Source organism: Nesoenas mayeri (genome assembly GCF_963082525.1).
Source record: "Nesoenas mayeri genome assembly, chromosome: 9".
Taxonomy (NCBI): Eukaryota; Metazoa; Chordata; class Aves; order Columbiformes; family Columbidae; genus Nesoenas; species Nesoenas mayeri.
In genome coordinates, this window is record NC_137557.1 from 31,399,611 (window position 1) to 31,470,722 (window position 71,112).

Here is a 71,112-nt window from a genome sequence, read left to right on the forward strand (position 1 = left end):
AGACTGGAGACACCTGTGCAACACAATGCTTCTCCTCAGGCCTTTCTCTAAGTCACTGTCAGTCTGTTCTTGGTGGCGATGTTCAGGCAGATACTGGTTTTGGACCGACTCTTACAGACCTGGAGCAGATTCTGAGAGTTGTATCCTTTGTGTATGTGTCCCTGAAATTGTTTTTGGATCTAAAACCTCTCTGGCATTTCAGTCGAACAGTCACATCTTTATTGGACTCCTTGTGAGTGTACAGAATAGAGCAGCGCAGCACAGCACAGCATCGTTGTGCTCAGTAGTTGTGCCTGGAGCATGATGAGCTCTGCCCCAGGCCTGAGGACTCCATCCAGGAAAGCCGCTCTCTGCAGGGCAGGGCCCAGGCCTGTCCAGGAGGTGGGGCAGAGACAGGCACACACACCTACAACATGGCTCAGGCAGGCACCAGAGGTCCCAGGCTGAGCTGAGATACGTCCCCTGGGCCCCTGCAGGAGATGGTCCCCAGAGAGGCCAGTCCCAGCCACTGAGGCTTTTGAGCACCTACAAGACCCTGTAGACATGGATGGCTGGCAGCTTTGGAGACTGGGTCTCGGGCCAGATGGACCTTCTCTCTGATCAGGACTTTTGTCCTCAGATTCTTTGGTTTAGGTATGTTTTTTCCAAAGCAAAGATCTCAGGCATTACTAAAAAGGAGAACAAGGAGAAAAAGAAATCCATGTCACACACCACACACTATCCCATGTGTGTATGAGTTTTGATGCAAATGTCCAAAATGGCAGCAGCTTCCTTGTTGGAGCGATAAAGGACTCAGCAAACATTTCGATTCAATGTGAATCACGCAAAGCCATTTATTACAGAAACGAGCCTCCTTATATATGCAACTATATTCTAATCACACGTCCACGTTCCAAGCATGGATTCGCTAAATGAGTATCATGGGCTGTCCATGTGCTGGAGTCTCACTGATGATATGTCCGATGATTCACGCCACGCCAGGACCCCGGTGATTGAGGAACGCCCCTCTTTCTCACAGCAGATTCTGTTCTTAGCTTCTCGAAGCGGCCTTGAGGTTCCTTTGAGCCTGACTAATTCAGCAACAGATCTTTATCTATCAAAACCCCTCCACACTTTCCCCTTCTTTTCCTGAATTAGTCAGGCGCCTTTAGCCACACGGTGAATCATTTTTGAAATATACTGCAACATAGAACACGTGATTAACAACATAATTACAATTACATATAATGCAGTTAAACTTTACTTAATAAGATCAAACAACTACCTGCCTATTCTTAAAACCTTAATTCTATTATGACAACCTTATTAACACACTATTTTAATAGATTCAAAATAACCAGACAAGTTAATACATATATTCTCTTAAATTCCTAAAAAATCTATAACTGCACAGTTTATAGGGTAACATACTTAATACCATCAGTATATACTAATAATTGAATTAATATCTTAAAAGTTATCTCGACCTATTTAAAAGATCAATAGCTTAACCTTAATATCCCTTCTAAAACTTTATCAGTTGCTGAACTTAGATTACTATGGTAGAGATATCTCATAATTTTACCTTATCTATGCATTGACTATCTAATCATAATATCACCCTTTTGGATCTCCTGCTGATTGTTCAAATTGCCATTCTCCACAGAAGGCACACCACCTGCTTGCTAATAGGCTTCTAGACCACCAGGTCTGCGAGCATCTGTAACACTGAATTAGGATCCATGGTTTACATCTGAAACAGTCCTCACAACTTATCTCCCTCCTGTCCATCTGCATCCGTTGAATCTTTGTTGAATCCACTTCAATCCTCGGCCTGTAATGACACAAACATAACCTTTTCCCCAGGTTATCAATTGATGTGGCCTTTTTAATTGACTAGTGATTTGACCATAACTAATGTAGGTTCTTTCTGATTTAGCATGGTTTTGGGTCATACTTGCAAAGTATTTCATCACATACAATGCTTTTGACAATTGGTTTTGTGGTGCTTCCCCTACTTCCTCCCCCTCCCTTTTTTTTTTTTTTTTAAAAAACAAACAAACAAAAAAAGTTCAGAAGCAGATATGTGTGTTGGATCTTGATTACGTACTCAGAATCACAAATCAAATTTAGAGGTTACTCCTTAAAAAGCTCTAAGTAATTTAAAGCTGTGCCAAGTTCTGCTAATTGGGTTGAACCTTCAATAATTTTTACAGAATGACGCCAATTGTTATCTTCACACCAAATCACTACAGCTTTATGAGACTTCCCAGAACCATCAACAAAAACTTTGCAAGTATGTAGGATCAGACCAAATACAAGTATGGCCTATGACCTGATGTTAAAGACTTGCAGGTTCTGCAGCAATTTACATTTAGGCATGCCAAAAGCTGTGCTGTTAAGAAAACCAGCTAGTGCAATTTATAAAGACATAGATTACAAATAAAAAAAAAATCAGAATTAAATTTCAGAAATGGTACATATATGACAAAAGGATCATGGCCTATTAAGACTTAAATTCTTTCCCTGCATTTTCTTGATCAGAGTGACAATTGGTATATAACAGTCGGTATATCAGTCTGCTAGCAATCTCATCATACTGTCCCACAATAGCCACAGGTTGTTTCTATGTTGTAGCTATAAACAGACAAATCTGTAAGTCCAATCGAATGCAGCCAGCCTGTAAGGTTGTCATAAATTCATTCCTCAAAGTTTCCAACTCCATTTTGGCTGTCATATTTATTGGATATTGTTTTCCCTTACCAGATGGAAGTCCTGTTTCAGATCTATCAGTGTAGTATTTGCTTTATTGAAACATTGCCTGTTAACACTAGTGGAAATACAGCATTTGAAATTTCCTTGGAGATTTCTCACTTGCACAAGCAGATCTGCAGCATCCTAGCAGCTTCTTGTAGGCCATGCAACTAAACAGAATTCTCAGAAAACATTATTTGAGCTTACAATTTACTTAACAAATCTCAACCTAAGAGAGGTATAGGACTTTCTAACAACTATAAGAATTCATGTATTAAAACTTTGTTCCAAATTTGGCATTCCATTGGTCACAAAAAATGGCCTTTCTTTCGTTCTCTCCCATGACCTCAAAAACTAGCATGGTGAATTTACTAAGAAGTCTCTTACAACTAATTACCACAGAATACGTCTATCAACAAATTTTTGGTTTAATTTTCCAGTTTCATTAGAACTATGGGTCTGCTAAGGATGCCTTTAAACTTCACCCTCGGACTGCTCCATTCAGTATTACATCGCTGCAGTGGTGGAGAGAGAGAACCCCCCTTCCCTTTCACTGCTTTAAAAGCGGCAGCCAGGTTTTTCCTTTTTTTTTTTTTTTTTTTTTTTGTTTCTTTCTCTTCTTACTGCAGTTCAGATATAACCAAGGTCACGCAGCTGGCTTATCTCAGTTATAATGAGCTGCACACAGGCCTGGGATGTTTTGGTCTTTTGTTTTCCCATTTCATTCCAGCTATAATACACTTTATATGCAATTTCAAGTAGCTCAGCAATAGTTAAATTCCTTAGCTCCATTTACCTTTTACAATTTAGAGATGTCAAAAAACAGTATAAACCAGTATAATAAACATAAATCCATTATTCTATTTTCCTAAATCTAAATCAGTTAATACTCTAGCAACTTTTAAATACAACCTCTTCTAAATGCACATCTATCATAACATTTTAACAATTTAAATGCTTTTCTAACAATATAAGCAATTACTCTAATGTGTAAGGATGCATCCTAAGGGGGAGCAAGGTGGAATTTTTGCAGTGGAACCGGTTCCCATTTTGTAATTATCTCCCCAAACAAGATTCTTTTGGTACCAAATATGAATATGCAAACTAAAATACTGAGCTCAGATATGAAAACCATATACCAAGTTCAAATATGCAGATGGATCACAGTCACACTAATTTAAGACAATATCTCAATTTTTGCATTGCACCTTTGAACCACTTACTGCTCGGCCAGGTAGCGGTACCGCTGGGTCTCCCTGACAAAATGGGTCAGTGCGCGCAGGACCCCCAGATCGGCACCGAGCTGGACTGGGCAAGGCCCTTTTTGTTTTGTTTTGTTTTGTTTTAGTGTCTCATCTGGTGCGCTACAGCTGTTATTCCAAAACCAGGATTCTTTACATGATGTGCATACAGAAAAACCAAATCCAGCACACCGAGATGAGACACAGCCTGTCACAGAGTTGCGCAAGTCTGAATGCTGGAATAAAGCTAGCATGTTAGAGAGAAAAACAACAGTCACGACACGCAAAATCCCACTATCACATTCACGCAGTAAAGAACTAAATTACTCATGATCTTCTGAATTATCACAAAATGCACATTTTGAGTCAACGGATTGAACAGACTGTGAACTTATCGTACCATATAGCACAGACCTACCAAAATTGCAACATGCTTAAACCGATACTCACAAAGAAAACAGGTTAATAAGGAAAGCATCTTGCAGACTTTAACAAGTTTTCTGTGACCTGTGTGTTATCAGTTAACTCTCTCTCAGCTTGTTGAAGTTCAAAGCACCCCGCCTGTAAAACTGTTTGAAATGATTTAATGATCTCTTGTAGGGATTTATTTTGTCCTGCTCTTCTCGCCCTAAAAACAACATTAATCACAACAATATTCTATTGTCCGGACACTTTTCCCAATCATTTAACTTACACCGCAGCCACCATTAATTACCATATTTTACAAGATCTTCCTTCCTTATAATTCTGAGTGCTTTCCTAAGTTTTAAAACACTTCCCAATACTGATTTTTTAGGAACACAACTGAAAACAATATTCCTGACCCCATCTTGCAAGTAAAAACCTTGAGAAGGGGGGAGAGGGAGGGGGAGGAAGGCACAGGGCTGCTTGCAGCGAGAATGGGAAAAGTGGGAGAAGGTTTTACAGCGCACTTAAAAACAACTAGTAGAACAATTAACTCACATTCCTGACAAGCTGCTAGATTTTCAGAGAAGCAATACACAGGAGCACATAATATGTACTGGAAAACTTGCAAATAACACGTTGATAGCAAACATTAGCATTCTCTACGGCTAATCTCAACACTAGTGCTTCCTTAGCTTCTAAGTTTTCAGCCTGCTTACTGATGGCGTCTTGAAGATGGTCAATAAATTGCATGTAATTCTCATTGGGACCCTGATTAATAGTTGCAAATGATTTGGCACCTCTCTCATAGCTTGATATGCAAGATCTGTTGACTGCCTCAGGATTTCAGAAACTTATCGTGTCTGTAGTTGCGGTGTGTCAATTAGTGTCTCTTCCAGGAGTTGTGGGACACCTGCCCCCCTCGACGAATCCCCATTGTTCTGTCCTAAATGATCTATAGCTGTTACATTTCACACAGTTCTTTTGACAAATTATCTGACTCCAGTTCCTTGGACTGCTTGGTCTCCTTAGGGTCGTGTGATGGTATAGGAGGCCATTCACTCCGTAATTTTCCTCCGCCCGCCCCAGACCGCTGCACCAGTGCCGCCGGCACAACAGGGGATGGAGTGGGGAGGGGGTCAAAAGACACGATCCGGGTAAACTTCACAGTCATTTTTAGATTTGTTATCAGGCTGCAACGCTGGAAAAATTCTGGCAACGGTAGCCCGCTCAGCCTCAAAGTCTTTTAAGGTGGAAATTTTAAGCTTCCATTTAGTCACTAGTGATTTAGTTTCTTTATCATATCCATTGCTGACCCTATTCCATAATTTCTGCCTTTTATCATCCCAAAGTTAACGTTTAAAAGCCTTCTCGTTTTCTCCTGGGTAGCCTTTAATTCTATACCAAATTAATAGTCCACATATGTTACTTTCTTCTTATTTAAGTCCTCTCATAGAGAGAATAGGCAGGAGGAGTTTAACTACGGCTTCTTCCTCAAAGGATTTATTTTGCCCCGTAACTTCACTCTTCCCTCCTCCCGCTCCCAGCCGCTCACCCTTTACGGTGACTTCTTCAACAAAACGCGGAACGTCCGTGCGCTTCCGTCCGGTTCTCAGTCCAGCTGATCCGCCTCCGGCTGGGCCGCTCTAGGCTTTTCCCCATCTTCCGTGGTACACCGTTCAGGGTATCACGTCGGGGTCACCAGATGTAGAGCGAGATAAGGACTAAGCAAAACAAGTCGATTCAATGTGAATCACGCTAAGCCATTTATTACAGAAACAAGTCTTCTTATATACGTAACTATATTCTAATCACGCGTCCACGCTCCAAGCATGGATTCGTTAAATGAGGATGATGGGCTGTCCGTGCGCTGGAGTCTCACTGATGATACGTCCGATGATTCATGCCACGCCAGGACCCTGGTGATTGAGGAACGCCCCTCTTTCTCATAGTAGACTCTGTTCTTGAAGTGGCCTTGAGATACCTTTGAGCCTGACTAATTCAGCAACAGGTCTTAATCTATCAAAACCCATCCACACAAGATGGCATCAATTTTTAATTTTTTTGTTGTTGTTGAGAAACAGCATGAGAAAGGAAAACTATCAGAAATTGCAGCTCTGGAGGTCCAGAGTGGAGCTCAGGATCAAGAAATGTCATTCTGAGCACAGTGATGTGGTCATTCAGGACTCTAGATCAGTCATGACTCTGTGTTTCCAGGAACAGCTGGTGAGGATGGAGAAACAGCAGCACAGGTGGGGACACACTGGGCTGAGAACAAGGTGGGGAAGCGCACGGGGTGTCTGCAGCCTGTGAGGAAACAGCCACAGGCCTGGGACAGTGCAGGATGGACCATGGTGGACATGGCCAAGGGCGCTGGCAAGGCTGGATGTCCCTGCAAGAGCCAAGGTCTTTGTCCCCTTAGCCATGGCTGATGTCCCTGCCAGTGAGGCCTAAGAGGAGACACATGATTGTCATGGCCATGGCACCCATTGCCTCCTTGCACCCCCAGGGAGTGTCACACCATTGACCTGCACTGGGCATCGCACTCCCCACAGCCCCAGAAGGAGCCCTGAGCCACACGTGAGGGACAGGATCTCCCTTCCAGGGACAGGGGCTCAAGGCTTGGCCATTGTCCTTCATCAAACAAACCAAGGGCTTTCTCAGCATCAGAGCTGCTGCACTTTGCCTTTGCCTGATGCAATCACAGCCTCCAATTATCTGCTCTAACGAGTCCCTGGGGAGGCTTTGTCAGTAACAGCCCTCAGTGGGGCCTATTAGTGCTTCAAGGTACTTTGGAGTTTGTTCTGGCTTGGACTTCTTGAGCAGATTCTTCAGCCTGTCCTTGGTATCTGAGGTTCATGGACTCAGCACCAAATACACCATGGGGCTCATTAAAACACAGAAAGCCATAATGAGCAATGTTTCTTTCTGTAGTTTTCTTCAGATCTTCCAGACTTGTAGAACTAACTGGAGAGGTTTCAATGGGACACTTGCTGATGAAGGTTTCAAAGAAGACTTAATGAAGGAGGTTTTTTCTTTCAAGGGTATTTTCTGTCATTTTTCAGTGTATAGAAGAAGTGACAGCAGCATTCTACACTGAACATTGATCCTGAGGGTCTCCTGAAGACATCTGGACAGGCAGGAGAACAGTCCCTTGAGGCTGGACACTGTATGGACAACCTGGCTCCTCACTCCCACCCCCAGTCTGCCGGGTCCCTCATTGGCCACCAGAGATTGCATCACTTTTCCTCCATCAGACTTCTCCACTGAGCTCTGCAGGAGATGCTGCAGCTCCTGTGCACCAGCTCCACCTGCTCTCCTGTGCAAACACTGCACAGTTCAATCAACAGCAAAACACTTTCCTCAGCTGTGTGTGTAAGTGGATCTGGTGAGGTCCAGCATCCACAAGGGACACCCACACAAGAACTGCTTTAGACAGAGAGACAGGAGAGGATAGAAATAAACACAATGTACGTATTGGCTGCCATGTCAATTAGAGCTCTGAAGAATGGGGCAAGTTTGTAACTCCCTGAAGCTCAAAGCAGAAACCAGACAGTTGAGAGGCCACTGAATGACCAAAGAGCAAGTGGAGGAGAAACCTGAGAACACTGGGAAGGGCAAACGTCCAGACAGTGCTGGGAACTCCTGAATGACGAGGGACATGAAATCATAGAGTGTTGATAATAGAAGTACAGTGGAAGAACAATATTTCTTCTCCTTCCCTTATTAAACTTCCCCATTATTCCCTTTTTGGCCTTTTTCTTTTTAATTTTAATATGTTAAAAATACAAGTAAACAAAAATATCCAATCAAACAAACAAACCAACGAAAAAAAGAAACAAAATCCTCACAAAAACAAGGAAAAAAACCCATTAAACTAATTAAACAATAACAACAACCACAAGCAAAAACAAAACAGCAACAAAAACAACAAAACAAACCACAAACAAAACAACAACAATAAAGTGCACGTTTCCTGGCAGACATCAGTCATCAGGTGTCTCACCATAAACACCTAGGGCCATTTTAGGGCCCAGTGTACCTGAGGTGCTGGCCTGGGATTGGCATCTGTCACACAGGACCTGGGGAGACCAGAGCATCTTGCAGTGCAGGTGGAGCCTGGGCAGGAGTTCCCGGGACATCTACACTGGCACCAGGTGTTTGTGTCCCTGGAGCTGAAGACATTTGTGTCCTAAATCCATGCTCAGTTCTGGAAAACCCTTTCTTTTTAAAAAAAAGACACCACACCAAAGAAACAAACAAACAAAAAAAACATGTTGACACCTTCCTCTGCTTTGGATCTTTGTTTTCAGTTCTTCTTATTTCAATTTTCATTCAAATTAACTGACATCTGATGGGCCTGCAGGCATGAAGCCAAGATCACATTGTGTCTTGCACAGCGCCCCATGCCCTCTGAACCTGCCCTGCCCAGGACTCCTCACACGTTGCCCAGAGCGAGTCACACTGAGGTGTTGGCTGGTTCCCTGGCTGAGATGTTGGTTTAGATGGTCACCTACAGCACAGGTGGATCCTGCCCCATCATCACCTGCTCTGCTCCAGTCTGAAACAGAGCCCAACATCACAATGGGATCATGAGAGAACTGAGGTTGAAGGGACCTCAGGAGTCTGCAGTCCAACCCGTCACCAACTGGGTCACACCAAGGTGTTCAAGCCTTGATTCAATCAGAGCTTTAGCAGGACTAGAGAAGTGATCATCCCTTTGTACTGGGCACTGGTGAGGCTGCACTTTGAATCCTGGGGTCAGTTTGAGGCCCCTCATGACAAGGAAGACATTGAGGTGCTGGAGAGAGTTCAGAGGAGGGTAACAAGGCTGGTGAAGGGTCTGGAGCACCAGTCTCACGAGGAGCGGTTGAGGGAGCTGGGGCTGTTCAGCCTTGAGAACAGGAGGCTGAGGAGAGACCTTATTACTCTCTACAGCTGCCTGAAAGGAGGTTTTATCATGGAGGGTGTTGGTCTCTTCTCCCAAGTGACAAGTGATAGGACAAGAGGAAATGGCCTCAAGTTGCACATGGGGAGGTTTAGATTGGATATTAGGAAGAATTGCTTCAGGGAAAGGGTTTTTAAGCAATGGAGCAGAGTGTGCAGTGAGGTTGTGGAGTCGCCATCACTGAAGGTGTTTAAAACACAGATAGATGGGGCTCTTAGGGACATGGTTTAGTGCCAGATTTAGGTTATGGTTGGACTCGATGATCTTAAGGGTCTCTTCCAACCACAATTATTCTATGATTCCATGATAAGTCATGTTTGCTCTTTTCTTTCTCAGAGGACCATGCAGCCTCCCTGAGAGCCAGGACTTTTCTGAGGTGTTTGGCAGACGTCTCACGGTCACACCAGCCAGTTCCACCAGCCCCTGTCTGTCCCTTCCCAGACCAAACCTTTTCTCATTATCCCAACCTTCAGGGCGAGTTTCTGAGACACAGCAAATGCTGTCCAGGTCCTCTGGGCCTGTTCAGAGAGAACAGCTTGCCAACATGGTGATGGCCTCCCTGTGCACCTCAAAGCTTTTCTCTCAGTGCTCCACTTGCACCCAACCTTTCTGGTCCTTGAACTGTACATGAGGGAATTGAGCAGGGATGTGTGGATAGTGTAGAAAAAAGACTTTGTCAAACTGTCTTGTGAGGGCTGTTCTGGGCATCACACAGTTCAGGATGAGGGTGCTGGAGAAAACAGTGGCATTGATAAGAGGTTCAGGAGGAGAAGGCCTTGTGCCTGTCTACACTGGGGTAGAGCAGTGATGCATTCATGGGACGCTCATGTGAACAGGAAGGCGACAAATGGCTCCAGGGGACAAAATGCCTTCCATCCAGTTCTTTACCCATCGCACATACACCATCCAGGCCATGAGCTGCAGCTTCGCCAGGAGATGCTGTGGGACACGGTGTCAAAGGCTTTACTGCAGTCTAAGGACACAACACCCACAGCCCGTGTGGCGCATTCACTCCCCACGACAGACTTTCCTTCATCTGCTCAGCGGTCACTTTGTCACAGAAGGAGATCAGGCTGGTCAAGCAGGACCTGCCTTTCATCAAGCCATGCTGATTGGGCCTGATTGCTTGTCTTGTGTGTGTGACCACACAGTCCTTTCCCAGCCATGTTCCTGCTGTTGGCCAATCCCCTGCAGAGACAGAAGTGATCTCACAGTGCCCCCCACAGCCATTGGCTTCCTACTGGACCATGAGTTCCTGAGACACAAGTGACCACACGACATCATACCCACCATCACCCTCCTTGTGGTCCAGTGTGTGAGCAGAACAAACTGAGCTGCTTTTATCAAATGTATCTGATAGATTTCCTATCAAGTTTTTGAGTGGAGAAACGTTCCTGAGAGGAGCTGCTGTATTTACTCTGAGACATTTTATATCTCCAAGGAAAATATTCATGGAATCCTACAATAAAGTAGGTTGGAAGAGACCCCCAAACACCATATCTGTCCCACTGACCTTTATGGCACCCCAAGGAATGGCTGATGGCATTTCTGCTCACTTGGGTTCATCTCACCACATGCACACAGTGGACATGCACATGATTACCTAGTATTTCATAGAATCAAGGAATCTCCTGAGTTGGAAGGATCCAAAGGATCATGGCGTCCAACTCCTGTCCCTGCACAGGACACCCCACAGGTCATCCCGTGTGTCTGAGGATGTTGTCCAGTCTCTTCTTGAACACTATCAGGTTGGGGCCGTGACACCTCCCTGGGGAGCCTGTTCAGTGTCCAGCACCTCTGGGGGAAGAACCTTTTCCTCATGTCCCACTGACCCTCCCCTGGCACACCCTTCTTCCGTTCCCTTGAGTTCTGTCATTGGTCGTCAGAGAGAAGACATCAGCACCTTTCCCTCCTTCTCCCCTGGTGAGGAAGCTGTAGCCACCATGAGGTCTCCTTTGAGTCTTTTCTTCAGCTCTGATGCTCAGAAACCCCTTGGTTTGCTTTCTGAAGCAGAAAGGAGAAGCCATGAGCTCCAGGCAATGGGAAGGGGGATCCTGTCCCTCACACACGCTCAGGGCTCTTCCTGGGACCGTGGGATGTGGGTGTGCAAGGCCCAGGGAAGGACAACACTGGGACAACAACTTCCAGCTTCCCCATGGGGCTGCAAGGAGGCACCGAGGCCCCAGTGCCATGAGGACAACGTGTCTGCTCCTGGGCCTCAGTGACAGAGACAACTGCCCTGGCCAAGGGGACAGAGACCTGGGTTCTGTGGGTCCCTTCCAGCCTTACAGCACCCTTTGCCATCTCCACCACAGGCTGTTCTACACGGTGCTGCCCCTGCCCCTCTTTCCCTGCAGGCTGCAGACACCCATCTTGCTTCCCCACCTGCTCTCACCCCAGCATTTCTGCACCTTCACTGATATGTCTGCATCCTCACTGGCTGCTCTTTGGCACACAAACCATGGGCTGATCCAGCTCCCTCTGGGTCACCTTTTGCCCCACAGCACTGCCCTTCCAGTGACATTTCTTACTCCTGATATCCAGTCTGCACCTTCCAAATTGCACTTTGTGATATTTTTTTCCCTCTTTTGCTTTTTCCCACTATCAAGGAAAGCTCAGCCACCTCAGAAACTGCCCTTCATGCAGGGAACCCAACCCATTAGTCTTCTTGTGCTTTTTTACCTGACCAGAGAGAAGTCACCTTGCCATGATCTTCTAAATCCCATGAGTGCTGCTGGCCTTTCAGCTTCTCTGACAGACACGATCATGTCCCTGCCCATGTCCCATCATGTTCTCAGGTGGGATGGACATGACAACCCGTCTCCAAGGGCTCTTCCTGGCTAGGGTCTGTGGGCCCTTGGGCAGAGGTTCTTTCCCAGCCATGTCCCTGCTGCTGGGCTGTCACCTCCAGACACAGACCTGACCCCACTATCCCCTTCACAGCCACAGGATTCTGACTGGATTATGAGTGTCTGAGACACAACTGACCTCAAAATACCACACACACCCATCCCCCTCCTTAGCACCCAGGACCTGACCAACACTGAACCATGCTCTACGCAGTCCTACCCCTGCCCCTCTTTCCCACAGGCTGTAGACACCCATCTCACTTCCTCACCTTGTTCAAATTATTCAAATATATTTCCTACTAACAATGAGAGTTAAAAGCACTCCTCACTGGAACTTATGTTAACACAGCACGTATGTCCTCGTTTGCCTTTTTTTTTTTTTTTTCCTATTCTTCCACCTATTCTCTCTCCAGAAACCTCTCCAAGGCAAAAATTCTGTCAAATCACAGAATAACTCAGGTTTGCAGAGAGCCCTTGTCTCACTCGTCTTGCCTCACTCTCCTGCTCAGGGTGAACCAAGTGAGGCTGCTCAAGGCCTCCACCCAGGTTTGTATCATCCTCAAGGCACTTAAAGTGCTGTCTCTTATATCTTGGAAAGGGAGAATAAAGACATTCGACAGTGTTGTCCAGGTGCTGGTCACTGAGGGATGACACCAGTAACTGGCTGCACACAGGACTTTGTACCACCGGTGATATATGTACTGGATTGTTCAGCCAACTTCCCACCCAGCATCCACTTCTTGAGCTCCATCAGCACTACTCTGGCCAGAAGGAGACCATGTCTGAGCCTTGCAAACACCCTGTGCACAACATGCCTTTCTTTCCCCTGTCCATTTGGGTTCAGCAATCCCTTCCTTGTCACTCACATTCCTGAAATGGCTGCAGGAGGCTTGTCCCATCCCCTTCCCAGGGAGGGAGGTAGGGTGGCCAGCCTGTTATTCTCCCCATTCCTATTCCTGCTCTTCCTGAAGATGGGTTTGAGGTCTGCGTTTTCTAAGGACCCAAGAGCCATTCTGGTTTCCTTGACACTTATGAGAGCACAATGTGGAATCACAAGGAAGAGTGACAGAGCAGACTGGAGCACTTGCAATGATCCTTTTCAAGGCAGCTGAGATGAATCTCCCTGATCCAGTGGGATTTGTTTATGGAATCACACACAGAAATATCAGGTTCTATCAGGCATCCATATCTGAGTTGGTCTCAGGACTCCTTGTTCACCCAGGGACTCTCAGAGACAGAGTCTGTCCCTATTACACTCAGAGGCAGGAGTCACAGTGTCCCTCTGGCCTCCTGTTGCCACTCCCAAAGCACGGGAGACACCTCAGCCCTGCTCTGTGTCACCTGCTCTGCACTCATCTGACACGTCCCACGTCACGAGGAATGGACACAGGGAGCTCAGTTCAAGGAAGCACAACCCAGTGCTGCATTCAGGTGATTTCCCATAGGTTGTTCCTCCCAAAATGAAGTGATCTCAAGACCTCGTCTGTCTCACAGTCCTTCACGGAATGGAAAGGAATAGTTGATGGTGTTTGTGCTCACTCAGGTTCACGTCACCTCACGTACATGATGTGCGTGCTCACATCTCATCTGTACAAAGCAAACATAGACTGCTGAACTATTCATTGAGTGTCCATCCATGGAGAGAAAACAGCCTCTGTGGGTGAGAAGCCAGTGCTGGAAATGGTGGTTGTGAGGGGCCAGTCCATGGTGATTGACCTGGGGCTCCTTCCACGGGGTGTCCAGTGCACAGGGGCACAGCCCAGCCCTGCTCTGCTGGTCCTGCAGGTCTCTGGCAGAGGCCTGGCTGTGAGAGGACACTGCTGTGTGCCAGCCCTGCACACACACACTGTTCAGCTGTACTCTGGGGTTTAATCTTTCTTGGACATGTTATTGAGAAAAACTTTGTAAGAAGTTGAAGACTTGAACCTTCCAGCTCTGCCCAGAGAAGACCATCTTTCTGTCTGGAAAGGCTGTTGTGAGGCCATCTCTGTCACAGCAGTGCCCATTGCCTGTCCCTGCCTGCGCTCACAGCACTGACACACAGCAGGACGGTGACCAAGCTGCCAGAGCACTCAGGCCTTGCACCAACACCAGGGATGAGAAGGAGAGTGTGGGAGTGGAACCAGAACAGATCTGGAAGAACAAGCGCTGCTGCTCCCTGGCAGGGCTGCCAGGGTGGACTCTTTTACCCTCCTCCCATGAACACGGGAACCATCCCTGGAGCTCTAAAAATGTGCTTGCAGGAAGGATATAGTGATAAACAAGTCACTAAAGAGCCCTTTATTTTGTTTAGAGACAAGGAGAGCACGGCTCCTCCTTTGCAAAGCCAACAGTTATAAAAGAAAAGCCAATACTGAATTAGAAAGGGGATGACAACATTATCACAATAAGAACACAACCAATAACAACCAAAAATCCAGATGACAGGCTGTACCTGTAATTAGCTACATTAAAATGCCTATGTAGAAGCAGATGGGTGGTTTATTGCTTTACAAAACAATAAGATATGAGTTTCCAGAGGGCATCCTTGAGCTCCTGGTTCCTCATGCTGTAGATGAGGGGGTTCACTGCTGGAGGCACCACCGAGTACAGAACAGACACCACCAGGTCCAGAGATGGGGAGGATACAGAGGGGGGCTTCAGGTAGGCAAACATGGCAGTGCTGAGGAACAGGGAGACCACGGCCAGGTGAGGGAGGCAGGTGGAAAAGGCTTTGTGCCGTCCCTGCTCAGAGGGGATCCTCAGCACGGCCCTCAAGATCTGCACATAGGACACCACAATGAACACAAAACAACAGAGGTCAAAAAATACAGTAACCACAAGAAGTGCATGTTCCCTGAGGTAGGAGTGTGAGCAGGAGAGACTGAGGATCTGGGGGATTTCACAGAAGAACTGGCCCAGGGCATTGCGCTTGCACAGGGGCAGTGAAAATGTATTGGCCATGAGCAATAGAGCATTGAGAAACCCAGTGGCCCAGGCAGCTGCTGCCATGTGGACACAAGCTCTGCTGCCCAGGAGGGTCCCGTAGTGCAGGAGTTTGCAGATGGCAACGTAGCGGTCGTACGACATGACTGTGAGGAGACAATACTCTGCTGCTACAAAGAAGGCAATTGAAAAGATCTGTGTAGCACATCCTGAGTATGAGATGGCCCTGGTGTCCCAGAGGGAGTTGGCCATGGATTTGGGGACAATGGTGGAGATGCAGCCCAGGTCGAGGAGGGCGAGGTTGAGCAGGAAGAAGTACATGGGGGTGTGGAGGTGCTGGTCCCAGGCTATGGTGGTGATGATGAGGCCATTGCCCAGGAGGGCAGCCAGGTAGATGCCCAGGAAGAGCCAGAAATGCAAGAGTTGCAGCTCCCGTGTGTCTGTGAACGGCAGGAGGAGGAACTGGGTGATGGAGCTGCTGTTGGACATTTGCTGCTGATGGTCATGGGAAACCTGTCATAGGAGGAAAAGACAGTGACAAGTTATCAGTGACTTCTCTGAGCAAAATCAAAGCCATTTCTCATACACCCTCCCCTGCTCCACACCCCTTGTCCTTTTCCAGACCTTCCTCCAGCTCGGTGTCTGAGCCCTGGGTGGTGCTGGCTGGAGGTGCCGTGAGAAGCAGGGCCTGTGCCCGCTGGCTGCCGAGGAGTCAGCCCTGCTCTGCAGCAGGGGGAATGGGAACAGGGGACAGAACTGGGGTTCAACATTGACATATGGAGTCTCGACAACTCACCCTTTCCTAAGGTCTCAGCACCCCACAAGTATCCCAAGACAGGCACGGCTAATTTCACAAACCAAACAGCATTTTCAATGACGTAACATCTCTGCGTTTCTGTGTTGTTCCTTAGATAACACTAAGGTAATATTGCACAGGTTTGCATCCTGGTGGGGAGCTCACCACTTGGAAGGAAACCTCAAAGACATAGCAAAATGTCCTAATAATATGATTTGATTGAGGGAGACTCAGCTCATTGCCCAGCCCCACAGACTGCATTGCCCACAGCCCACAGGTCAGAGCAAAGCTGGGACACGTGTGCCCATGGACACACCTGCAGGAAAGGACCCCCAAGATCAGGCTGTGACTCTGCAGCTGAAACTGCCATCCCCAGAGAGCCTGACAGCAAGAACAAGATCCCAACAGCAGTGACCCAGAGCAGGGGAGCAAGAAGGAAAATGCGGTGAGGGTGGGGGTGAGAGAGGCCAGGGCAGAGGCAGCCGGGCACTCAGACAGCGTCACCCTTCTCCAGCTGTGCAGCCACCTCCCAGACACCAACAGTGCCGGGCAGCTGCTCTCAGCCCCTGTGCTCTGCAGAGGAACTGCAGCTCTGGCTGCACAGGAGCTGCTTCATGCCTTGGAGCCCCCGGCCCTGAGGGCAGAGGCTTTGCTGGGTGGGACAGGAGGCCAGGGGGCTGCTCACAGGAGGGATCTGACCTGCAGGGGGTCACAGGGACTTTTCTCTGCTCTCCCTCCCATAACCATTCCGGATTTGGTTTCCTCTCATTTCTGATCATTTCCCTGCTGCCTGGAGATTCTCCCCCTGAGAGGTGTTTCCCTGTCCATGTCTGTTCCTTGTCAGTGCTCACAGACCATCCCACCCTCTGTGCCCTCCCCCTGGCCCTACAGATCCTGCCTGTTCACAGGGCACTGCCTGGGGGCATCTTCCTGTCTGCAGGCTGGAAAACAGGACAGGTCAGACTAAGGCTGACGGGTCCAGCCAAGGTGATGCAGGTGCTGTGCACAGGCAGAGGGGTGGGTAAGGGATGTCATGAGCCTTCTGGCAGATGTACTGATCACTCAGAGTTGCAGTTCAGGAGTCTCAGTGACTTGTTTCAGCATGAGAGCTCATTTTCATTTTATCCTTTCCTGCACCCCCGACCCCTTGGGAGAGGAAACTGAAAAGACAGGCTCAGGAAAGGTCCTTATCTGTCTGCTAATCCTTACATTGATCTTTTCATGGGGCATTCCCTTGGAAAAATGCCAGGGGTGATCTGCAGCTGTGAGCAGTGCTGAACCACACAGCACTCTCTCCACAGCACGACCCTGCCCTACCAGATCTTGCTCCTTCTCCCCACATCTTCTCCCCGCAGTGTTGCTGGGATCTCCCGGGCAGGCTGAGCGCTGACCCTGGCAGGCGGCAGAGTCCCTGCCCAGCACAGCACTGGGGTGCAGGTACCCTGCTCTGCAGGACAGCCCTGGGCACCCCTGCCTGTGCAAACAGCTTCACACACCTGGAGTCATCCTCAGCAGGAGGCAGCTGCCATGTGTTATTGCTCTGATGGTTTAATCTCTGCTCTGCTGCAGGTCCTCCTTAACTATAGAAGAAAGTCTCTAATATTTTTACTTACGTATCTTATTGAATGTACCACCATTAGGAAATTCCACCATAATCTACAAATGCAATAACGTGCAGCAACAGACTTAATGTTTGTGAAGATTTCTCTCCTCACAGCAATCCTCCCCCCACATTTCCTTTCCCCTCTCTGTGCCTGTCTCCTGTGCCCTCGGTGCTGCAGGCAGAGCCCTCAGCCCTGCTGCGTGTGCAGAGGAGCTGCTCCTGGGCAGAGCTGTCTCTCTGCAGCGCTGCCGCTGCCATGAGCTCCCTGTGTCCCAGGAGCCCAGCCCAGCTCAGCAGCACAGGAGCAGCCCATGATGTCCCTTTCTCTGTCCTCTCTGGGCTCCTCCAGGTGTCCCTGGGGCTCCAGGGGCACATCCTTTCAAACAACCTGAAGTAATCAGTGATGTTGATTCTCTTTCCTCTGCAGAGACACTTCTCACCAGCATTGTATTCTTCATACTAAAAATTAAATTGCTATGAGAATCATTTTTTCTTGTCCCATCATTAGACAGGACACCAGGAATGTTACAGCAAAGGATTCTATTTCTCCAAGCTGGGGGAGGAATATCTTCAGTTGAATGAGTTCAGGCATTCTATTCTGGTTCTATACTCTTAGGTCTAGAGAGATATTAATCAGTCTTTGGACATGTCATGTCTGTGCTCTGCAGCAAAGCCTTTGCACACATGGGCTCTTGGACACTTGGTACCAGGTTTCTCGTGGCAGGTCAGAGATGGGCTGGTGCCACAGCTGGGGTGGTTCAGCCCAGATGTGAGGCCATGTCCTCAGCCAGGGACCTGACTGAGGGATCTGGAGCTGTCAGTGCTGCAGACAGAGCTGTGACACGGATGGAATGAACTGCCAGGCAGGGTGGCAGGAGTGAGTTCATCTGGTCTGCAAGGACAGCAGCCTCCAAGCACAGCAACAGTCCAGATCAGAACTCAGTCTAGACCTGTAAGGCAATTCAAGGCCCCATAATGAGCTGTTACTTCTGCAGGAACAGTTAAAGGACAAACAAAGACACTTTGTAGCTACTGATGAATTTAATAAGAGAAAGAGGTGAGAATCCCTGCACCTCGGGAGGTGTCTTGACCAACCTCCTACTCACAGCAGGGTCCGACCAGATTGCTCAGGGCTTTATCCAAACACATCTTGGTCTCTTCCTCGGACAGAGTGGGTGCGCACTCCTGGGAAACAGCTTCCAGTGCTGGACTGTCCTCAAGACTGGAAAGTTTCTCCCTTTCTACAGCACCTTTCCAAAGACAACCATCCAGATGGCTTTTTACCCATCTACTTACACACTGACACAGACCATAATATCCCACGTTGAACACGATAATATTACAGAGGGTGACACTGAATGCCTTGCTGACTTCCAGGTAACAGACCGCCACTGCTCTGCCCACATCCACAACCCTGTCCTTTCCTCACAGAAAGCAAAGAGGATGGACAGGCACAACCTGCCCTGGGCAAACCCCGTCACCTTCTCTTCCAAACACCCAGAAATGGGGTCCAAGTGGACATGCTCTGGGGCACAGCCCTTAGTTCCCCTGCTCACCCCTGGGCCATTTTGAAAAGTGCACACACTGTGTGAGAGCTGCCAGTGGTCAGGGAGTCCCCCCAGTCTCCATGAGCTTTCCAAGATGGTGGAGAGTGGCCTCACTGTGACATGGTCCTGCTGTCCCAGCTCCTGGGATGCTGCCCCTGCTGTCCCATAGACTGGAGAGGATTGTGTTAGTTCCAGTGACCCTGACTTGATCCCCATCCACTGCTGCTTGTTCTGCAGATTCCTGTCTCAAATCACAGAGGCCTGGGACACATGGCTGGTGAAGAGTGAGGACAAGAGGACACAGAGATTCTCACCTCTTATTAAATTCATCAGTGTCCACACAGTGTCATTGTTTCTCCTTTAACTGTTCCTGCAGTAGTAACAGCTCATTTTGGGGCCTTGAATTTCCTTAGAGGTCTGGACCGAGTTCTGATCTGGACTGTTGCTGTGCTTGGAGGCTGCTGTCCTTGCAGACCAGATGAACTCACTTCTGCCACCCTGCCTCGCAGTTCATTCCATCCGTGTCACAGCTCTGTCTGCAGCACTGACAGCTCCAGCTCCCCAGTCAGGTCCCTGGCTGAGGACATGGCCTCACATCTGGGCTGAGCCACCCCAGCTGTGGCACCAGCCCAGCTCTGACCTGCCACAAGAAACCTGGTACCAAGTGTCCAAGAGCCCATGTGTGCAAAGGCTTTGAATCAGAGCACAGACATGACATGGCCAAAGATTGATGAATGTCTCTCTAGACCTAGGAGTATAAAACCAGGACAGATATCTTCATTCAACTGAAGATATTCCTCCCCTAGCCTGGAGAAATTAGACCCTTTGTTGTAACATTCCTGGTGTCCTGTCTAATGATGGGACAAGAAAGATGATTCTCATACCAGTATATTTTTTAAAATGAAAAATACAATGCTGTTGAGAAGTGTCTCTGAAGAGGAGAGAGAATCAACATCACTGATTACTTCAACTTCAAAGTTGTGCCCCTGGAGCCCCAGGGACACCTGGAGGAGCCCAGAGGGGACAGGGAAAGGACATCATGGGCTGCTCCTGTGCTGCTGAGCTGGGCTGGGCTCCTGGGACACAGGGAGCTCATGGCAGCGGCAGCGCTGCAGAGAGACAGCTCTGCCCAGGAGCAGCTCCTCTGCACACGCAGCAGGGCTGAGGGCTCTGCCTGCAGCATCGAGGGCACAGGAGCCAGGCACAGAGAGGGGAAAGGCAGTCTGGGCTGGGAGGATGCTGAGAGTTCACTGGAAATGAAATCCTCTCCGATATGAAGCCTGTGGCTGCAGGGCATTGCATCTGCAAATCTTGGTAGGATCTCAGAAAGCTGTCACATTGCAGAGCCTGCGAGAGATGTAAGTACAGCTCTCAGAGGTTCTCTGCTCAGAGGGGAGGATGTGCTGCAGAGCAGGGGTTGCCTTCTACACTGTCAGTGACAAGACGTGAATGCTGCGTTCTCCCCAGGGTGGCTGTGAGGTGTAAATGTCAATGTGCAGGCAGGGGTGCCCAGGGCTGTCCTGCAGAGCAGGGTCCCTGCACCCCAGGGCTGTGCCGCACAGGGACTCTGCCGCCTGCCAGGGTCAGCGCTCAGCCTGCCTGGGAGAGCCCAGCAACACTGAGCCCGAAGTGTCCTTGGCTGGGAGGGCAGAGCTGAGATCCTGTTCATGTACAATGAGAGCGGTCAGTGGTTTGCCGATCAGCCCTTGGAAACCGTACTGCTCTGCTCTCAGCGGTGTCCAGTTTCTGCTCAGGGGAACATCTGGGGCTGATCATCCTCCAGCTCAAAGAGGTGCTGGCACAGGGCAGCTGAGACCAGGACTGATGGACAGACCAGCTGTCCCCACTCTGCACTAAGGGACAGTCCCTTTGTCTGTCAGCACCCCCAAAGTTTCACTTGCAGTAAAAGGCATTGTTAAGGCATTTTTGCCTTAACAAACAAACAAACAAAACCTTCTCAGCCATGGTGGGACAGTTAGAATAAAATAAACAGAACAAGATCTCTACAGCTCTGCTTTGCCATTAAGTGAAATGGGAGAGACTGTGCTCAAATGGACTTGGATATCACGAGTTGATAGAATCTGAGACCACCCCATTTCTCTATTTTCCTGTTGCTGTAGGGCAGGACTGAATTCAGTATAGTCCACAACAAAGATGCCTCTTGCCAATGACACCGCCAGCCAGCACCAACCACAGCTCGTGAAAGGGACCTGAACAGGGTAAGTCAGTCTAGGGAATTTCCATGACAACTGGAACACATTTTACTCAGAGAACTCTGCCCTAATTTCTCACAGCCTTTTCCTCATTGGACAGGTCCCCATGACCAGAAACACCAAATGTCTAACAGCAGCTCCATCACCCAGTTCCTCCTCCTGCCGTTCACAGACACACGGGAGCTGCAGCTCTTGCACTTCTGGCTCTTCCTGGGCATCTACCTGGCTGCCCTCCTGGGCAACGGCCTCATCATCACCACCATAGCCTGGGACCAGCACCTCCACACCCCCATGTACTTCTTCCTGCTCAACCTCGCCCTCCTCGACCTGGGCTGCATCTCCACCACTGTCCCCAAATCCATGGCCAACTCTCTGTGGGATTCCAGGGTCATTTCCTACACAGGATGTGCTGCCCAGGTCTTCTTTGTATTTTTCTTGTTTGGTGCAGAGTTTTTTCTTCTCACAGTCATGTCCTACGACCGCTACGTTGCCATCTGCAAACCCCTGCACTACAGGACCCTCCTGGGCAGCAGAGCTTGTGTCCACATGGCAGCAGCTGCCTGGGCCACTGGGTTTCTCAATGCTCTGCTGCACACAAGCAATGCATTTTCACTACCACTTTGCCAAGGTAATACCGTTGAACAGTTCTTCTGTGAAGTTTCCCAGATCCTCAAGCTCTCCTGCTCAGATGCCTATCTCAGGGAATTTAAACTTCTTGTTTTCAGTACTTTTGTCTTTTTCTAAGTGTTTTGTGTTCATTGTGGTGTCCTATGTGCAGATCTTGAGGGCCGTGCTGAGGTTCCCCTCTGAGCAGGGATGGCACAAAGCCTTTTCCACCTGCCTCCCTCACCTGGCCGTGGTCTCCCTGTTCATCAGCACTGGCATGTTTGCCTACCTGAAGCCCCCCTCCATCTCCTCCCCATCCCTGGACCTGGTGGTGTCTGTTCTGTGTTCGGTGGTGCCTCCAGCAGTGAACCTCGTCATCTACAGCATGAGGAACCAGGAGCTTAAGGATGCCCTGTGGAAACTCATATCCCTTTGTTTTCAGAAGCAATAAACTGGCCATCTTCTTCTATACAGGAGTTTTAATGTAGCTAATTACAAGCCCAGCCTGTCAACTTGATTTTCTGGTGTTGTTGGTTGTTTTCTTATTGTGATAATGTTGTCAACCTCTTTCTAATTCACTGCTGGCTTTTCTTTTATAACTGTTGGCTGCTTAAATGAGCACCAGTGCTCTCCTAAGCTCTAAAAAGAATAAAGGGCTCTTTAGTGACTTGTTTTTCACTATATACCTCCTGCAAAGGCTTTTTGGAGCTGCAGGGACAGTTCCTGTGCGTGGGTGGAGGGGAAAACAGCTTTGGCATGGCAGCCCTGCCAGGGAGCAGCAGCGCTTGTTCTTCCAGAGCTGTTCTGGTTCCATTCCACACTCTCCTTCTCATCCCTGGTGTTGGGGCAAGGCCTGAGTGCTCTGGCAGTTTGGTCACTGTCCTGCTGTGTGTCAGTGCTGTGGGCGCAGGCAGAGACAGGCAATGGGCACTGCTGTGACAGTGCTGGCCTCACAACAGCCTTTCCAGAGTGAAAGGTGATCTCCTATAGGCAGGGCCTGAAGTTTTAAGTCTTCTTAAAAAGATTCTCTCAAGAACATGTCCAAGAAAGTGACCCACAGATGAAACATCAGTGTGCAGCTGAACAGTGTGTGTGTGCAGGGCTGGCACACAGCAGTGTCCTCTCACAGCCAGGCTCCTGCCAGAGACCTGCAGGACCAGCAGAGCAGGGGCTGGGCTGTACCCAGGTTTACTGGACACCCTGGGCAAGTTGCACCAAGGGCATCAACATGGACTGGCCCCTCACAACCACCATTTCCAGCCCTGGCCTCAAACACCAGCTCAGAGCTCTTTGTCCCTCCACAGACAGACACTGAAAGAGTAGTCCAGTAGACCATGTTTGCATTGTAGTGATGAGATATAAGCATGCACATCGTGTACATGAGGTGACATGAACCTGAGTGAGCACAAACACCATCAGCTATTCCCTGGGGCTTGTGGGACAGACAGTTTATTAAGGTCACACCATTTTGGGACTAATATCCCATAGGAAACTACCGGAATGCAGCACTGGGATGTGCTTCCTTGAACCAATGTCCGTTGCTAATGATGAGGGACATCAAAGATGAGTGCAGAACATGGTAACACACCACGAGGCTGAGGTGCCTCCCATCCTTTGGGAAGAGGAAGAGAAGGCCAGAGAGACACCGTGATTCCTGCCTCTATGTGTAAAAGGGAAACTGTCTGTCCCTGAATATCTAAATGTGTTTTAAGAGTCCATGAGGCCAGCTCAGATGTGGACACCTGACAGAACCCTGATATTTCTGTGTGTGACTCCAGGGACAAACCCCAGCGGCACAGTGAGATTCATCTCAGCTCCCTTAGACAACTCATTGCAAATGTCCCTGTTTGCTCCATCACCTTTGCCAACTCCATCACATGCTGTTCTACACAGTCCTACACCTGCCCTTCTTTCCCTGTGGGAAATTCTGGATTGTGGTCTCAGAAGTGCCAGAGCAATCAGAGAGGTTCAGAGGTCCCTCAGAAAGGCAGACGTCAAACCCATCTTGAGGAATGGCAGGAAAGAGAACTGGGAGAATGACAGGATGCTCAGCCTACGTCTGTCCCTGGGAAGGTGACGGGCCACATTCTCCTGCAGGCATCTCCAGGCAGCAGAAGGACAAGGAAGGAATTGTTGAACCCAAATGGGCAGGGGAAAGAAAGGCATGTTGAGGGCATGGAGTTTTGCAAGGCTCCAGACATGGTCTCCTGTGGTGCCTTAGAGCAGCTTGGTGAGATCTGGGATGCAGATGTGGATGTTGTGATGGGTGGGGAGTTGGCAGCGTGACCAAACCCAAACATCATCAGTGGTACAAAGTCCTGTGTTCAGTCAGTTTCTAGTGGCATCCCTCAGTGATGAGTACTTGGGCCAACACTACCTAACGGCTTTATTCTGCATCTTCATTATGGCATGGAGCACATTTTCAGCTCCTTTGTGGATGATGCAAAGCTCAGCAGAGGCCTAGAACAACCTCACCAGGTGCACCCTGCCTTGAGCAGGAGAGTGAGATAAGATGATGTTCAGGGCTCTCTGCAAACCTGAGTTATTCTATGGTTCCGTTATTCTATGCAAAGGGTCAGTGGGACATGAGGAAAAGGTTCTTCCCCCAGGGGTGCTGGACACTGAACAGGCTCCCCAGGGAGGTGTCACGGCCCAACCTGACAGTGTTCAAGAAGAGACTGGACAACGTCCTCAGACGCATGGGGTGACCTGTGGGGTGTCCTGTGCAGGGACAGGAGTTGGACTCCATGATCCTGGTGGGTCCTTCCAACTCAGGACATTCTATGATTCTATGAAATACTAGGTGAAAAGTCCGTGTTCTCGTTGTCCAGATGAGATGTAAACCCACACATCATGTGCATGTCCAGTGTGTCCATGTGGTGAGATGAACCCAAGTGAGCAGAAATGCCATCAGCTGTTCCTTGGGGTACCATAAATCTCAGTGGGACAGAGATGGTGTTCAGGCATCTCTTCCAACCTGTGTTATTGTAGTATTCTGTGAATCTTTTCCTTGGAGATATAAAATGTCCCAGAGTAAATAGAGCAGCTCCTCTCAGGAACGTTTCTCCACTCAAACCTTGATAGGGAATCTATCAGATACATTTGATGAAAGCAGCTCAGTTTGATCTGCTCACGCTCTGGACCACAAGGAGGGTGATGGTGGGTACGATGTCGTGTGGTCACTTGTGTCTCAGGAACTCATTGTCCAGTAGGAACCAATGGGTGTGGAGGGCACTGTGAGGTCACTTCTGCCTCTGCAGGGGATTGGCCAACAGCAGGAACATGGCTGGGAAAGGACTGTGAGGTCACACACACAGACGAGCAATGGGGCCCAATCAGCATGGCTTGATGAAAGGCAGGTCCTGCTTGACCAGCCTGATCTCCTTCTGTGACAAGGTGACCGGCTGAGCAGATGAGGGAAAGTCTGTCGTGGGGAGTGAATCCGCCACACGGGCTGTGGGTGTTGTGTCCTTAGACTGCAGTGAAGCCTTTGTCACCGTGTCCCACAGCATCTCCTGGAGAAGCTGCAGCTTGTGGCCTGGATGGTGTATGTGCGATGGAGGGCTGGACCAAAAGAATTGTGGTGAACAGATCCAAATCCAGTTGGCGTCCAGTCACAAGTGGTGTTCCCAGGGCTCAGTATTTGACTCAGTTCTATTTAAGCTTTATCAATGATGTGGATGAGGGGATCGAGTGCACCCTCATTAAATTTGCAGATGACACCAGGCTAGGTGGGAGTGTTGATCTGCTGGAGGGTGGGAAGGCCATGCAGAGGGATCTGGATCCGCTGGATCATTGGGCTGAGGCCATTTGTATGAGGTTTGACCAGACCAAGTGTCGGGTCCTGCACTTGGGTCACGACAACTCCAGGCTCAGGGAAGAGTGGCTGGAAAATGGCCTGGTGGAAAGGGATCAGGGGGTGTTGATAAACAGCAGCTGAACATGAGCCTGTGTGTGCCCAGGTGGCCAAAAGGGCCACCAGCATCCTGGCTTGTATCAGGAATGGTGTGGCCAGCAGAAGTAGCGTGATTGTGCCACTGTTCTCAGCGCTGATGAGGTCGCATCTTGAATCCTGTGTTCACGTTTGTGGTTCCTCATCATAAGAAGGACGTTGAGGCACTAGAGACCGTGCAGAGGAGGTGACAAAGCTGCTCAGTGCCTGGAGCACAAGTGTGATGAGGAGCAGCTGAGGGAACAGGCGATGATGGGGCAGGATCCACCTGTGCTGTAGGTGACCATCTAAACCAACATCTCAGCCAGGGAACCAGCAAACACATCAGTGTGACTCGCTCTGGGCAACGTGTGAGGAGTCCTGGGCAGGGAAGGTTCAGAGGGCATGGGGCGCTGTGCAAGACACAACATGATCTTGGCTTCATGCTTGTAGGGCCATCTGGTGGCAGTTAATGAAAGAGTTTTCCAGAACTTGGGATGGGTTTAGGACACAAATGTCTTCAGCTCCAGGGACACAAACACCTGGTGCCAGTGTAGATGCCCCGGGAACCCCTGCCCAGGCTCCACCTGCACTGCAAGGTGCTCTGGTCTCCCCAGGTTCTGTGTGAGAGATGCCAATCCCAGGCCTGCACCTCAGGTACACTGGGGCCCTAAAATGGCCCTGGCTGTTTATGATGAGACACCTGATGACTGATGTCTGCCTGGAAATCTCCACTTTTTTGCTGTTGTTTTTTCATTTTGGGATTTTTGTTTGGTTGGTTCGTTGGTCGGTTTGGGTTTTGGTTTTGGTTGTTGTTCTTGGTTGATTGGTTTGGTTTTTGTTTTGCTTTGGTTTTGTGGGTGTTCTTGTTTATTTTGTTTGGTTTGTTATATTCTTTGATTGGAGATTTTTGTTTAGTTGTTTTTTCAACATATTAAAATTTAAAATAAAAAAGCCAAACAGGGAATTATGGGGAAGTTTAGCAAGGGAAGGAGAAGAAATATTGGTCTTCCCCTGTACTTCTATTACCAACACTCTAGTATTTCATCTCCCTCGTCATTCAGGAGTTCCCACCTCTCCTGATTAAGTGTCCCTGTCCAAGGACAACTTTCCAGCACTGTCTGGACGTTTGCCCTTCCCAGTGTTCTCAGGTTTCTCCTCCACTTGCTCTTTGGTCATTCAGTGGCCTCTCAACTGTCTGGTTTCTGCTTTGAGCTTCAGGGAGTTACAAACTTGCCCCGTTCTTCAGGGCTCTAATTGACATGGCAGCCAACACGTTCATTGTGTTTATTTCTATCCTCTCCTGTCTCTCTGTCTAAAGCAGTTCTTGTGTGGGTGTCCCTTGTGGATGCTGGACCTCACCAGATCCACTTACACACACAGCTGAGGAAAGTGTTTTGCTGTTGATTGAACTGTGCAGTGTTTGCACAGGAGAGCAGGTGGAGCTGGTGCACAGGAGCTGCAGCATCTCCTGCAGAGCTCAGTGGAGAAGTCTGATGGAGGAAAAGTGATGCAATCTCTGGTGGCCAATGAGGGAACCGGCAGACTGGGGGTGGGGGTGAGGAGCCAGGTTGTCCATACAGTGTCCAGCCTCAAGGACTGTTCTCCTGCCTGTCCAGATGTCTTCAGGAGACCCTCAGGATCAATGTCCAGTGTAGAATGCTGCTGTCACTTCTTCCATACACTGGAAAATGACAGAAAATACCCTTGAAAGAAAAAACCTCCTTTATGAAATCTTCTTTGAAACCTTCATCAGCAAGTATCCCATTGAAACCTCTCCAGTTAGTTCTATAAGTCTGGAAGGTTTAAAGAAAATTACAGAAAGAAACATCGTTCATTAGGTCTTTCTGTGTTTTAATGAGCCCCATGGCATATTTGGTGCTGAGTCCATGAATCTCAAATACCAAGCACAGACTGAAGAATCTGCTCAAGAAGTCAAAGCCAAAAGCAAACTCCAAAGTGCCTTGGAGAATTAATAGGCCCCACTGAGGGCTGTTACTGACAAAGCCTCCCCAGGGACTCCTTAGAGCAGATAATTGGAGGCAGTGATTGCATCAGGCAAAGGCAAAGTGCAGCAGCTCTGATGCTGAGAAAGCCCTTGGCTTGTCTGATGAAGGACAATGGCCAAGCCTTGACCCCCTGCCCCTGGAAGGGAGATCCTGTCCCTCATGGGTGGCTCAGGGCTCTTCCTGGGGCTGTGGGGAGTGCGATGCCCAGTGCAGGACAATGGTGTGACACTCCCTGGGGGTGCAAGGAGGCAATGGTGTGCCATGGTCATGACAACCATGTGTCTCCTCTTAGGCCTCACTGGCAGGGACATCAGCCAGAGCCAAGGGGACAAAGACCTTGGTTCTTTCAGGGACATCCAGTGTCACCCTTGGCCATGTCCACCATGGTCCATCCTGCACTGTCCCAGGCCTGTGGCTGTTTCCCCACAGGCTGCAGACACCCCATGCGCTTCCCCACCTTGTTCTCTGCCCAATGTGTCCCCACCTGTGCTGCTGTCTCTCCATCCTCACCAGCTGTTCTGGAAACACAGAGTCACGGCTGATCCAGAGTCCCTCTGAATGTCCACAGCACTGTGCTCAGAATGACATTTCTTGATCCTGAGCTCCACTCTGGACCTCCAGAGCTGCAGTGAGAAAGGTTTTCCTTTCTCATGCTGTTTCCCTCCTCCCATCATCTTGGAAAGCGATTTTCAGGATTTCTGGAGCTACTACTGCCCTTTCTTGTCATGGTTTCACCACAACCACCAACTAAGACCATGAGAGCTGCTCACATCCTGCCCCCAGTCCCCAAGTGGGATAAGGGAGAGAACTGAAAGGGAAGGGAGAAACTTGTGGGTTTATTAAAAAAAAAAAAAAAAAAAAAAAGACAATAGAAATAATAAAAGAAACACACTACTACTAATAATATCCTTATGCTATTTCTATTTACATAAAGTAAAATATGTGGTACTCAGTGCAATCCCCCACATAACTCCAGTTGTGCTGAACAGGCAGCCCAAAAGAGGAGAGCACCCTGGTCCTGAACAGCTGATTCCAGCAAGAGAAAGTACAAGTGCAAAAGGCAGAGAGGCCCAAGGGCCAACTGCAAAACAGCAAAATGTCATAAAACTGAACGAACACTGAACTCCTAGTGGAATGGAACTTCCGAACAGAACTAACAGAGGATCCAGAAAACGCGAACGAACTAGCTGGAAAAGGCGTCTCCAGCTTTATATCAAACATGACACTCATGGTGGAGAAGAGCTTGTTGATTGACCTGGATGACTCCACCACTCCCCTGGGCAGCCTGTTCCAGTGTCCCACAATCCACAATCAAACCTGTGCTCCAGACCCTTCCTCAGCTCCATTCCCTTCTCTGAACTCACTCCAGGGCCTCAATTGTGATGGGTCCAAAACTGACCCCAGGATTTGAGGCGCAGCCCCAGCACAACCATGGCCCTGGTCCTGCTGGACACTCTATTCCTGATACAAGTCAGGATGCTGGTGGCAGTTTTGGCCACCTGGGCACACGTTGGCTCATGTTCAATTGCTGTCACCAACACCCCCAGGTCTCTTTCCACTGGGCAGCTTCCCAGCCGCTCTTCCCCAAGCCTGTAGCGTTCATGGGGTTGTTATGACTCAAGTGCAGGACCCGGCACTTGGCCTAGTTGTACCTCAGACAATTGGCCTTAGCCCAGGTTTGTCAAACTCATTTTCATCAGCCCAGACGTGTGGCTGCAGGTCATGACTATGGCCACCAAACCATGGTTGGAAGTCACCACCATTGCCACCAACCACCCATGGCTATGAGATGCCACCATGACTACCAGCACCAGATGTGCAGGTCATCACCATGGCCACCAGGTCATGGTTACGAGTCAACACCATGGCCACCAACCACCCACAGCCATGAGATGCCACCATGGCCACCAGTCATGTGCTTGCAGGTTGTCATCATGGCCACCAACCACCCATGGCCATGAGATGCCACCATGGCCACCAGCCATGTACTTGCAGGTGACAACCATGGTCACCAGGCATGTGCTTTCAGGTTGTCACCACGGCCACCAACCACCCACGGCCATGAAATGCCACCATGGCCACCAGCCATGTGCTTGCAGGTGACCACCATGGCTACCAGCCATGTGCTTTCAGGTTGTCACCATGGCCACCAGTCACCCATGGCCATGAGATGCCACCATGACCACCAACCACCCACAGCCATGAGATGCCACCATGGCCACCAGCCACGTGCTTGCAGGTCACCACCATGGCCACCAGCCACCAATGGTCATAAGTTGCCAGCAATGCTCATGAGTTGCCACCATGGCCACTAGCACCAGACGTATGGCTGCAGGTCATGACCATGGCCACCAGAACTGCCCAAGTAGGAGTAGTGACATTTATACAGTCCTAAAATTACATTCGGTCCTTTGAAGGCAACCGTGAGGCTGATGTGGCCCCCAGTGAAATGAGTTTGATAGCCCTGCTTTAGCCCATCCATCCAGCTGGTCCAGATCCCTCTGTATGGCCATCCCACCCTCCAGCACATCAACACTCCCACCCAACTTGATGTCATCTGCAAACTAAGTGTGCACTCGATCACCTCACCCAGATCATTGATAAAGAGACTAAACAGAACTGGCCCCAGTACTGAACCCTGGGGACACCACTCGTGAGCGGCCACCAGCTGGATCTGACTCCTTTCACTACAACTCTTCAGGCCCAGCCCTCCAGCCAGTTCTTTACCCAGCAGGAGTACACCTGGTCAAGCCATGAGCAGCCAATATTTTTGTTTTATTATTTTGTTTCATTTTATTTATGAATAAATATGGTATTTAAAATGTGTATATACCTCTCTATATATGTATATTTGTATACATTTTATATAGATATGTATAAAACCAGAGAAATTAAATATACATAACCATTATATTGTACATATAAAATGGGTAACACCTTCTCCAATAAGACATAATGGAATGAAGAAATAGATTTTAATGAGAGTAGAAAGAAAAGTACAAGGATGGGTCCACATTCCCCACTTCATCAGGTGCAGAAGCACCCACAGATGTGTGGGGTGGAGGAACTTCCAGAAGGTGGGAAGCACACAGGCAAGTTGGATCATGCTCAAGGGCCAAGATCCCCCAAGGGGGCCACCAAGGGACCCTCAGTGCAAATCCTTTAACATACAAAGAAAAGCTGAGTCCTGTGAGCTGGACTGGAAGGTCCCCACATCCAAGCCCAGCCCAGCAGGATGGGACTTGCAGGACCACTGGGTCAGACTCTGAGCTCCTCTCGGTGCTGCAAGACACAGGGAAACTGTCTGTGAACATGGGAAACCAGGAGAAAACGCCAGCTTCAGAAAAACATGTGCATGGGGACAGTATGGAAAAGACCCAAAGGGGATCTCAAAATAGACCACGTGAAGCAGAGGAACTTGTCAATGAACTGATGGCCCACAAGCTGAATTTTGAGGTGCCAGAGGAAGGGTGGTGGGGAACTGCCTTTCCCCATGGTTGTAGGGGATCTTACAGCTGCTTGTAAGGGCACTGTGGGGTGCAGGCTGGTGATAAATAGGTTTCCTTGTCCTTAGGATCTCAAAGGGGATCTCAAAATAGACCACGTGAAGCAGAGGAACTCGCCAATGAACCCTGAACCACAAATTAGATGTTAAGGTGCCAAACAGAGGCACCCTCCTGGTTGTGGGGGTCTCCCAGCCACTTGTAGGGCCAATGGGTGGTGCAGGCTGGTGATAAACAGGTTTTGTTGTGTGATAACCTTGAAGCGCTCCCCCCATCCTTAGCAGAACAAAGATCTTGTTATGCCTTGAACGTCTGGGTTTTGTTGCTTTGGGAGGAAGAGATAGATGACACCTCGTCTTTCCCAAAGTTTTATGACCATGGAGGCAGAAGATAAGGACAATTAACAGTGTTGATGTGAAAGGCCTCATGGCCTAATGGGGATGATAGAGATGAACCATCTGTCTGACAACCAACTACCAGAAGAAACCACAAACCATCCATAGAGACCCATGGAGACCATAGAGACCCATAGAGAACCATGGAGACCATAGAGACCATAGAGACCCATATGGACCGTAGAGACCCATAGAGACCATAGAGACCCATAGGGACCCATAGATTCCCATGGAGACTATAGGGACCCATAGGGACCCATAGGGACCCATAGAGACCCATGGAGACTCATAGGGACCCATAGAGACCATAGAGACCCGTGGAGACCATAGAGACCCATAGGGACCCATAGAGACCATAGAGACCCATAGACACCCATAGACACCCATAGAGACCATAGAGACCCATAGAGTCCATAGAGACCATAGAGACCTATAGAGACCCATAGACACCAATAGAGACCCATAGAGACCCATAGGGACCCATAGGGACCACAGAGACCCATAGGGACCCATAGATACCCAGAGACACCCATAGAGACACGTAGAGACCATAGAAACCCATGAAGACCCATAGAGACCCATAGAGACCATAGAGACCCACGGAGACCATAGAGACCATAGAGACCCATAGGGACCATAGAGACCATAGAGACCCATAGAGTCATCCTGGGACCAATGTACCCGCGGGATGGTGATATCTGTGATCTCTCTCTCCCCCTTTCTCTTTCTGATATCTTAGTTTTCCTCTTCTCTCTCTCTCTTCCTTCTTCCCTCTTCAACTGACGTTGTAGCAGCTGCTGAGCAGCACTGGCACAGCCTCAAGGCCTTCGCTGTTTCTCACGCTGCCCTAACAGTGTGGAGGCTGGAGGTGACAAGAGGCTGGAGGGGACGAAGCCAGGAGAGCTGACCCCAACTGACCAAAGGGATATTCCACACTATATGACGTCATGATCAGCAATAAAACTGAGGAGGCAGGTGTGTTCTTCAAAACATCCTTTCCTCAGAGACAGGCTGGGCATATGTATCTCCTGCTGTCAGTAACTATTTCTCCACTTATTAAATTGTCTTTATCTTGACCCATGAGGTTTTCTTTCTTGCTTCTGCCCTCCCAGTTCCAGCCCAATCCCACTTGTGGGGTGTGAGCAAGTGATTGGGTGGGCGCCGCCAAATGGGGTCATTCTAACATGTGCACAGAGCAAACAGGTTGTGCTGGTGAGGTCCCTGGGGTCTCAGTAGAGTCTTTTATCTGGGCAGGAACAACCCCAGGTTCCAGTCTAAGTTGGGGAATGACCTATTAGAGAGCAGCGCAGGGGAAAGGGACCTGGGGTCCTGGGGACAGCAGGGTGACCATGAGCCAGCACTGAGTCCTTGTGGCCAGGAAGCCAATGAGATCTGGGGTGGGTTAGAAGGGGGTGGTAAGTAGGTCAGAGAGGTTCTCCTGCCCCTCTACTCTGCCCTTGAATAAAGGGTTTAGTTCAGTTACTATCAGGATAAACTTGGGGATCATATACATATATATAATATATACAGCCATAGCACCCTGAGAATGGCTGATCTGGGAAGCTAAGCAGGGTCAGGCCCGGTTAGTACTTGGATGAGAGACCTTGTGGCCAGGAAGCCAATGGTACCTGGAGGGGATTAGAAGGGGGTGGTCAGTAGGTCAGAGAGGTTCGCCTGTCCAGAACTCTGCCCTTGAAAAAAGGGTTTAGTTTGGATACTACCAGAATATACTTGAGGAACAGATATATATATATATATATATAAAATATATGCAGCCACATCACCCTGAGAACATCTCATCTGCTCTGGGAAGCTAAGCAGGGTCGGGCCTGGTCAGTGCTTGGATGGGAGACCGTAATGGCCAATGGTACCTGGGGTGTGTTAGAAGGGGGTGGTCAGTAGCTCAGAGAGGTTCTCCTGCCCCTCTGCTCTGCCCTGGGGAGACCACACCTGGAATCTTGTGTCCAGCTGTGGCCCCTCAGTTCCAGCAGGACAGGGAACTGCTGGAGGGAGTCCAGCGCAGCCACCAAGATGCTGCAGGGAGTGAAGCATCTCCCGTGTGAGGAAAGGCTGAGGGAGCTGGGGCTCTGGAGCTGGACAAGAGGACACTGAGGGGGGACTCATTCATGAGATCAATATGGAAAGGAGGAGTGTCAGGAGGATGGACCCAGGCTCTTCTCGGTGACAACCAGTGACAGGACAAGGGGCGATGATGTTGCTCCTGGCTTAACGGCTGGTAGGCCAGGACCAGGTGCAAGTCCTTACAGGGGCTGGTGAGGTCACTGTCAGTGTAACCAACGAGCACACAGCAGTGGCAGTAGAGGGTATGAGATCCCTGTAAGTGTAACCAATGAGCACACAGCGGTGGCAGTAGGAGCTATGAGGTCACTGTCAGTGTAACCAATGAGCACATAGTGCTGGCAGTAGAGGGTGTGAGGTCACTGTCAGTGTAACCAATGAGCACACAGCAGTGGCAGTAGGAGCTATGAGGTCACTGTCAGTGTAACCAATGAGCACATAGTGCTGGCAGTAGAGGGTGTGAGGTCACTGTCAGTGTAACCAGTGAGCACACAGCAGTGGCAGTAGGAGGAGCAGTGCTCACGTCACCGGTGACACTCCATGGCCATGGAGCTCGGTGCCGACCGTCCATGTGGTGTCACAGGGTCCTCAGCAGGTACAGGAGCTGCCCGGCCCCGTGTCTGTGAGGCTGGAGGAGCAGCCCCTGCAGCCCTGGCTGCAGCCGTCAGGCTGGGGGTGTCTCGGGGGCACCGCAGGGATGTGCCTGGGCACGGCGCCAGGAGGAAACCACAGACTTCCTGCCCGGGCACCGTGGGGGGAGCGCGGGGGCTGTGGTTTGTGCACCTGCAGGCTGCAGCTCTGATCCACCCATGGGGAATAACGGCCCCTCGGTGACACGCTGACAGTCAGGGACACGTCTGAGCCTCTGGGCTGCACGTCTGCTGCCAGGACAGGGACGTGTCCCAGCTCCAGCTCCTGTGAGGGACCTTCCGCGGGCTCTCCAGGGAGCGGTGGGTGAGTCAGCGCTCTTGGGATGGGGCTCTGCCCTGGGCTAAGGCCCTTTCCCAGCTGCTGCTCCCAGCACAGTGGGCTCTGTCACAGGGGCTGTTTCCTTCCCTTCCTGACACAGCCCCGGTGCAGTCCCAGCCCCCTGGGTCTTATGGCACCGGGGTGACTGGACGCTCTCACCTCGGGCTCTTGGCTGTGCCTGTCGCAGCACATGCTCAGTGCTCCTGGTCCACACTCAGAGCTCAAGGGGTGAAAAACTGTTTGCCCCACTACAGCCAGCCCTGTCCTCTGATGTTCTACCGTTGCAGTGCTGTGACACCTGCAGCGGAGCCGTCCTTCATATATGGTCATGAACGGCGCTGGAGAAGTTCATTGGAGGACTGGGCCGTGTCAGAGGGGAGATAGCTCCCAATAATGTCTAAAAAGGTGCTGCTGCTTCGATTGGCTCCTCCTGTAACCGGGGGGCATCTGCAGAGATATATTGCCCTCCCGTCATCATTGGTCCCACGAGTCCCTGGAGCTGCGGCAGGGAGTGCGGCACAGAGAGATGTGCCATCAGGGCAGGAGGCTCAGGATGGGCACAGAGGGACTCGTGTCCCCTTAGACACTGTGGCTGCTCCTCTGGGTACAGCTGTGCAGGGGTAAGTGCTGACTCCCTTGTCCCACCGCCCAGGGCCAGCGGGTACCAGTGTGGTCAGGGGGCTGGGAATGGGGTTTCTTTGCAGGTGCTGTTGAGACAGTGGGGAGAAGGTTCTCAGATCCACGGAGCCTGTGCCTTTCCCTGTGGCCATCTGGGTGGGAGACAGTATCTCCTTTTCTGGGGCTCCAGTGTTCTGTGCCTGGCTGGATTCACAGCTCCCCTGTCCTGGGGTACCTTTGGGGACCCCTTGTTCCCAGCACTCTGCCTCTGGACCAGTGGTGGCCTCACTGGTGATGGCAGCACCCAGACATCCTCAGGGCACTGCCAACCTCTTGGGTGCCCCAGAGGGTTTGTGTGCTGCTCACTGCCCCTTGTTCAAAGGGAAACCTGACCCCATGAGGGCAGTTTGTGCCCCACAGACAGAAGAGGACGGGGACATCTGCAGTAGAGACATGTCCTTCTGGGGGGCCTGGCCCAGGGCTGATGCCAGGGGAGAGGAGAGGAGGTGGGATCCTCTGGATCATCTCAGTGGGAACAGGAAACGCCCTGGGGATGGGGTTGATTTGGATGGTGCTGGGGCAGGTGGTTTACATGGGAAGCTGCAGCCCTGGGTACACGAGGCTGTTCAGAGGGTGTTGGGCTGGGGGCAACAGGTGCCCAGTGCAGAGCTGGGCAGTGTGTGGGTGGGCATGGGTGGGGGGCACGTGGCCGTGGGAGTGGGAAGAGGTGCCCTGTGTGGTGGGAGGGAGAATGATCCAGCAGGTCTGGACATGGGCACCCCCATTATTGTGCAGCTGTGGGAACAGAAGGGACGCTCACACTGCTCTGGGGACCTGCAGGGGAGGGGGCTCCCACCCTGGTGCCCCTGACTCTGCCCAGGCAGGGGGTTCCCCTAGAGCTGCAGCACTGGGGCTCGGTGCTCTCCTGACTCATCTCGTGTTGGTGTCTGAAGGTGCTGCAGAGGTGAGGCTGGCGGATGGCGGCAGGCGCTGTGCCGGGAGAGTGGAGGTGAAACATGAGGGAGAGTGGGGGACCGTCTGTGGTGACTACTGGGGCATGAACGATGCAGTAGTGGTTTGTAAGCAGCTGGGCTGTGGGTCTGCTGTCGATGTTCACTGGTATGGACACTTTGGGCCAGGATCTGGCCCCATTTGGATGGATGATGTCGTCTGTGATGGCACCGAATCTGCCCTGTCTGACTGCAGACACGCAGGATGGGGTGAACATGACTGTGATCATGATGAGGATGCTGGAGTGACGTGTTCAGGTAAGGGGTCAGCCTGTTCCCACCTTTGGGGCTGGCATGGGGGAAGGGACCCAGCTGTGCCATAGGGAGCAAGAAACACACTGGAGCAGGTCCCAGTGTGGCCAACCAGTCTGCCGAGCTGGGACTGTCATTGCTGGTGTAACTGGTCCCTGGGGAAAGCTGTGACAGCCCTGTGGGGACAGGACCCCGCGCAGGCAGCGCTGACCAGCTGCCCAGCCCCTCCTGCCTCACCACAGGGTTGTATGATTTGCTTTTTGGTGTTTTTTTCCAGGATTTGTCCGTCTGGTGGACGGGAAGAGCCGCTGCTCAGGACGTGTGGAGATCCGTGATGGGAACCAGTGGACAACTGTTTGTGGTTCCCGCTTTGGCCCCAAGGCTGCTGAGGTGGTGTGCAGGGAGCTGCGGTGCGGCGTGGCCCTGCCTGTGTCTGGAGGAGGTCACTTTGGAGAAGGGGCTGGTCCCGTGTGGGATGGAGAGCTGCAGTGTGTGGGGAATGAGTCCCTCCTGTCCTCCTGCCCCACGGGGTCCTCCAGGGACCAGGCCTGCCCCCAGATGAACAGCGCTGCTGTCAGCTGCACACGTGAGGACTCGGGGTGGGGTGCTGAACACTGGGGTGAAACCTAGACTGAGGAGGGGACAGTTGGTGCAGTTGAGACAAGGGAACCGGGGCATCTGTTCCCACAGGCTGACAGAGACCTGACCCTCCTGGGGATAATAGACAACGGCAGGACTGGGCTGATGCCCCAGGACAAAGGGGGCCATGGGCTGGGAGGGATCCCTGGGATCATAATGTTTCTCCACAGAGGATACATAAAGGGCTGAGATGATGAGCTGGAAGGTGCCCAGGGCAGACTGTGGCCCAGGAGAGCTGGGGCCCTGGGAGAAGCAGCAGCGTGTGCTTGGGGATCCCTGGGGACAGGTCTCTTCCCAGGGTGCTGGCTGGGGAGGAGTGGGTGCTCTAGGTGGGCCTGGGCCAGGGGAGGTTGAAAGGACCATTAGGGTAGAAGGAAGGCTGTGAGGCACAAATGACCCTGCAGGGCTGGAGCTGGTCACCCCAGCCTTGCACAGCCTATGGGGATAGAAGGGACCTCTGCACCACCCTGGGAACAGCCTGCAGGGGAGGGGGCTCCCACCCTGGTGCCCCTGACTCTGCCCAGGCAGGGGGTTCCCCCAGAGCTGCAGCACTGGGGCTCGGTGCTCTCCTGACTCATCCCGTGTTGGTGTCTGAAGGTGCTGCGGAGGTGAGGCTGGTGGATGGCGGCAGGCGCTGTGCTGGGAGAGTGGAGGTGAAACACCAGGGACAGTGGGGGACCGTGTGTGATGGCAGCTGGGGCATGAACGATGCAGCAGTGGTTTGTAAGCAGCTGGGCTGTGGGTCTGCTGTCGATGTTCACTGGTATGGACACTTTGGGCCAGGATCTGGCCCCATTTGGATGGATGATGTCGTCTGTGATGGCACCGAATCTGCCCTGTCTGACTGCGGACACAGAGGATGGGGTGAACATGACTGTGATCATGATGAGGATGCTGGAGTGACGTGTTCAGGTAAGGGGTCAGCCTGTTCCCACCTTTGGGGCTGGCATGGGGAAGGGACCCAGCTGTGCCATAGGGAGCAAGAAACACACTGGAGCAGGTCCCAGTGTGGCCAACCAGTCTGCTGAACTGGGACTGTCATTGCTGGTGTAACTGGTCCCTGGGGAAAGCTGTGACAGCCCTGTGGGGACAGGACCCCATGCCGGCAGCGCTGACCAGCTGCCCAACCCCTCTTCCTGCCCACAGCTCCCCACACTGACCCATGAAACAGGCTCTTTGCCAGCACTTACTGACTCTCGTCTGTGCTGCTGTCACCCTCTGAGGCAGCGGGAGGCCAGGGGGACATGCTGGTCTTCTGTCCCCAGCCTGGCCATTGGCCTGGGACCTGTGCACCCCAGATATTGGTGTCCCTGGATGAGAACATCCCCCTGGAGCAGGCAGGGGAGGGCTCTGGAAAGCACCAGCCGTGATAACAGCTGCTCCATTTCTGTGCTCTGGGACACCTCCCACCTAAAAGGAACCTCCCAACACTCAGGAACACCCTGGGGTCAGAGTGAGCCTCTGGTTGCACCAGGTGATGATGGTCCTGCCTGGCCCAAGCTCTGCAGGGGCTGAGCAGCTGCAGCTTCGTCATCATGTGGGCCAGTTCTCCTGGACCCCAACGGCTCACAGGGCTGCGGTGCTGGGGGAGCATGCCGGGCAGCACAGAGGATCTTGTGTGGGACCCTTTGTCTGAGCACACCTGTGGCTGTGAGTGTGTGGCAGACACACACCTCGAGTGCTCTGGTGCTGTAGACAAGGGGAGGAGGAGCCTTGGATGTGTTTGTGGCACCAACACTCCCCCAACAGCTTCCGCTGGGATGTGCAATGTGCGGTTTGTCCAGGGATTCCTTGGGGGTGATGTGGGATGTGGGCAAGTAACTGCCAGAGGGCTCTGGAACTCCCAGGTTCTTTGGTATTTTTTTCCAGGATTTGTCCGTCTGGTGGACGGGAAGAGCCGCTGCTCAGGACGTGTGGAGATCCGTGATGGGAACCAGTGGACAACTGTTTGTGGTTCCCGCTTTGGCCCCAAGGCTGCTGAGGTGGTGTGCAGGGAGCTGCAGTGCGGCGTGGCCCTGCCTGTGTCTGGAGGAGGTCACTTTGGAGAAGGGGCTGGTCCCGTGTGGGATGGAGAGCTGCAGTGTGTGGGGAATGAGTCCCTCCTGTCCTCCTGCCCCACGGGGTCCTCCAGGGACCAGGCCTGCCCCCAGATGAACAGCGCTGCTGTCAGCTGCACACGTGAGGAATCGGGGTGGGGTGCTGAACACTGGGGCTGTGCCGGGGGCTGGGGACAGAGCAAGGACTGTGCTGGGTGGGTGTAGGGCAGGAGGGGTCATGGGACAGTCTGCAGCATGAAAACCGTGCAGAAGGAGAAGAAAGGCCTCTGTCCCTCTGGCTTTTCCACCAGCTACCAAGGGTACAAAAGCACCAACCCGCCCTCTCTCCTCCTCTGTCCCCAGAGTACACAGGGTTCAGGCTGGTGAACGGCAGCACAGCGTGTGCGGGGAGGGTGGAGGTCCAGGTGCTGGGGAGCTGGGGGACCCTCTGTGCCTCCCGCTGGGATCTCTCGGATGCCCACGTTCTGTGTCGTCAACTCAACTGTGGGTTTGCCGAGTCCGTTCCTGGAGGAGAGCATTTTGGGAGGGAGACTGGCCCTGTCTGGAGAGACTCATTCCACTGTGACGGGACTGAAGCCCACCTGGGACAGTGCCCAGTGGCCACCCTGGGGGCCTCCCCGTGCTCCCCCGGGAACAACGCTGCTGTCATTTGCTTAGATGAGTGCTGGGAAAATGGTGCATTAGCTCTGTTTCCCTTTGTGTGAGGCACGGCCACCCAAAGCAGGGGTCCCATGGCAGCACCAGGCTGAATTTCTCCCTGGAGGATCCCTGGGGGGCTTTCCCTGCTCAGACTGACCGCTATGCTCTGGGAGAGCTGAGGTCTGAACAGACACAGACACCTGTCCCCAGGGCAGCGCCTTAGGCCCTGGTACCACTGCCCGGCCCGGGTTCCATAGGATGAGCCCAGGACAGGCTGGTGGGGCTCTGCTCCATCCCTGTGGCTGCAGACAAACACATCCTATCCCCACAGAGAGCCCTGCAGAGCCTCATCCCACCACCCCGCAGCAGCAGACCCGATGTGAGCTGCAGACAGGGCCTGGGCTTTGCCCTCGCTTCTGGGCAGCACAGGGCTCGCTCTCGCCCTGTTTGGTCGGACAAGCCCCCTTGCCCTCCTCCCTGGAGGCTGCCGTGCTGCCCGGTGCCGCTGATGGCTGCGGCTCCTCTGCTCTCCCCAGGCCCAGCCGACCCTGCGTCCCTGCGGCTGGTGGGCGGTGGGAGCCGGTGCGACGGGCGAGTGGAGATCTTCCAGCGCGGGACGTGGGGCAGAGTGCTGGACGACCAGTGGGACGTGCGGGAGGCCAGCGTGGTGTGCCAGCAGCTGCGGTGTGGAGAGGCAGAAAAAGCCTATAGCCCCCCAAAGCCTGAGCGAGGGACGGGCCCCGTGGGGCTGCGAGGGGTCCGGTGCGCAGGGCACGAGGCCAGCCTGACCCTCTGCAACACCTCCCTGCCCGGGAGTGCCCTACTGGGAGCGGTTGTGGAGGATGTGGGAGTCATTTGCTGGGGTGAGCGGCGCTGCACGAGCCCCTAGATGATGGGGTGGGGGGGCAGCCACCCCCTGACAGCTCCTGGGCTTTCTCCACACTGCAGGGAGCCGGCGGGTCCGGCTGGTGGACGGGCCCGGGCGCTGCGCAGGGAGAGTGGAGATCTACTACCAGGGCAGCTGGGGGACCGTCTGTGACGATGGCTGGGACCTGTCTGATGCCACCGTCGTTTGCCACCAGCTGGGCTGCGGGGGGGCGGTGGAGGCGGCCGGCTCCGCTCGCTTCGGGGAAGGCTCCGGGCAGATCTGGCTGGACGGTGTGAACTGCTCCGGGGCCGAAGCTGCTCTCTGGGACTGCGCTGCCGGGTCCTGGGGGCAGCACGACTGCGGGCACAAAGAGGACGCGGGCGCCATGTGCTCAGGTGTGTGCCGGGAGCTGTGCCGAGATGGTTCCCGGGAGGCCGGGACGCAGGGAAAGCCGGGCATGGCCAAGGCTGTCCTTGGCTGAGCCCCTGCCTGAGCCCGGCCTACAGACACCCATGAATGTGTGCCCTCAGTTCACCGGGGTCCCTGGGGAGCTCAGTGTCCCCCAAGGTGAGCGGGGAGAGCAGGGGCTGTGTCCATCAGGGACTTCTCTCTGCCCTGGGTGCAAGGGGGACTTGCTGGCCCTGCCCTGCCTGGCTGGAGGCCTGGGGAGCACAGGGGTGTCCTGGCTCCCACAGCCCCACACCAGCCTGTTCTCTTGCTGCCTTTCCTCCCAGAGTTCGTGGCCCTGAGGCTGGAGAACAGTGACGGCTGCTCCGGGCGCCTCCAGGTTTTCTACAATGGGACGTGGGGGAGTGTTTGCTCCAGCTCGATGACTCCTGACACGGTGTCGCTGGTGTGCAAGGAGCTGGGCTATGGGGACGGAGGATCCCTGGAAACAGGCCTGCCCTATGGCAGGCTGTCTGGCACTGCCTGGCTGGATTACGTGCAGTGTGGAGGGGGAAACATTTCTTTTTGGCAGTGTCCGTCTGCTCCCTGGGACCCACAGTCGTGCGATGACCTGCGAGAAGAGAACCACATCACCTGCAATGGTAACTCTGAGCCACTCGGGCACCAGTGCCACCCCAGCTTCTGCTCCCCTCTGGGCATGGCCAAATGCAGAGAAAGAGCTTGGAGGGGGGTTCGTTTCCATGTCAGACTCTTGTGCTGCTGGTGGCACAGATGTGACCACGGTTCTCAGTGTCCCACGTGTCCAGCAGCAGTTGGCACCCTGCAGTGCGTGGGGGAGGCAGTGACATCTCCAAGTGGTCTCAGCAGAGACCAGAGAGGGTTCAGAGGAGCCTCCCCTCCATGGGCACCCTCCTGCTGCTCTGTGACCAAGATGGCACACACAGGCACAAGCAGAGCTCAGCCCCGCGCTCTTCTGCACAATCCCCCGAGCCAGCCCCTTCACCACAGTGTTTCCTTCTTCAGGGGGACGCCCAGAAATGCCCCCAGAGCCTTTGGCCCCGTGCCCCAACTCCAGCAGCTGCACAGGTAGGGAGCTACTCCTCCGCATGCTCCTCGTGCCCGGCTCCTCTGCTGTGAGTGCCGTGGGAGCTCTTTGCCCTCTCCAGACAGGGAGAAGATCCGTGCCGTGGGAGGCGAGGACGGGTGCTCGGGCAGAGTGGAGCTCTGGCATCGCGGCTCCTGGGGGACAGTGTGCGATGACTCCTGGGACATGCGGGATGCCCAGGTGGCGTGCAGGCAGCTGGGCTGTGGCCCCGCAGTGTCTGCCCTGCATGAGGCTGCTTTTGGGGTGGGCCAGGGCCCCATCTGGCTGGAGCGGGTGGAGTGCCGGGGGACGGAGTCGTCTCTGCAGGACTGCTGGGCCCGGCCTGGGGACGGATGTGCTTGCCGGCATAAGGAAGACGCTGCCGTGCGCTGCTCAGGTGAGCGGGGGCTGGGACCCCTTGGTCAGGTATTGGCAGGGAGCTGGGAAAGGCCTTTCACCCGCCTGGTCCTGGCACAGCCCCTGAGCTCCCGAGAGCAGGAACGTTCCTGTGGGGGGCAGCAGCCTGGTGCCAAGCAGGGAGCAGCCTCGGTGGAACTGGGTGTCCTTGGGCCACTGCCCGTGGGGCCCTGCGGCTCCAGGACCATCCATCCCCGGGCTGCCTGTGCCACCCTGCCCGCCGCCCAGAGCAGAGGCCCCGGGCCCTGTCCTGGGTCCCTTTCTAGCACTACGGGAGGGGCAATCGGGGTGGGATGTGTCAGGGACACTACAGACACACACCGGGGTGTTGCAGGGGAGGCTCCCTGGTACGTGCACTCCCACCCCCTCAGCCCAGCTCTCCTTTTCCTCCTCTGCAGCTGCGCCCGGGACAGCAGCGTCCCCACCCCGAGCAGGTAACTCGTCCTCCCCAGGGCTGGGTATCCCAGGGCCAGGCTCTGACCCACAGTGGGGTGCAAGGGGCTCCTTGCTGAGATGTGAAACTCCCAGGAGGAGGCACTAGGGTGGTTGTGTGGGGGTTGAGGAGGGGCTGAAATTCACTCAGCAGGGTGGAAGCTTCTCCATCGCTCACCCCCCTGCTGCCTTGTGCGATGGGGGTCAGACCATTTTGAGAGGAAATGGCCTCAAGTTGGCCCAGGGAAGGTTCAGATTGGATATTAGGAAAAAAACTGTCACAGAAAGGATTGTTGAAGCAGCGGAACAGGCTGCCCAGGGAAGTGATTGAGTCGCCATGCCTGGAGGGGTTGAAAAGGCATTTAGACGAGGTTCTTAAGGACATGGCTTAGTGCTAGACTTAGGTTATGTTTGGACTCAATGATCTTGAGGGTCAGTCGTAGTTGAGACGGACAAACGACGTGGACCAAGTTCTTCCAGGATGAAAGTATTAGATGCCATTTATTGCCACAAGTGCATTTTCATACAGTTTTACAAATTCATGTGTCTCTTCACTATTTGTTAGAAGTTACAATAGTAACATGTCATTGGCTATTTTTGCTCTCATCAGTGTTACTCTTTCTACTCCCTTCTCTCTCACGGGTACATCCTGAACATCTCCAGATACTCCTTTACTCCCATCTTTCTCATGGGTAGCCCTTCATATCTTCAAGGCTGATTTCTGTTCCCATGCCCTTCGTCAGGGAATCCACGGACCCACCGTAGTCCCCCACAAGGGTGTCTTCCAACTGAAATGATTCTATGATTCTATGACTGGTGCTGCCTCCACCTCTCCGAGGGCTGGTGCTGTTCTTCCATGTTCTTGCCCGTGTAGATCCCACCCGGGGCCGTCCGAGTGTCAGTGGGAGAATCTCAGTGCCCGTCATCATCTGCATCATCCTGGGGGCCCTTCTCTGCCTGCTCCTGGCCCTGCTGGCCGGGCAAGCGCTCAGGGCCAGGGCTGGGCGCAGAGGTGGGTCCTTCCACAGAGCTCCCAGTGATGCCTCCTGGAAGGGCTGGGGGTGCTGCGGGGGGTCAGTGAGGGGCACAAGCAGAGCTGAGGGGAGGAGACTGTGTGCTGCCACCTGCCCCACGCACCCCATTGACTGTCTGGCCATAGGACACCAGCAACAAAGGGCTGGAGAGAGCCCAGAAATGGTGGAAGCAAGAGATGGAGCAAGGAGAGACATGGCAGAGCAGGACCAGGGGAGATGTTATCCTGGGGGAGAAGTTATTATGGGGGAGAAGTTACCCTGGGGGAGATGTCATCCTGTAGGAGATGTCATCCTGGGGGAGAAGTTATCCTGGGGGAGATGGCCAAGGCTGGCAGTGCTCGGGGTAGTGCCGGAGGCCGCTCTGGGGCAAAGGAGAAGACGGGAGGAACACAGGGCAGCAGGGCCCATCTCCATGGAGTCAGGCCCCAGGCTGACCCTCTGCCCAGCCCTACCTGCCCTTGGTAGGGCGGGGGCCCTGCTATGGACTTGGGGGGCAGACAGGAGTCAGCTCCAGGTGGAGGGGAAACACGGGAACTGCTCTGGGGTCAGACAAGGGGGTGACCCAGGGGCCAGAGGCGCTTGAGCGCTGTCTCCAAGGGGCTGATGTGAGGGTGATGCTGCCCCAGATCATCTCCACAGTGATGTGGCCCTCACTGGGGATGTGGCAGCTGTTCCTGGACAGCACCCTGGGGCTGTGCTGTTGGAGCAGGCCTGGGCTGGGCCAAGGAACAGGTTTGGGGAGCACAGTGGGGTCCCATAGCCCTTCTGCCTGTCCCCATGCCAGCTCTGCCTCTGTCCCCAGGCTCCAGGACAGCCCAGGAGCTCTTCTCTGAGGCCGTGTACGAGGAGATCGGTCACAGCCCAGCGTGGGAGAAGCAGGCGAGATTTGGTCGCTCAGGTGGATGTGGGCACATCTGCAGGACCCTTTCCCCTGGCCCCTCCCCAGGGTTGATCCCCTGAAGCCCCCAGCCCGTGGTCCCTGCAGTGCTGGGGCTGTGTGGTCTGTGGGGAGAGCACCCCAGCCCTGGGCCCGGGAGAGGAGCTGCCTCCCAACCCGCTTTGCCCATCGCAGCTGGACAGCCCCTCTCTTCCTGCCCCTGCACCCATTGATGAGGGAGGAAAGAGCTGTCCTGGGGCCGCTCTGGGAGCACCTTTGAGACAGGGCTTGTCCCAGGGAGCGGGGTGAATTCCCAGCCCTCCTCCCCATGCAGCCCCAGCTCTGTGGGTCCCCCTCCCCAGCAGCACTGGCCACGAACAAGGTCAGTGGGCTCGCCCCATAGCTCTCACTGCGCATCTCTCCAGGCTCCTCTTCAGAGCAGTCCCTGACCCAGCTGCAGCCCTACCCTGGGCACCGAGAGGAGGAGGATGGTCTGGGATCAGCACCAGGTAATGAAGCAGGAAGGGGCTGATCTGCCTGCAGACAAGTGAAGGACAGAGGTGTCACTGGATGTCACCATCAGAGATGGGGAGGACCTGGGGGTCTCCAGTGCTGCTGCCAACACCAGCGCCTCCCATTCTCTGCTCTGCAGGGTGGATCTTCTCACTGTCACCAGCTCCCCTCTCTCTTCAGATGTTCCTGTTCTGCCTGGGGGTGACCCAGTGGATGGCTATGATGATGCCAGGGAGGTTTCTGACCCTGGGGAGGACGATGGCCCTGGACAGGGAGCTTGGGAAATGCCCAGGGTGCCAGCAGAGGGAGCAGGACCCAGCAATGCATCCAAAGGTGAGAGAGAAACTCAGCGCTGCTGGTTCCCGGGGTGCCATCCCCACTGCCACCCTGGTCGCTGCTGCACTGAGACCTAAACCTCCTGGGAAGGGGGAACCTGCCCCAGGAGTTTCCCATAGAGGGACCGAAGGGTGGGAGAAGGAGCTGAGTGTGGTGAGGAGCAGGGGGGAAGGTGATGCACAGACCCCATGGGGTGAGCTGCAATGTCCCGCATTGCTGCTTGCAGGGGGCAGCCTGTGCTCCCAGAGAAGCGCCGGGGTCCCTGGAGCTGAAGGAGACACCGCGTCCCTGTCCCCGGGGAGCATGGGTTATGATGACGCTGAAGAGATCTCTCTGGCACATCTGTGACACACAAAGGCTGTGACAGAGCTGGGTGTACAGCAGCCCCTGAGCCCCCGGCCAGGAGAGTCCGTCCCTGCTGTGCAGGTGGGTGCAGCCGGGAGGGAGGAGAGGTCCGTGCAGCTGGGAGAGCCGCGAGCACCGGGAACCGCCTCCCTTTGCCCATGGGCAGCACGAACAGCACCGAGTTTCCTCTACTTTGCCCTTTTTTCCACTGTGTATCATATTTGTTCTTATTAAAAGTGTCGGTGGGCTTTGACTTGGAGCTGGTTTGTGTCTGCCCAGGCATCACGAAATCTTCCTGAGTTTGATCAGGGGCAGCAGAGACCAAAAAACACCCCTGGGGTGGTTTCCATCCTGCTTGCCACAGGCAGTTTCTAGCCAAAATGACTCTCTAACAGGTCCCATGATGCTCCCCAGTGCCCATCTCTTCACCCCGAGATTCCCCAGCTGCTCTTTCCCCCAGGCCCTGCCTGGGCCAGGCTGGTCCCACAGTGCAGAGGCCATGACAGAGCTGCTGTGCCAGGGCAAGTCCTGGCTGTGACCCCACAGATGTGAGCCCCAAGGTGATCACCGTGCCCTTTAAACTCCAGATGGCCCAGAGGGAATCACACCCCAGATCACCTCCCACAATGGTCAGCAGGCAGCTGTGCTCCCCAGTGCCTGGCACAGGGTGCGGAGCCACTTTCTGGGGCACACAGGGCTGGGGTTCCCTCTCCTCTGGCTCTGCCAGGGCCCCAGTCTCCATGGGCTGTTCCTGCTGCCTTGGGCCGTCACAGACCTCGAGCACTCTCGTCACAGCCACAGAGCCGTGTTCTTCCTGAGCAGGGGCTGTGAGCCCCACGGCAGCCCTGGGACCCCGTCCTCCTGCTGCTTGCAGCCCCCGCCCTGCCCTTCTGCTGCCTCGCCGGGGCGTCAGCGCGGGTTTGTGTCGGGGCAGCACTTGTGTGCAGGGACGGGAGGGATGGGAGCGGGCGGGTGTCACGGGCCATTCGATGATGGACTCATGATGGTTTCTTTTACCTTAATCTCAGAGTGCAAAGTAAAGGCGACCAAAAAGCCAAGGGGTTATAATTCAATCAAGCAGTGTTGCTTTATTAATTTGCCCGTAAAGCGTCATGCGATAGAGAGAGAGTAAGAAAGAGAAAGGGGAAAGAAACGGGGAAAAGTAAAAGTAAAGATGAGAAATGAGGTTGTGTTTATCACCAGTCCAGTTCCAGAAGCTCCCTCTGGTCTCTGGTCACATGAAGCCCTGCCAGTTCTCTGCCGTGGTTCGGGATCCCATTCTGGAGTCACCTTCTATGCTTCTTCACCGCCCCTTGCTCCCATTGTTTTAGGGCAGTCTCTGCCTTGATTTCGCAACCCAGGCTCATACTGCGCAGGCTCAAAAGATCCACGCTTTCTTTTGCCAATACTTACACGTCCAGCATTCAGGGGCCTTTCTCTGGTCCATTGGGTGACCTCAGGACCCTTGGCGAGCTGCTGGCCATGCTCCTTTTTGTTGGCCATTGTTTGAGGGAGCAGGTGAGGGACACGTGTGACTGAGGCTGCAGGTGAGAACACATCTTCTGGACGGCAGCTATTGTCCCTGGGTCAAAGAGACCCTCATGACAACAGCTTTCGGGAGGTGGGGGCTGGTTTGGCAGAAGCAGCAGCAAAGTCCACACAGCAGCCATTGTAAGCAGAAGCCCCCCCGTATCGGAGAAAACAGTTCAACACAATGCTTCTCCTCGGGCCTCTCTCCAAGTCATTGTCCATCTGTTCTTTCAGTCAGGGCCTCAGTTCTCTCAGTTCTTGATGGCGATGGTCAGGCAAATACTGCTCCATCTTCAGACCGACTCTCACAATCCCTCAACCCACTGGAGATCCCCCAACCCATTGGAGATCCCCCCAAGCCACTGGAGATCCCCTCAAACCCATTGGAGATCCCCCAACCATGGGAGATTCCCCAAACCCCTTGGAGATCCCTCAACCCATTGGAGACCCCCCAACCTAACCATTAGAGATCCCCCAACCCATTGGATATCCCCTCAAACCCATTGGAGATCGCCCAACCCATTGGAGATCTCCCAACCCATTGAAGATCCCCCAAACCCATTAGAGATTCCACAAACCCAGCCATGGGAGATCACCCAAACCCATTGGAGATCCCCCAACCCACTGGAGACCCCCCCCAACCTAACCATGGGAGATCCCTCAACCCATTGGAGATCCTCCAATTGACTAGAAATCCCCCCCAATCCATTGGAGATCCCCCAAGCCATTGGAGACCCCCCAAACCCTACCATAGGAGATCACCCAACCCATTGGATATCCCCTCAAACCCATTGGAGATCCCTGAACTCATTGGAGATCCCCCCGAACCACCGGAGATCCCCCAAACCCATTGGAGATCCTCCAATTGACTGGAGATCCCCCCAACCCATTGGAGATCCCCCAAGCCATTGGAGACCCCCCCAAATCCTACCATGGGAGATGACCCAACCCATTGGATATAACCTCAAACCCACTGGAGATCCCTGAACTCAGTGGAGATCCCCCCGACCCATTGGAGATCCCCCAAACCCATTGGAGATCTCCAAACCTATTGGAGATCCCCAAACCTATTGGAGATGCCCCCCAAACCACTGGAGATCCCTCCAAACCGATGGGAGATCCCACCAACCCACTTGAGATCCCCCCCAAGCCCATTGGAGATCCCCCAACCCAATGGAGATCCCCCCCAACCCACTGTGTCCTTCCACGTGAAGTGGATGGGACAAGTCCTCCTGCAGCCATGTCCAGGCATTTGGAAAACAAGGAAGGGATTGCTGAACCCAAATGGGCAAGGAAAGAAGGACACGTTGTGCACATGGAATTTCACAAGGTGTCAGACATGGTTTCTTGTGGTGTCCTTATAATGTGATTGGTGCCCTCTGGGCTGAAGAAGTGGATACTGGATGGGAAGTTGGCTGGATGATGAAGCCCAAACGTCACCAGTGGTACAAAGTGCCCACAGAGCCAGTTGCCAGTGGGATCCCTCAGGGACCAGCACTTGGGCCAACACTGTTGAACGTCTCTATTCTCCCCCTGTATGATGTGACACAGTGAACCTTCAGCTCCTTAGTGGATGGTGCAAAGCTGGGCAGAGGCCTTGGACAACCTCACCTGGGTCACCCTGCCCTGAGCAGGACAGTGAGACAAGATGATGTTCAAACCCGAGTTGCTCTGTGATTCCAGGAATCTTTCCCTTGGAAACGTTTTGGAAGAAGGAAGAGGTGGAGGAACAAGAAAATAAAAATACAGGCAGAGGAGGAGACCTAAAAGGTGTCAAATAAACAGAGCAGTTCTGTGAAGAATGTTTCTCTGCTCAGATTGTTAGCAGGAAATCTATAATCAGCTCCCCAAACTCCCTGTTCTGCTCATTGGCCCCTGGGATTTCCAGCACATTTCTTTACATCAGATTCTGCACTGAAGTTTGCACTGATTGTTACAGCTTCTTCGCACAAAATGCTTCATGTTTCCTTAGAGAACTGGATGTAAACAGGCACCGGGGAATTTTTAATTAGGGGAAACAAAACAAAAAATACAATAGGACTTAATGATGTTTCTCAGTTCTGTGGTTAAATTAAGTAGTTTCCAGTGAGGTCCATTGCCATGAATCAAGAGTTGCCTATAGGGAGTACGAGAGCAACTGCTGAAAGACTTGACCTGCCTGAAGCTCAAAGCAGAGTGAGAGCTGAGAGGCTCTGAATGAGCCAAGAGTGAGAGGGGAAGAACCTCTGGGGAGCGATGGAAAGTGCAAATGTCCAGACAGGCTTCTGAAGAGATGAGTTCAGACACGGTGAGCTGGATAAGGACAGGTGGAAACTCCTGCATGCCAGGGGATTAAATACACGTAGTGATAGACAGAGTTCTGGCACTGCAAGCACAGGGAAAGGCCAACGTTTCATCTCCCACAGTACATACACATTCTGAAATATCATATTTTGGCAGGGTAGAAATTCCACAGACATTTTATTGGAAATTTTAAATTATTTCATCTGATGAAAAAAAGAGTGTGGGGTTTCTTGTTCTTGTTGTTGTTGTTGTTGCTGGTTTGGTTTTTAAGTTTTGAGGGGAGTTCTCAGGTTTTGGGGCTGAGCTCTATCGTCTCACTATAAGCACACAGTGCAAACCTCGAGAGGCCCCATGTACCTGAGGTGTTTGCCTGAGACGGGCAGGTATCAGACCAGCTGGATAGAGCAATGGTGCTTTCATCATTTACAATTAGTATTCAACACTTGTGCATCTAATTAGATAAGTTTCAGGACTGTAGGTGAAGAGGCAGATATGTGAAGAGCACGTAGAAGATGTGATAGAAGAATATTCCAGTTGATAATAGAGAATCATAGAATTCTTTCAGTTGGAAGAGACCCTCAGGACCATTGAGTCCAACCACAACCTAAATCTAGAACTAAACCTTGTCCCTAAGAACCTCGTCTAAACATCTTATAAACCCCTGCAGGAATGGTGACTCCCCCACTGCCCTGAGCTGCCTGTTCCAATGCCTGACAGCCCTTTCCAGGAAGAATTGTTTTCCTAATATCCAATCTGACCTCCCCTGGCACAATTTGAGGCCATTTCCTCTCATCCTATCACTTGCTACTTGGGAGAAGAGACCAACCCCCTCCATGTTCAACCTCCTTTCAGGCAGTTGTGGACAGCGAGAAGGTCTCCCATCAGCCTCCTGTTCTCCAGGCTGAACCCACCAGTTCCCTCAGCCGCTCCTCATCACACTTGTGCTCCAGGCACTGAGCAGCTTCGTCGACTCCTCTGCACTCTCTCTAGTGCCTCAATGTCCTTCTTATGATGAAGGGCCCAAACCTGAACACAGGATTCAGGATGCGACCTCATCAGCGCTGAGAACAGTGGCACAATCACGCTACTCCTGCTGGCCACACCATTCCTGATACAAGCCAGGATGCTGGTGGCCCTTTTGGCCACCTGGGCACACACAGGCTCATGTTCAGCTGCTGTCGATCAACACCCCCTGATCCCTTTCCACCAGGCACTTTTCCAGCCACTCTTCCCTCAGTATGGGGTTGTTGTGACGCAAGTGCAGGACCCAGCACTTGGTCTGGTCAAACCTCATACAATTGGCCTCAGCCCAATGATCCAGCGGGTCCAGATCCCTCTGCATGGCCTTCCCACCCTCCAGCAGATCAACACTCCCACCCAGCCTGGTGTCATCTGCAAACTTAATGAGGGTGCATTTGATCCCCTCATCCACATCATTGATAAAGCTTAAATAGAACTGAGTCAAACACTGAGCCCTGGGGACACCACTTGTGACCGGACACCAACTGGATTTGGCTCTGTTTGCCACAATTCTTTTGGTTCAGCCCTCCATCACAGATACACCATCCAGGCCACGAGCTGCAGCTTCTCCAGGAGATGCTGTGGGACACGGTGTCAAAGGCTTTACTGCAGTCTAAGGACACAACACCCACAGCCCGTGTGGCGCATTCACTCCCCACGACAGACTTTCCTTCATCTGCTCAGCCGGTCACCTTGTCACAGAAGGAGATCAGGCTGGTCAAGCAGGACCTGCCTTTCATCAAGCCATGCTGATTGAGCCCCATTGCTCGTCTCATGTGTGTGACCTCACAGTCCTTTCCCAGCCATGTTCCTGCTGTTGGCCAATCCCCTGCAGAGGCAGAAGTGACCTCACAGTGCCCTCCACAGCCATTGGCTCCTACTGGACTATGAGTTCCTGAGACACAAGTGACGACACGACATCGTACCCACCATCACCCTCCTTGTGGTCCAGTGTGTGAGCAGATCAAACTAAGCTGCTTTCATCAAATGTATCTGATAGATTTCCTATCAAGCGTTTGAGTGGAGAAACATTCCTCAGAGGAGCTGCTGTATTTACTCTGGGGCATTTTATATCTCCAAGGAAAAGATTAATGGAGTCCTACAATAATGCAGGATGGAAGAGACCCCTCAATACCATCTCTGTCCCACTGAGGTTTATGGCACCCCAAGGAACAGCTGATGGCATTTGTGCTCCCTTAGGTTCATCTCACCACATGCACACACTGGACATGCACATGATGTGTGTGTTTACATCTCATCTGGACAACGAAAACATGGACTTTTGATCTAGTATTTCATAGAATCATAGAATGTCCTGAGTTGGAAGGACCCACCAGGATCATGGAGTCCAATTGTTGTCCCTGCACAGGACACCCCACAGGTCACCCCATGCGTCTGAGGACATTGTCCAGTCTCTTCTTGAACACTGTCAGGTTGGGCCGTGACACCTCCCTGGGGAGCCTGTTCAGTGTCCAGCACCCCTAGGGGAAGAACCTTTTCCTCATGTCCCACTGACCCTCCCCATAGAATAACTGAACAATAGAATATCTCAGGTTTCAAGAGAGCCCTGAACATCATCTTGTCTCCCCCTCCTGCTCAAGGCAGGGTGCACCAGGTGAGGATGTTCTATGCCTCTGCCCAGCTTTGCATCATCCACAAAGGAGCTGAAAATGTGCTCCATGACATAATGAAGATGCAGAACAAAGCCGTTCAACAGTGTTGGCCCAAGTACTCATCACTGAGGGATGCCGCTTTTAACTGGCTGAACACAGGACTTTGTACCACTGATGGTGTTTGGGTTTGGTCACGCTGCCAACTCCCCACCCATCACAACATCCACATCTGCATCCCAGATCTCACCATTCTGCTCTAAGGCACCACAGGAGACCATGTCTGGGGCCTTGCAAAACTCCATGTACTCAATATGCCTTTCTTTCCCCTGCCCATTTGGGTTCAGCAATTCCTTCCTTGTCCTTCTGCTGCCTGGAGATGCCTGCAGGAGAATGTGGCCCGTCACCCTTCCGGGGACAGACGTAGGCTGAGTGTCCTGTCATTCTCCCAGTTCTCCTTCCTGCTGTTCCTCAAGATGGGTTTGACGTCTGACTGTCTGAGGGACCTCTGAACCTCTCTGATCACTCTGGCACTTCTGAGACCACAATCCAGAATTTCCCACAGGGAAAGAGGGGCAGGTGTAGGACTGTGTAGAACAGCATGTGATGGAGATGGCAAAGGTGATGGAGCAAATAGGGACATTTGCAATGAGCCTGTCCAAGGCAGCTGAGATGAATCTCACTGTGCCACTGGGGTTTGTCTTTGGAGTCACACACAGAAGTATCACGGTTCTGTCAGGTGTCCACATCTGAGCTGGCCCTGTGGACTCTTAAAACACATTAAAATATTCAGGGACAGACAGTTTCCCTTATACACAGAGACACAGAGCCAGTGTCTCTCTGGGCTCCTGTTCCTATTCCCAAAGGCTGGGAGGCACCTCAGCCCGGTGGTGTGTCGCCATGTTTTACATTTATCTTTGATGTCCCTCATCATGAGGAGTGGACATTGGTTCAAGGAAGCACATCCCAGTGCTGCATTCTGGTGGTTTCCTATGGGAAACCCAACATGATGTGACCTCAATGAACTGTCTGTCTCACAGGCCTTCATGGAACCCCAAGGAATAGCTGATGGTGTTTGTTCTCATTCATGTTAATCTTACCTCACATACATGATGTACACGCTCACATCTCATCTGTACAATGTGAACATGAACCTCTGACCTACTCATTCAGTGTAATTCCATGGAGGGACAAAAAAGTCTGAGCTGGGGTTAGAGGCCAGTGCTGGAAATGGTGGTTGTGAGGGGCCAGTCCATGGTGATTGACCTGGAGCTCCTTTCACGGGGTGTCCAGTGCAGAGGGGCACAGCCCAGCCCTGCTCTGCTGGTCCTGCAGGTCTCTGGCAGGAGCCTGGCTGTGAGAGGACACTGCTGTGTGCCAGCCCTGCACACACACACTGTTTATCTGCACATTGGGGTTTGAATGGTGGGACACTTTCTTGTGCATGTTCTTGAGAGAAACTTGAAGAATATCTAAGCCTTCAGGCACTGCCCTACGAAAATCACATTTCTTTATAAAAGTACTATTATGGAAGCCAGCTCTGTGACACAAGCACCCATTGCTTGTCCCTGCCGGCACCCACAGCACTGACACACAGCAGGACGGTGACCAAGCTGCCAGAGCACTCAGGCCTTGCACCAACACCAGGGATGAGAAGGAGAGTATGGAGTGGAACCAGAACGCCTCTAAAAATCCAAGGGCTGCTGCTCCCTGGCAGAATTGCCATGATAGACTCTCTTGCCCTCCACTAATGCAGACAGAAACTCCCCGCGTCTTCAAAAAGGACTTAAAAGAGGATCTCAGGAGAAAACCAAACCAAGACAGGACAGTTTAGGGCCCTATATTTTTTTTTTTTTTCAACACAAACAAAATGGCTCCTCATTTACATAAACAATTGGGCAGAAAAGAAAGGCAGACAGTGAATTAGGAAAGAGATTACAACATCATCACAAAACACCACCACAAAATGAGAGTTTGTTGCTGTTTGTTATTGAAAATGTCCAGTTATCAGTTTCCACACTAAACCCTTGAGCTCCTGGTTCCTCAGGCTGTAGATGAGGGGATTCACAGCTGGAGGCATCACTGAGTACAGAACTGACACCACCAGGTCCAGGGATGGGGAAGAGATGGAGGGGGGCTTCAGGTCAGCAAACATGGCAGTGCTGATGAACAGAGAGACCACGGCCAGGTGAGGGAGGCAGGTGGAAAAGGCTTTGTGCCGTCCCTGCTCAGAGGGGATCCTCAGCACCGCCCTCAAGATCTGCACATAGGACACCACGATGAACACAAAACAGCCAAATACTACTAATATACTAACCACCATAAGCCCAAGTTCCCTGAGGTAGGAGTGTGAGCAGGAGAGCTTGAGGATCTGGGGGATTGCACAGAAGAACTGGCCCAGGGCATTGCGCTTGCACAGGGACAGTGAAAATGTACTGGCCGTGTGCAACAGAGCAGTGAGAAACCCAGTGGCCCAGGCAGCTGCTGCCATGTGGACACAAGCTCTGCTGCCCAGGAGGGTCCCGTAGTGCAGGGGTTTGCAGATGGCAACGTAGCGGTCGTACGACATGACTGTGAGGAGACAATACTCTGCTGCTACAAAGAAGGCAAACAAAAAGATCTGTGCAGCACATCCTGAGTATGAGATGGCCCTGGTGTCCCAGAGGGAGTTGGCCATGGACTTGGGGACAATGGTGGAGATGGAGCCCAGGTCAAGGAGGGAGAGGTTGAGCAGGAAGAAGTACATGGGGGTGTGCAGGTGCTGGTCCCAGGCTATGGTGGTGATGTTGAGGCCGTTGCCCAGGAGGGCAGCCAGGTAGATGCCCAGGAAGAGCCAGAAGTGCAAGAGCTGCAGCTCCCGTGTGTGTGTGAACGGCAGGAGGAGGAACTGGGTGATGGAGCTGCTGTTGGACATTTGCTTTTCCTGAGCACAGGGCGCTGTCATGAGAAAAAAAAAAAAAAAAAAAAAAAAGACAGTGAGGATCCAGGGCAGAGTTCTCTGACAAAAATCAAACCAACTCCCATAGACCATCCCCTGTCACACACAGACACTCTTGTGTTTTTCTAGGAGTGCCTTTTTCAGCACTGTGGCTGCAGCCCTGCTTGGGGCTGGAAAATTTGCAACCAAGAGCGGGGCCTCTGCCCATGGGCCATCGATAAGTCAGCCCAGCTCTGCAGAAGTGGGGCCACAGGAACGGTGGGGACTGTCCTGGTTCTGCTAACACAGAAGGGCTATCAGCACTTGCTTTCCCAGTGATAGGGAACAGAGATGGTGAAGGCAGTTTAGGAGTTCCAGGTTTTTTTACACCACCCCCCATATTCACTGCAGAGTGTTGCTGGGTGTCAGAAACCCTCAGCATTTCTGCTGCACTCAGGGAGAACAGAGCGAGTCCTGCGAGACCAGAGGGTGCCTGTGGGTCAGTGCAGAGTGAGGGCAGCTGCTCTGTCCCTCTGTCTTGCTCCAGCTGCCCTGGGCTGGCACCTTTCTGAGATGGGGGCTGATCACACTCCCATGTTACCCTGAAAAGCCACCAGACACTGCTGAGAGCAGAGGGATCCACCTCACACCATGACAGGTCTCACCCTTTCCTAAGGTCTAAGCACCCAACGTTTAGTCTAAGACACACAGAGCTCTTTCCCCAGCCCCACAGACTGCATTGCCCACAGCCCACAGGTCAGAGCAAAGCTGGGACACGTGTGCCCATGGACACACCTGCAGGAAAGGACCCCCAAGATCAGGCTGTGACTCTGCAGCTGAAACTGCCATCCCCAGAGAGCCTGACAGCAAGAACAAGATCCCAACAGCAGTGACCCAGAGCAGGGGAGCAAGAAGGAAAATGCGGTGAGGGTGGGGGTGAGAGAGGCCAGGGCAGAGGCAGCCGGGCACTCAGACAGCGTCCCCCTTCTCCAGCTGTGCAGCCACCTCCCAGACACCAACAGTGCCGGGCAGCTGCTCTCAGCCCCTGTGCTCTGCAGAGGAACTGCAGCTCTGGCTGCACAGGAGCTGCTTCATGCCTCGGAGCCCCCGGCCCTGAGGGCAGAGGCTTTGCTGGGTGGGACAGGAGGCCAGGGGGCTGCTCACAGGAGGGATCTGACCTGCAGGGGGTCACAGGGACTTTTCTCTGCTCTCCCTCCCATAACCATTCCGGATTTGGTTTCCTCTCATTTCTGATCATTTCCCTGCTGCCTGGAGATTCTCCCCTGGGAGATGTTTCCCTGTCCATGTCTGTTCTCTGTCAGTGCTCACAGACCATCCCACCCTCTGTGCCCTCCCCCTGGCCCTACAGATCCTGCCTGTTCACAGGGCACTGCCTGGGGGCATCTTCCTGTTTGCAGGCTGGAAAACAGGACAGGTCAGATTAAGTGTAAGGTGTCCAGCCAAGGTGATGCTGTTCCTGCATAAGCAGAGGAGTGGCTGAAGGCATGACAGGATTCTCTTGAAGACCTACTGATCACACAGTTGCAGTTCTCAAACATTTGTTTAAAAATAACAACTCCTTTTCCATTTATCCCCACCCATTCCCAAGAGTAGGAGACTGAAAACAAAGACTCAGGGAAGATCCTTATCTTTTAAATACTCCTCTTGTTTTTCTCCTTGAAAACTCCTGTTGTAAATATTCTGGGGGTGATCAGGAGCTGTGAGCAGCCCTGACCTACACTGCACCCCCTCAACAGCAGAAGGACCTTTCCTGCCCAAGAGGGTTTGCTCCTTCCACCACATCTTCCGGGGTGCAGGTACCCGGCTCTGCAGGACAGCCCTGGGCACCCCTGGGTGCTCCCCCTGCAGTCACCCTCATCAGAAGTTGTCGTCATTCCCTGTCCCTCTGACAGTGCAGCAGGGAAGTGCTGCTCTGGAGTGTGTTCTTCTCCTCTACAACAGAGATACTGTGAGAGAGACCTAACAGATCCTGTAAATTGTGGGATGTACCAGCTTAGGGTCTCCCTCCAGGAAATGCAGCTGCATTGTCCTACAGCCAGAGACGTACCATGTTAGCACTGCGAAGATTAGACTCATTGAATCCTCAGCAACCAACCACCCCACATTGCCTTTCCCTCTCTGTGTGTGGCTCCTGTGCCCTCGGTGCTGCAGGCAGAGCCCTCAGTCCTGCTGTGTGTGCAGAGGAGCTGCTCCTGGGCAGAGCTGTCTCTCTGCAGCGCTGCCGCTGCCATGAGCTCCCTGTGTCCCAGGAGCCCAGCCCAGCTCAGCAGCACAGGAGCAGCCCATGATGTCCCTTTCTCCATCCCCTCTGGGCTCCTCCAGGTGTCCCTGGGGCTCCAGGGGCACAACTTCGAAGTTGAAGTAACTAGTGATGTTGATTCTTTCTCTCTCCTCTTTAGAGACACTTCTTTCCAGCATTTTATTTTTCATTTTAAAAAAATAAATCGGTATGAGAATCAACTTTTCTTGTCCCATCGTTAGACAGAACACCAGGAATGTTACAGCAAAGGATCTAATTCCTCCAAGCCGGGGGAGGAATATCTTCAGGTGAATTAACTTAGGCATTTTGTTCTGGTTTTATACTCCTAGGTCTAGAGAGACATTCATCAATCTTTGGCCATGTCATGTCTGTGCTCTGCAGCAAAGCCTTTGCACACATGGGCTCTTGGACACTTGGTACCAGGTTTCTTGTGGCAGGTCAGAGCTGGGCTGGTGCCACAGCTGGGGTGGCTCAGCCCAGATGTGAGGCCATGTCCTCAGCCAGGGACCTGGCTGGGGGAGCTGGAGCTGTCAGTGCTGCAGACAGAGCTGTGACACGGATGGAATGAACTGCCAAGCAGGGTGGCAGGAGTGAGTTCATCTGGTCTGCAAGGACAGCAGCCTCCAAACACAGCAACAGTCCAGATCAGAACTCAGTCTAGACCTGTAAGGCAATTCAAGGGCCCCACAACAGAATCACAGAATCCGAGAATGTCAGGGATTGGAAGGGACCTCGAAAGTTGATCCATTATAATTCCCGCGCCAGAGAAGGAACACCCAGATGAGGTTATACAGGAAGGTGTCCAGGCGGGTTTGAATGTCTGCAGAGAAGGAGACTCCACAACCTCCCTGGGCAGCCTGGGCCAGGCTCTGCCACCCTTACTGAGAAGATGTTTCTTCTCAAATTTAAGTGGAACCTTTTGAGTTCCAATTTGAACCTATTACCCCTTGTCCTATCATTGGTTGTCAGAAGAGCCTGGCTCCGTCATTGTGACACTCACCATTTACATATTGATAAACATTAATGCCGTTAACCCTCAGTCTCCTCCAAAATAAAGATCTCCAGCTCCCTCAGCCTTTCCTCACACGGGAGATGCTCCACTCCCTTCAGCATCTTGGTGGCTGCGCTGGACTCTCTCCAGCAGTTCCCTGTCCTGCTGGAGCTGAGGGGCCACAGCTGGACACAAAATTCCAGGTGTGGTCTCCCCAGGGCAGAGCAGAGGGGCAGGAGAACCTCTCTGACCTACTGACCACCCCCTTCTAACCCACCCCAGGTCCCATTGGCTTCCTGGCCACAAGGGCCCAGTGCTGGCTCATGTCATCCTGCTGTCCCCAGGACCCCCAGGTCCCTTTCCCCTATGCTGCTCTCTAACAGCTCATTCCCCAGCTCACACTGGAACCTGGGGTTGTTCCTGCCCAGATCAAGACTCTACACTTGCCCTTGTTATTTTTCATTACATTTTCCCCGCCCAACTCTCCAGCCTGTCCAGGTCTCTGGATGGCAGCACAGCTTCCAGTGTCACCCACTCCTTCCAGCTTGGTGTGTTCAGCAAACTTGCTGACAGTCACTCTATTTTCTCATCCAAGTCTCTGATGAATTTATTGAACAGTACTGGCCCCAGCACTGCCCCCTGAGGCACTGCACTGGATCCAAGCCTCCAACTGGACTCTGCCTCATTGACCACCACCCTCTGGCTTCTTCCCTTCACCAGTTTGCAGTCCACCTCACTACCCGCTCATCCAGTCCACCGTTCGTCATTTTAGCAGCAAGGATGCTGTGGGAGACTGTGTCAAAGGCTTTACTCAAGTCAAGGTAGACCACATCCACTGTTTTGTCATCATGTATCCACCTCGTTATGTCTTCATAAAAGTCAATGAGGTTGGTCAAGCATGACTTCCCCTTGGTGAAGCCATGTGATTGCCCCTAATGACCTCTTAAGTCTTGGTGGTCTAAGGGGTCCAGGGATAGAATAGTTTAGGTATTGGTGGCCCAAAGTTTCCAGAGGTGGGAAATCCTACATCTTGTTGGCCCAAAGTGTCCAGGGATGGGACATCTTGGGAGCAGAGATGGGACATCTTGATCTGAGTGGCCTAAAGTTTCCAGGGATAGGACATTAGAGGTCTGACATGGGGCAGCCTGGCTTGCGGTCGCCCTAGGGGTCCAGAGATGGGACATTATAGGTCTTGGTGGCCTAAGGGGTTCAGGGATAGCACATCTTGGCCGGGGTGGTCTAAGGGATCCAAGGGTTGGGACATTTAAATCTTGGTGGCCTGAGATGGCTGCAAATGGGACATCTTGGATCCAGAGTTGGGGCATTATAAGTCTGGGTGGCCCGAAGTGTCCAGGAATGGGATGTTTTAGGTCTTGGTGGTTTAAGGGGTCCAGAGTTGAGAGATCTTGGGTCTTGGTGGCCTCACGGGGTCCGGGGATGGGACATCTTGACCTTGGTAGCCCAAGAGGGCTGGAAATGGGACAACTTGCGTGCAGGGATGGGACCTGACTGGCAGAGCTGGAGCTGTCAGTGCTGCAGACAGAGCTGTGACACGGATGGAATGAACTGCCAGGCAGGGTGGCAGGAGTGAGTTCATCTGGTCTGCAAGGACAGCAGCCTCCAAGCACAGCAACAGCCCAGATCAAAGCTCAGCCCAGACCTGTAAGGCAATTCAACTTCCCATAATGAGCTGGTACTACTGCAGGAACAGTTAAAGGAGAAACAAACTCATTGTCTGGCCACTGATGAACTTAATAAAAGAAAGAGGTGAGAATCCCTATGTCCTCTTGTTCTCCCTCTTGTCCAGCAAGGTCTCCCAGGCCTCTGTGGTTGGAGGCAGAACAACCAACAGTGGATGTGGATCAAGTCAGGGGTCACTGGAACTAACACAATCCTCTCCAGTCTATGGGACAGCAGGGGCAGCATCCCAGGAGCTGGGACAGCAGGACCATGTTACAGTGAGGCCACTCTCCACCATCTTGGAAAGCTCATGGAGTCTGGGGGGACTCCCTGACCACTGGCAGCTCTCACACAGTGTGTGCACTTTTCAAAATGGCCAATGGGTGAGCAGGGGAACTAAGAGCTGTGCCCCAGAGCATGTCCACTGGGACCCCATTTCTGGGTGTCCAGAAGAGAAGGTGACGGGGTTTGCCCAGGGCAGGTTGTGCCTGTCCATCCTCTTTGCTTTCTGTGAGGAAAGGACAGGGTTGTGGATGTGGAGTAACAACGATGAATGTCAGCAAGGCATTCAGTGTCATCTCCTGTAGCATTATTGTGTCCAAGGTAGGATATTATGGTCTGTGTCAGTGTGTAAATAGATGAGTAAAAAGCCAAGTGTCCAAGATGTGTCTGGATCAAGCTAGAGTAATCTGGTCTGACCCTGCTGTGAGCAGGAGGTTGGTCAAGACACCTCCTGAGGTCCCTTTGAGCCTGAATGACGCTGTCCTTCCTTCCCCTTCATGTTTTCAAATTAGGGAGAACTCTCAGGTTCTCCCAGACCACAGAAGTAATTCACATGAGGTGCAGGGCTGCTTTACAAGTGCCCCCAAACAGTCCTGACCACATCTTTTCCATCCTTTTTCTTTTGCCCTCAGCCAAGATCTTATTTTTTGCTGTCCTAATGCCCTTCCAGAAAGAACAGCCCATGTTGTTAACCCTTTCAGAGCAGGTTGCTCAAGAGGTGTCAGCATCCATGCACAGTCTGCACATCAGCCAGGCAGCAAATTCATCATTATAGAAATGGAGACGAGGCTCTTGACCAGCTCCTTGCAGTAAGCAATTGGCACAACTTGTCTGCTGAGATTCCAGGGAACACCTAAACTTTAAGAACCAAGAAGTTTTAGTCCTCTCTGAGCATCCTGGTTCATCTCCTGACCCATGTGGTGCTGCAGGCTGTGAAGAGAATCCAAACCAGCCATTTGACTGGGCTAGTTCCATTTTACATGGTGCCAAACAGGGCAGATGAAGGGGACTTACAAATCCAATATCTGCTGCACAGCTGGGACTTCAGAGATTAGAAACGTAGGGAACAATGTATTGTCAGTGCACACCACGTAAAGATTCTGGCTTCCTTTGTGCCTTTTCACTAAGCTGGGATCTGTTCCTTGCCTTTCTTTAAGTAAAAAGGAAACAACTCCCCTATGCCACCTGCCCCTCACACCAGAGAAAGAAAGGAGAAAATGGATGGAAGAGGGATGAACTGGGAGAAATTCTGACCAACAGATGTATTATTTAAATTAAAAAAAGGTGGACGTGGGAGAAAGCACTGTTCCAAGGACTTCATACAAGAGGCCAGCTATTGAGATGGAATATGTATTTTGAGAAGTGAGAATAACTGCTGGGAGGGAAATTAAAGAGCTTTAATTCATCAACATAACCAAGAATACAGAGTATTCTGTTACTGTTAGTAGTGTAGTAGTAGTGAACAGTACCACTGTTGACAAACATCCTTCAGAGCATCTCCATTTTTCCTGGGCTCCAGAGCTCATCCTGCTCAGAGTTTGACAGGATTGCTGCAAACCCCTGTGACCCAAATCTCTACAACTGTCTCTGCTCAACAGCCTTTTACCCCAGGAAGTGGAAAACTGCCAATGCAGGCACCAACCCAGTGCCCAACCTGCCTGGAGAGCCAGGACAGTTGTGCCACACAACAGCCGCCTCTGAGGGAAGCTGGAGGTGATGGAACTGAAATGGTTTAAACCCAAACCATAGAATCAGAGAATCATGGAATCATTGAGGCTGGAAAAGACCATTTAGAATATGGAGTCCAACCGTAAATCTAACACCGCCAAGTCCACCACTAAACCATGTCCCAAAGCACCACGTCTCCACAGCTTTAAAACACCTCCAGCAATGGAAGCTCCAATCCTGAGCTGGCAGGACACCATTGGCTGCAGTTGGACATAAGATACTGGTCATGGCTGTGAGTTCAGCCCTCGCTGGCAGAATGTCTCACACCCTCACTCAGGAGGGCAGGGGGCTGGGAGATGGGAGCACGTTTCAGTTTCCAGATCCCAGCACAGAGCCCAAACCATCCTGCCCTTGGACTCTGGATCTCATTTCCTGAGATGTAAAGCTGTTGGGCCTTTTGTGGATAATCATGTTAAAAGGCACAAAAAGTCCTTCAAATATTTGTGTAATTTGTCTAGGAATGTCAGTCGTATATGCTTATATTTAAATATCTATAAAATAGTACACTGCATGTGTGGTAGCCCCTCTGGCAATGACAATTAAATAGGTATTTGCACTATAAGGCTCCATACCCCATCCACAAGCACACATCTAAGTGGTTCAGATGAAGGGTGGTCTCGCAAACGTCACCCTTTGTGTCCCCAGGTGATGGACACTGCTCATGTGCCTCTGCAGAGAGTGGCAGGAGCTGGATCCCCTTCTCGGGACAAACTCCTTCCAGGAGAGACACCGACACAGGGGGAACTCATGGGGGCTTTACGGCATTTCACTGGGCATCAGTTTTGACATATTGGGTGCTGTCCTGTGACTGCCCTTTCTGCACAAATGATCATACAAACACAACCATTTAGTGAGACATGGTCATAAAGGGCTGTTATGGACAAGAAAGCTCACCGTGAACTCTGGAGAGGGCGAGGAAGTTTATAATAAGCACCAGGAAGAACCAAGAAGCTCGAGGCGTCTTCTGAAGAGCGGGAGGCCTGAGCAGCCATGATTGGCCATTGTAGGTGTGGGAGAGGTCAGGGCATGTCAGGGAGAAGCAATGAGATGGCTGATGGCTTCAGTGAACCCCTACAGCCATGTCTGAGCCCAGAAATGGAAAGCAGTTGATGTCTGCAGGTGGAGGAGGAACAGGACCAAGATTTTCCTGGGAATATGGAAGGAAGAAAGGCCTCTCTTGGGCTAATCATGTATGGTAGTGTCATTTCCATCCTGTTCTGGTGATGAACAAGCATCAAGGGCTCATACAGCAGAAACTTGGGGTTTGCTTCTGCCTTTTACTTCATTGGAGGTTTGTTCATTGTTTCAGCATCTGCAGTTCAGGATCATGGCAGCAGAGGGCTCATTAGCGTCTAAAATGCTCTTAAATGCCAAGGCTCTGTGCATTATTTTCCTAAAGGCTTCAAGTCTGGTGTGGATGATTAGAGAGATTTCAGGAACAGACAAACAGAGATGATTTCCACTATAAATAGCAGTTAAGACGAATTTGTTGGCAGCTACAGCTTTGACTGTCCAGTGAATGTCAGGGCAATTACAGTTCCTCATAGGAACCTGCTCATTGACTGGAAACTTCCTCACGTTGCTTACAGAAGATATTTTCCATTTCTTCTCCACGATCAAGTAGTTTGTAACACCCAACATGTTGTCAGCATGTACTGTGTTTACATGGCAAAGTCTTGGAACTGGTTATGAGTGAGCTGTGCTACAGTTGTCACCTCACTGAGAAGACAACAGGAGTTTGACCAACGTCAGACAGAGGTGATTTCAGATGATCCAAGATGGACCCACTCCTTGCCCAATCTGAGCCACTCAGTGATGCTGGCAGCACCTCTGGGATATTGTATTTGAGTAAAGGTAAAAAACGCTGCACAACAGCAGGTGGGAGAGAGGAGGGAGGAGATGTGAGAGAAAAGCACTGCAGACACCAAGGTCATATCCCACAGGACCCAAGCAGGTCCCTCAGCAGGCCAAATCCTGCTCTCCTGAAATCCTGCTCTTGGCCTTGTGATCATCTCCCAGGAGCCTCAGCTCCACTTTCCCATCCCTGACTGTTCCATACTGACCAACTCTTTCTGATTTGTAAGTGTGAAGTCCCACAGGGCACCTCATCTCACTGACTCCTCAGTCACCCGTGTCAGGAAGATGCTGTCAATGAGCTCCAAAACCCGCCTTGTCCCCAGCCAGGAACCTGGGAGGTGTGGGACCATAGTCCTGCCCTTGGCCTTGCACAGCCCCACATCACACTGTCCCAGGAAGGGCCCTGGGCAACGTGGGAGGGACAGGATCTGACTCCCCAGGGTTGGGGGTCAGGGCTTAGTCCTTTGGTTAATGAAACAAATCTAGGTTTGCGCAGCATCAGAGAGATCTTTACTTTGCTTTTCCTGACATGTCATCACTGCCTCCAGTTTTCAGCTCTAACCACACTCTGGGGTCAGCTCTTCAGTTGTGTCCCTCAGTGGGACCCATTAATATTACCGGGAACATTGAAGTTTGCATCTGAGTTTGACTTATTGAGAAGTTTCTTCCTGTTCCCCTCATGGTCTGAGGTCCATGGACTCAGCACCAAACCCACCAGAGGGGTCATTAAATCGCCTTGGGCTGCTCCTGTGCTGCTGAGCTGGGCTGGGCTCCTGGGACACAGGGAGCTCATGGCAGCGGCAGCGCTGCAGAGAGACAGCTCTGCCCAGGAGCAGCTCCTCTGCACACGCAGCAGGGCTGAGGGCTCTGCCTGGGGATCTCAGCAGACAAGCAAGGCAGAGAGAGATTAAAGGTGGTCAGGACTGGAGGATGACTGAGAGCTCACTGGAGGAGAAACCTTTGCAGCCCTTGCCATGGTAAGTCTCTGGTGCAGGGCAGTGCAGCTGTAGCTCCTGGAGGCATCTCCTGAAACTGGCACAGGCACAGCTTGTGGGATCTGTAAGGACGGGGCTCTTGTCAGGCCATGTTGAACAGCTGTGAAGCCGGGTGAGCACCCAGGGGTGCCCAGGGCTGTCCTGCAGAGCAGGGTCCCTGCACCCCAGGGCTGTGCCGGGCAGGGACTCTGCCGCCTGCCAGGGTCAGCGCTCAGCCTGCCCGGGAGATCCCATGGCAGCAGCTGTGGGGGGAAGGAGCGACCCCCGGCAGGGCAGGCAGGGAGCTTGTGGGGTTGAAGGGGGCTGTGTGGGTCAGGGCTGCTCAGAGCTCCAGATCCCCCCACAGACATGGCAGAGGGTCCTTCTGAACAACAACATTGATACAGCAACAGCTGCAAGGGAAGGAGTCTGTGCTTTCAGTTTTCCACTTTTGCTCGTCTGGGTGTGCAGTGGGAGATGGGGATTTATTTCTCTCTTTGGAGCAGACACTGAGACCCCAGTTCTCGTTAGGACGTGTCTGAGCTGCTCCTGAGCCCCTGCACACACAGAGCTGCCCCTGGGCAGTGCCAGAAGGTGTGAGCAGGACAGAGCTGAGCACACAGCGGGTGGGACGGGGTCTGTGACACTGACAGGGAGCAGACCAGGGACAGACACACCGCTGCAGGCAGCACAGACATAGGCAGGGAGAGTTAACTGCTCCCAGAAATGCTGGGGAGGGGATTCAGGAACCTCCCTCACATGCTCTCGATTGCAGACACATTTCCCAGTGCAACCCCTGGTCTCCTCTCCTCCCCAGCAGACCCTCTGCCCCAAAGCCATGGGGTCCAGGTCACGAGTCTCCACCTCAGCAGCTGGACCTCCAGGTGAAGGGTTCCTGCAACGGGGTACACAAATAAGGTGCTAAAAGTACTTGCTCTACAGTGTCATTATGTGGGTGGCAGCAGCATAGCCGGGTCAGGAGAAGGTTCCACAGCATGCCCGTCTGCCTTTCTGTCCTTGCTTTGTTTTCTGGTAGCACTGCAGTGTCCTTCCCTGTTTCTCCACCTGTCCCTGGTGCTCTTGCTCTCTGGGGTAGGAGTGGGCATGAGGATCAGCTTTTGTTCTGACAGCAGTTCAGTGGATCTTGCCTCACAGGTGTGTTCAAGGAAACCAGATGCCCATGCTGCATTTTAAACTGTGATGAACTGTTTTTCTCAGCTGGTAGAAAGAGAGAATTGGCAGAAAAATCCCATCATTAGGGAAGGGGTTTTCCATGAGAAACAGCCTGTTTATTTTCCTCAGAGAAGTCTCCCCTAACTTGTCATTGCCTTTTCCGCCTTGCACAGGTCCTCGTGCCCACAGGCAGCCAATGTCCAACAGCAGCTCCATCACCAAGTTCCTCCTCCTGCCATTCACAGACACACGGGAGCTGCAGCTCTTGCACTTCTGGCTCTTCCTGGGCATCTACCTGGCTGCCCTCCTGGGCAACGGCCTCATCATCACCACCATAGCCTGGGACCAGCACCTGCACACCCCCATGTACTTCTTCCTGCTCAACCTCGCCCTCCTCGACCTGGGCTGTGTCTCCAATATTCTCCCCAAGTCCATGGCCAACTCTCTCTGGGATACCAGGGCCATTTCCTATGCAGGATGGGCTGCACAGATCTTTCTGTTTGTCTTTTTAGCTTCAGCAGAATTTTATCTTCTCACCATCATGTCGTATGACCTCTACGTTGCCATCTGCAAACCCCTGCAATAGGGGACCCTCCTGGGCAGCAGAGCTTGTGTCCACATGGCAGCAGCTGCCTGGGCCACTGGGTTTCTCACTGCTCTGTTGCTCACGGCCAATACATTTTCACTGCCCCTGTGCAAGGGCAATGCCCTGGGCCAGTTCTTCTGTGAAATCCCCCAGATCCTCAAGCTCTCCTGCTCACACTCCTACCTCAGGGAACTTGGGCTTATTGTGTTTAGTCTGTTAATCGGTTTTGGCTGGTTTGTGTTCATTATGGTGTCCTATGTGCAGATCTTGAGGGCCGTGCTGAAGATCCCCTCTGAGCAGGGACGGCACAAAGCCTTTTCCACCTGCCTCCCTCACCTGGCCGTGGTCTCCCTGTTTGTCAGCACTGGCATGTTTGCCAACCTGAAGGCCCCGTCCATCTCCTCCCCATCCCTGGACCTGGTGGTGTCTGTTCTGTACTCGGTTCTGCCTCCAACAGTGAACCCCCTCATCTACAGCATGAGGAACCAGGAGCTCAAGGATGCTGTGTGGAAACTCGTATCTCAGTGTTTTCCGAAGCAATATACTGCTAATCTGCTTCTACATAGACGTTTTAATGTAACTTGTCACCTGTATTTGCTGTTGTTGTTGGCAGTTTTTATTCTGATAATGTTGTCATCCCCTTTCTAAACCACTGTCTGCTTTTCTTTTATAACCCCTGGTTGTGTAAATGAGGAGCCATGATCTGTGTGTATTTAAACAAAGTAAAGCGTCCTGTAGTGACTTGATTTTCACTATATCCTTCCTGCAAGGCCTTTTGGAGCTGCAGGGACAGTTCCTGTGATGGGTGAAGGGTAAAAGAGTCCATCACAGCAGCGCTGCCAGGGAGCACCAGCGCTTGTTCGTCCAGAGCTGTTCTGGTTCCACTTCACACTCTCCTTCTCATCCCTGGTGTTGGTGCAAGGCCTGAGTGCTCTGGCAGCTTGGTCACCGTCCTGCTGTGTGTCAGTGCTGTGGGCGCAGGCAGGGACAGGCAATGGGCTCTGCTGTGACAGAGCTGGCCTCAGTAACAGTACTTGCACAAGGAAAAGTGATCTTCTTTGGGCAGTGCATGATGGTTTATATCTTCTTGCAAAGTTTCTCTCAAGCTTATTCCTACAGAAGTGGCCACAGATGAAACATCACTGTGCAGCTGAACAGTGTGTGTGTGCAGGGCTGGCACACAGCAGTGTCCTCTCACAGCCAGGCTCCTGCCAGAGACCTGCAGGACCAGCAGAGCAGGGCTGGGCTGTGCCCCTCTGCACTGGACACCCCGTGGAAGGACCCCCAGGTCAATCACCATGGACTGGCCCCTCACAACCTCCTTTTCCAGCACTGGCCTCTCACCCCAGCTCAGAGATCTTTGTCCCCCCATGGAATTACACTGAATGAGTAGGTCAGAAATCCATGTTTGCATTGTACAGATGGGATGTGAGCATGCAGAACAGGTACATGAGTTGACATGAACTTGAGTCAGCACAAACACCATCAGCTATTTCTTGGGGTTCCATGATGGCCTGTGGGACAGACAGGGTCTTGAGGTCATTTCTCATTGGGAATAACATAGCATGGAAAGTGTTTGAATGCAGCACTGGGACGTGCTTCCTTTAACCAATGTCCCTGTGTCCATTCCACGTGACATGGGACATGTCAGCTGAGTGCAGAGCAGGTGACACACCACAGGGCTGAGGTGCCTACCCCTTTGGAGTGGCAACAGGAGGCCAGAGGGACACTGTGACTCCTGACGCTGTGTGTAAAAGGGACAGACTCTGTCTCTGAACATCCCTGGGTGCATAAGGAGCCCATGAGGCCAGCTCAGATGTGGACACCTGACAGAACCTACATTTGTGTGTGTGACTCCAGAACAAACCTCACTGGCCCAGACAGATCAATCTCACATGCTCCTGTCTGCTATGTTGTCCTTACCCGTGAGTCTGGATTGTGGTCTCAAATGTGTCAGAGCACGCAGAGAGGTACTCAGGTCCTTGGAAAAGGCAAACCTGTTTTCAAGAAGGTCAGGAATGAGAACTGGGAGAACTACGGTCTGGCCAGCCTGTGTCCTTCCATGGGAAGGGAATGGGACAAGTCTACCTGCAGCCATGTCCAGAGACTTGGAAAACAAGGAAGGGATTAGTGAACCCAAATGGGCAGGGAAACAAAGGCACGTTGTGGACATGGAATTTCACAAGGTGTCAGACATGGTTTCCCATGATGTCCTTATAATCTGATTAATGCTCTCTGGGCTATAGAAGTGGATGCTGAGTATGAAGTTGGCTGGATGATGAAGCCCAAATGTCACCAGTGGTACAAAGTGCCCACAGAGCCAGTTGCCAGTGGGATCCTTCAGGGACCAGCTCTTGGGCCAACACTGTTGAACGTCTCTATTCTCCCCCTGTATGATGTGACACAGTGAACCTTCAGCTCCTTAGTGGATGGTGCAAAGCTGGGCAGAGGCCTTGGACAACCTCACCTGGGTCACCCTGCCCTGAGCAGGACAGTGAGACAAGATGATGTTCAAACCCGAGTTGCTCTGTGATTCCAGGAATCTTTCCCTTGGAAACGTTTTGGAAGAAGGAAGAGGTGGAGGAACAAGAAAATAAAAATACAGGCAGAGGAGGAGACCTAAAAGGTGTCAAATAAACAGAGCAGTTCTGTGAAGAATGTTTCTCTGCTCAGATTGTTAGCAGGAAATCTATAACCAGCTCCACAAACTCCCTGTTCTGCTCATTGGCCCCTGGGATTTCCAGCACATTTCTTTACATTAGATTCTGCACTGAAGTTCGCACTGATTGTTACAGCTTCTTCGCACAAAATGCTTCATGTTTCCTTAGAGAACTGGATGTAAACAGGCACCGGGGAATTTTTAATTAGAGGAAACAAAACAAAAAATACAATAGGACTTAATGATGTTTCTCAGTTCTGTGGTTAAATTAAGTAGTTTCCAGCGAGGTCCCTTGCCATAATTGAAGAGTTGCCTGTAGGGAGTACGAGAGCAACTGCTGAAAGACTTTACCTGCCCGAAGCTCAAAGCAGAGTGAGAGCTGAGAGGCTCTGAATGAGCCAAGAGTGAGAGGGGAAGAACCTCTGGGGAGCGATGCAAAGTGCAAATGTCCAGACAGGCTTCTGAAGAGATGAGTTCAGACACAGTGAGCTGGGTAAGGACAGGTGGAAACTCCTGCATGCCAGGATGCTGGTGGCCCTTTTGGCCACCTAGGCACAGACAGGCTCATGTTCAGCTGCTGTTGATCAACATCCCCTGATCCCTTTCCACCAGGCCATTTTCCAGCCACTCTTCCCTGAGCTTGGGGTTGTTGCAACCCAAGTGCAGGACCCGGCACTTGGTCTGGTCGAACCTCATACAAATGGCCTCAGCCCAAAGATCCAGCGGGTCCAGATCCCTCTGCATGGCCTTCCCACCCTCCAGCAGATCAACACTCCCACCCAGCCTGGTGTCATCTGCAAACTTAATGAGGGTGCATTTGATCCCTTCATCCACATCATTGATAAAGCTTATATAGAACTGAGTCAAATACTGAGCCCTGGGGACACCACTTGTGACCGGACACCAACTGGATTTGGATCTGTTCACCACAATTCTTTTGGTCCAGCCCTCCATCGCACATACACCATCCAGGCCACGAGCTGCAGCTTCGCCAGGAGATGCTGTGGGACACGGTGTCAAAGGCTTCACTGCAGTCTAAGGACACAACACCCACAGCCCGTGTGGCGCATTCACTCCCCACGACAGACTTTCCCTCATCTGCTCAGCGGTCACCTTGTCACAGAAGGAGATCAGGCTGGTCAAGCAGGACCTGCCTTTCATCAAGCCATGCTGATTGGGCCCCATTGCTCATCTGTGTGTGACCTCACAGTCCTTTCCCAGCCATGTTCCTGCTGTTGGCCAATCCCCTGCAGAGGCAGA

General features: G+C 52.2%; 3 protein-coding genes and 1 pseudogene across 4 annotated transcripts; 2 read left to right on the forward strand and 2 right to left on the reverse strand.

The window, feature by feature from the left end:
* Positions 1–14,657: 14,657 nt before the first annotated feature.
* LOC308043851 (olfactory receptor 14A16-like) lies at positions 14,658–15,590 on the reverse strand (the record flags this gene model as incomplete). Its single annotated transcript, XM_080350165.1, has 1 exon — positions 14,658–15,590. The coding sequence occupies one exon, from the start codon at positions 15,588–15,590 to the stop codon at positions 14,658–14,660; it is 933 nt and encodes a 310-aa protein (XP_080206291.1).
* Positions 15,591–21,383: 5,793 nt separating this feature from the next.
* Positions 21,384–22,317, forward strand: LOC308043852 (olfactory receptor 14J1-like; annotated as a pseudogene). The gene has a single exon. The product of its transcript is annotated as an olfactory receptor 14J1-like (transcript).
* A 13,804-nt stretch (positions 22,318–36,121) lies between these two features.
* Positions 36,122–41,316, forward strand: LOC308043853 (scavenger receptor cysteine-rich type 1 protein M130-like; the record flags this gene model as incomplete). Its single annotated transcript, XM_080350166.1, has 6 exons — positions 36,122–36,638; positions 36,910–37,218; positions 37,869–38,183; positions 39,671–40,026; positions 40,299–40,830; positions 40,916–41,316. The coding sequence occupies 6 exons, from the start codon at positions 36,122–36,124 to the stop codon at positions 41,314–41,316; spliced, it is 2,430 nt and encodes an 809-aa protein (XP_080206292.1).
* A 13,395-nt stretch (positions 41,317–54,711) lies between these two features.
* On the reverse strand, positions 54,712–55,929 carry LOC308043570 (olfactory receptor 14A16-like; the record flags this gene model as incomplete). The annotated part of the gene is made up of 1 exon (XM_080349726.1): positions 54,712–55,929. Exon 1 carries the CDS (start codon positions 55,753–55,755, stop codon positions 54,712–54,714), a length of 1,044 nt encoding a protein of 347 aa, XP_080205852.1. The 5' UTR covers positions 55,756–55,929.
* Positions 55,930–71,112: the final 15,183 nt, after the last annotated feature.